This window comes from Ammodytes marinus (assembly GCF_949987685.1).
Source record: "Ammodytes marinus genome assembly, chromosome: 20".
NCBI lineage: Eukaryota > Metazoa > Chordata > Actinopteri > Uranoscopiformes > Ammodytidae > Ammodytes > Ammodytes marinus.
In genome coordinates, this window is record NC_137224.1 from 7,792,135 (window position 1) to 7,864,223 (window position 72,089).

Below are 72,089 nucleotides of genomic sequence, written 5' to 3' on the forward strand. Positions count from 1 at the left end.
CGTTCAAATTTAGCCAATAAGGAATCAAAATATGTCAATTAAGCAGCGTGTTCACATAATAACTATTGCACGCTGCACTTATGTTCTGAGATGGAATCTTCCCAAACGATACGGAGAATCCGAGGGAGCCTTTTTTATTTTAACACGAAACACCGGCGACACCTTGTGGTGGCAATCTCAAAGTACACCCATCAATTATAATAATAATAATAAAATAAAATAAAAACTGCATTATTACTTCAACTTGGTGATACTGCCCGTGGATTTAAGAAGAACATGATTGAAACCATTACAACCAGTGTAACTTACGTGATCATTAATAGCTTAGAATTACGTTTAGATACTTTTCTGATATCATTTACTTTTCCTTCTTTCTTTCTTAATCCTTTTTTAAGATTAGTTAATTGTATCATGTTGTAAATAATAATAACATCAGAACCATGTTAAAATTGTAAAAGGCTTGCCCGTTTTTTTTTATATATATTTCTTAACTACATAGTTGTTGCCGACAGAGGGCAGTGAAGACTTGCAAATAGGCTACCAAATTTATTATTTCATGATTTGACTGGAAATTACCAAAGAACCCACACCAAAATTCAAAACAAAGGACTGGAACTTCCATATATATATATGTATATATATATATATATATATATATATATATATATATATATATATATATATATATATATATATATATATATATATATATATATATATATATATATATATATATATTAATGTTTTTCTGATGATATAACATAGTATAAACTGTTTGTTTAAATAAGTAATATTCGTGAAAACAGCAACAAAAACTTAAATTATGATTATTTGAAAAATATTAGTTGCAGGAATTTCAACCTATGTCAATCTGACAAAATATACATGCATATAACATACTTTACCAGTACTCATAGATTTGTCCTATTAAAAAATAAAGTTTGGGAACTTAAGATTCACTAATACTGCAACTAAAATCATTATTATTAAGATGACTAATCAAATGAAAGTTTCACATGCTATTTGTAGCATTTTCCAACTTTACGTGGCCTTATCTGTCACAATGTATTTTTATTATGTTAGTTTTCTACCGAATGTGGCATGTGCTGCTGAAGTACTTTAATTACAAGCGTTAGCATTATTTGTGCTACAGCCCTAGCAAGCGAGCATCTTTTTATCCCCCCACCCCCCAAGTTGTTTATATCAACACTTAAAATGATTACAGTCACAGTGGAGGGGGTGTTTCCAGTGCGTTCAGTGGATGATTTGATGCTTAAAAGGCAACATTAATATACCAACAGAAGGATTAACGCCCCACACGAAAATAACTGCCCAATTTCACTAATGAGAGGCTTGGCACAGCAGCAGCCGAGCTCTCCCCCACAGCCACGCTACAGTGTTTGTGTGTATTTATAGAATGCACACGAGTGCAGAGATGTGACTCCAGAGATCCTCTCTGCTAACTCATTGTAAAGTCTGCAGGAGTTCAAAGTGCCAGTTTTGTCCTCTCAGGTGTGGATGGTGGCTCGACCTTTGGTGTCAAGACAACATGAGAGAGGTTTAATGAATGAGACCAGACCAGGAGAAAGACCAGTGACCCAAAATATCATCCAACCAGTTCTGGCAATAATTCTTTTAAGCTATAGTGCGTAACTTCTGTTGCCCCCATGAGAAATTCTGAGTTATTACAACAACACTGTCAGAGCATTTACATGGAGGTAAGCCTTCGGTGAACACACATGGATTTTATACCTTCTGCTGTACGTCCAGGTTTTTTCTTAGCAGTAGAATCATCAACTGAAACCTTTCGTGGGTGCTTCTTGGGCTCCTGCGCCAGTGTCAGGGAGCGACACCAGTTTGTAAACACTGCCATACTGAGAGATACAGAGAGAGTTTAATGGAGCTGATAGGCTTATTTCACTTTGTGTCAACTAATTTGGCAATGGCTTGGATGTAACCAACATTCGTTTATATGAAAAAGATACACGTTATAGCTTAAAAGTTGATTTCAAGAGAAATCCACAGGAGACTCGTCACACCACTTCTGATTGTGTTCAAATCAGTATCAGTTAACGGTGGTGCACGAAAAATAATTATGGCTTATGAACATTCACATGGAGTTTTTTTTTGTTTCATGTGACTTCTGTCCTTCCACTCATCTAATCCGACCTGCAAACTGTAATGTGCGTTGTTTAATGTAGGATTAACCCTGACCTATCCTTTTCTGATAAGTGGCTTTTACCTTTGACCCGGATTGTCTTTTTACATGTGAGTGACAACACCCTCTCGTCAGGATTATCAACCATTGTGCTTTTTGAGCAAATATGAAGTTGAACATTAACTTGGGAGTTGGTGCAAACAGTGTTTCCCTCGATTGACCTCAGTGATCTACTTTATCTACTAAGCAAAGTCTGTTTTGCTTTGTTTATGTTTTTCTTTCCCAAATTGTAAGCCAACAGGCATCGGATCTTGTGCGCTTTAACAGATCAGCACTCTGTGTTAGAGAAAGTGCTGTTCAACCATAATCCTTTTTTTAAAAATGAAAATGCATTTTAGATGTCTGCAGAAATCTAATCCAGCCGCAGTGGATGGCACTTTTTTTACACCAATTACAAAATCTATAACCTCAAAAAGGTTCAGAGTAACCTTAACTCTAAATGACAGATTATCTTTAATGTTATTTTGTACTGTTTTGAAAATATGAGTCATAATCTGTTTTTGGGCTATGTAACTATATTTGATGAGGTCATATTCTAAATGTTGTTTCTACCTGATTTCTACCTTGCCTCTTGCTTTTATATCAGTCGTATCCCCGGTGTTTTTTTTATACAGAGGCTCTGTCAATGTGGCATCACTTCCGGTGTGCACTGGATTGTGGGTCAGGAATCAGCCAAATAGCTTGCTGATTTTAACACTAAAAATCTTGGCCGGATGTAGTAGACATCCAGGTATTTTGAAGCATACTAAATCTGACAACAAGAATTGGGACATCCTAAATCTTTTTTCTACCCTTGGATACTGTGGGTAGGGCGGGTTAAACAGTTCAACAGTTTTACTGCTAAACTTGATGTTGGTCAAAGTTGGGGGAACTCCTGACCTCAGTAATTCAATGTTTCTGGCTACGGCCCTGCTGATGGTCAAAATCCTGACTGGGATGGAGTTAATCCCTCTGAACATGTCACATGTGTACCCATGTGTGGTGGGGCTACAGTTTGTGCTGAATAATGTTTTTCATGACAGATGTGTTTGTTTTTACACCGTCTGTGCGTGTCTAGGGTTAGATTTAACACACTCATCGTGACTATTCAAGCTCTGCCCGGAACAACTTCACATTGCCTCGTGGGTAGATGGGTTGTTGTCACATTTAGTTATTTAAAATGTGTTAAAAGACTCAAAAGCTCAATGAGACTATATCGGTCTGTGACAAATTGTCCCTTCTTTCTTCCCTTGAGCTTGTCGCTATTATTGCTGCCCTCTATCCATAGCTCTGGCTGAATTGGATCACTAGCCCACACACCGTCTTATAATCAGCCGTCAGTGGCAGGGATGACTGTTTCCAAGAATTCAATGCTAATCTGTTGGATTCCTCAGTCTATCCTGACAAAACCCCTGATCATCAGAGTTTATCAAGAAGCAGATTATGCACAACATTTTAATCTGCTAATGAGAAGGGCTTTGTGGCAAAAGACATCCGACACCAAAGAGCTGGCAGCAAAACATTATCCAGTCAGCTTGTTTTTTTACTATTTCTTCTTCCTCTTTTTTATAACTCAGCTTGTTGTCTTATACTTTTTACTTTTTCTACACAAAATTTTAAGAATAAATATTTCATGCAAAAATACAAAATACAATGGTGTGAACTAAATGTATGGGTCTCCTATGTTATGTAATGTAACAAGTGTCTACAGCTATGCTAACAGCTCTGTGAGACTGTAATCCAAATGCTAATATCAGTCAGCATCACTCAAAACCACAAATCAACCTTATGGTAGCCCAACAGGAATCCATGAATTATTTATTTCTGGACCAAAGTGGTGGACTAAACGACACCAACTGATTAACATCCCAAGAGCTATGCCACTAGCATGGCTAATATAATAAGAGTTTGCTTTGATTTCAAATGAATGACTTTGAGTTGTGCAAGCATTACGTTTTGTCAACAACAAAAAACATAAAGTCACACATTTTTGTACTGTCCCAATTTAACTGCATTCCCTTCAGGCCATGTTCTCCCCAATTTGTGCAATGACCATCTTAAGTGATGCCTTCATAAAATAATGCATCATTGCTGCTATATGCTGATTACACTGGAATATAAGGGGTACAAACCACATGTTTATTACCAAGGTAAGTAGTCAACTGGACTTTTTTCTGGATTGCTCTAAACCTGCGCAACTGTCGCTCAGTACGGCCGACCCCTTTGGGATGCCTGACACAGACGTCCGTCACCTTGGAGGTCAGTGTGACAGACTTTGTCTCACTGTGGCTTATTTCTGGAATGCATGCATATAGCAGCTCAGAGATCAAAATGCTGTCTGATCTTGACATTGCCTTAAATGTGGTTCATATTGAGAAAAAACTGAATGGCGTGCATGTTATCTAGATAAATTGGTACAACAGAGAAACATATATTTAATGGTGGTATTACCTATGTTGACGCCATGATACTTATTTGATTCAGCAGGGGTTGAATTCCCAAAAACGGTCATCCAACCTATCTAATGTACTGTGGTGTCTGTACTCATGCACATGGACAGAAATATAGACAAGGCCAGAGTTTGAAATGTGTCTTACTAGAAAGTGTTGTGCTTTAGTTTTATTTTTTTTAAACAACTCAGCAAAATGTAAAATATTGAGATACTGCTAAATAAATTCCATCTGTGGAATCTTAGCTACAGTACACCCTCACATTTTAATATGAATAGCTCAAAGGTAAGGCAATATGAGATAATGTGAAAGAACTGCTTGCTTAGAGGAGTGCTTTAGATCACTTTGCCTCTGGTGTTGACTATTGCATAACTGCATAATGCTGTTTGAACACAGTGAATGCTTCCTTACTATGTATAGACGTTACATCCCCTCAAACTCTCTTCCCAACCAAAACACTATTGATTAATCTGCTTAGTAAAGGCCGTGTCGTGAGAGGACATTCTCTGCACTCTGTTCAGCTTCGTACTTACAACAGCTCAGCAAATCAGGTATAAGTAGACAGAGTATCAATAGAGGAGCAGCATCATGATGTGTTTATTGTAAGTTGTCTGACACGGACGGAGGAGCAGTGCATGTCAAATACAAATTGTTGTAAAAGGATTGCAATCGTTTGAAAACTGATGAATTGCCTGTGACACACTTTTCACACAAATCCCTGCGTGAGGCTGAATGCAGAGGCTGACCTGAGTTTCAGCTACTGTCCACATGTAAAAACAATACAACTGTACACTTGTAGATGTTTACAGCACTTAACCGATAGTATGAGGCACTTATCATGAGAAGAAAGTATAGCTTTGGTATCATTTCTTCTTAATAACCGGATCAACAATCTTCTGTCCGGTGAGGAAGTTCCACACGCCCCCTCGGTAGAACTCATTCCCAAATGAGTAGAGGAGAGCGTTGAAGATTGGGTTTGTCTTTGCAATAACTGGAAGCAGCTGCAAGCAGAAAACAAAGCATTTCCACCATTTTTTCCAACTTGATTTAAAATACTTGTTCTTACAAATATATTTTTTGTAGTTGATCTGGCCATCATTTCTGTCTGTATTCAGTAAGTTATTATGCTTTATTTGGAACTCAAACTGTAACCAAGCGCACCAGAAAAGAAATCCCTCATTGTTAGATTGAATCAAACAACTCACCATTCTTAACTTTGGCGATACGACCTTAACATTCTCGAAACAGGCGTAGACACACATGAGGACGTAGGGGCCCCAGCACATCAGCATCACCCTCAAAGGCACGCTGCTGTTAAACTAGAAAACAAAGTTCATTGCGTTTATTGGAGTGACCAAAAATGTGCGGCAGACACATGGTTGGCAATACAATATCACATTTTATCAGTGGATGTGTAAAGGGAAGGTAACGAGTAAAGGTGTTTCCGTCCACCTTATTTAAAATGCACATTTTCACATTTTGCACGTAATGATTGACAAGCAGAACCTTTTAAAAATAGATTTTGAGAATATTGCAGCACATTTACCCTGTGGTGATGGATCTTCTTGAAGTGTTTGTAAATGGCATCGTAACATGACATCATGGTAATAGCAGGGAACAACAGGTAGAGCACCACCAGAGTCAGCATGTAGGTCACATAGTCCCTGTAAAAAAAAGAGAGTAATGAATAGGAACATTATTTACAACATGGTATAGCTGTTGTTTTGTCAAATTAAGCAATCATAATTTTCAAACAACAGCAGCTAACTGGTCATGTTGTCCAGAGTTAGTATCATTATAGCTCTACCTGTCCCCTCTGGTGTAGTCCAGCGTGCAGCAAGTCTTCATGGGCTCAAAGTCATAGACGCCCCATCCCAGGAGAGGAACTGCGGCCCAGAAGATGGACATAATCCAGATGATGGCGGTCATCACCAGCGTGGTGCTCCAGAAGAGCTTCTGCCCTACAGATGTGAGGTGTGTTTGATTATGATTTTAAAGAAAATAAAAGTTGAATTTTTTACATTGTTTATGAAAACACAAAAACAAATGCATTGGTAAAAGACCAGCATAGTAAAGCTGGGATTTAGGGGGGCGGGACCCGATAAGCCTTTGGCTTCTCCTGCTTCCCTTCGGACGATAACACAAAGTAATATGTATGAATATGCAATGAGAAAATTATGTATTATGTGTAATTGTCCGGAAGAATAATAATAAATAAATAAATAAATAAAAATGTACTATAGTTTAACCATGAAAATGTAATCAACAATTTCATGAAAGTACCTTTAGTTTAAAGCTTCATCAATTAACTTTTTGGCCACAAGGGGGAGCTCAACAAGCTGTATATACAATAATCAACATATTATCACCTAATAAAGTTCATATGGTGGATGTGCTAGCAAACAGTTGACTATTTCTATATACAATTATATTGGTCTTTCACAAGTTTCACCTCTAATTTTGTTTACCCATTTTACCCATTGGTTATATAAGGGTGTTGGTTTGTTAGATCTTAAACTTGACAATACAAAATCAGTGTTTTTAAGTGTAAATCTTAACTATTACATTTTGAACATTTTCTTTTTTTCTAGATTTCCTTTTTTACGGGGTTATTAGTAATTAAAAATGAAGCACATTTTGCTCCTCAGTGCAATAAGTTAAACTGTACTCACTCGTGCAGTACTGGTGATATCTGTCCCAAGCGATGGTAGCCATGAAACTGATGGACGCCAGGACCGATATCATCCCCTGAAAACCGTGCAGGGCACATCCATCTTGACCAAATGGCCAAACTCTAGAAAACAAAACTTGAATTATACTTCAACCTGAAGTGGAAAACAAACCGGGTAATCATCTTGCAACCCAGAAATGCAATAAAAAAAATACACAATTACATAGATAATATTAGTATTTTGGGCAAAACCTGGAATATAACCTGAAATTCAGAACCCATTTTGGTAGTTAAAATGTAGTTTTACATACATTTGATCTTAACAATAGAAGCAACAAGCACAGAGCACAGGATAAATAAGGGGGTCAATAGGGGCCCTGTTGATGAGTCACAGTCGGGAACCGCTATGTAAAAAATATATTTGAGGTTTGAACAGGACATGACTAAATACTGTAAATGTTGCTACATTCCAGTTGACATCCTGCATGTTCGCTTTAAAAATGTGAACTTTACATAGTGAGTAAAGTGGATTATGGAACCCAAAGGCTCGTAAAGCTTGTCGTACCCATTGGGTAATATTGAACACTAATCCACCAGAGTGGATTTGGATTGCAGAGGAAGATAAAAAAAACAGATAAAACACCAAGATAAAAAAAACAGTAGCTGTGAAAGGGGATATAACCACTGTCCTCTGTTTGTTACCTGAGATAGCTGGCATATGCAGCCGTGAGCCCATTGATGTTCAAAAGGAGGTCAGCCACAGCAAGATTGAACACAAAGAAGTTACTGGGGTTCCTCATCTCCTTCACTCTGAGGTAAGACACAATGCTGATGGCATTGAGGAAGAATCCAACAGTGCCTGAAAGTAAAGGGAAAAAAGAGAGAGAAATGTTCCTTTAGGTGGGGAGTCAGCGATTCTGGAGAACGCTCAAAATCACTTGGTCTCAAAATCAGTGAATATCTCCTCACAATCCACTACCTGTCCATACCGTGTCCACACTGAATAAAATTCTGTGTCAATACAAAGCCTAGGCTCTGTAAACTGGCATGTAAACAAAGGACATATTTAAAGGGGGCTCACCGTAGCTAGCAACATGCCTGTTTACAGATCCTAGGCTGTGTATTAAGACTGGATTTCTTTTTTTTCAGCACACACACAGTACGGACAGGTAGCGGGTTCGTAAGGAGATATTCACTGATTTTAACAACAAGCATTCTCCAGAATTTCTGACTCCACCTTCTGAATTTAACAGCACATTCTTGTCAAGCCCAAATCACCCAAAGACATTTGTTGGGCTAAAAACAACTTCACAATGTTTAAAATAAAAACAAAAGAATGCATGCTAGGATTTCCATGATTTCAGATGCTTTTATTGTCTAAGCGACTGATGTCAGTTCTTCCTGTTCGCTCGCGCAACTTACCACCAACCAGCAGCGCTGTGCCGAATGTAAACATATCAAACTCCGTGAATCCCTCGGGTAATGTATGCGCTGCCATGGTGAAAAGTGAAAATTAAACTTTGCACTAAAGAAAGACAAGTCCTTTTCCCGTGTTGTGTGGTGCACCACAGCCTCCGACGAACTTACGCCTTATAAAGGCTCTTTCACGTGAAAAGAATGAAGAGACTTATCTGAATAAACCCCCCTCTCACAATCCCCCAAGGAATGTCCTAACGAACAGACTCTCGCTTCAAACTTCCTGCGAGTTGTTTGCGCAGTTGCTGCGCAGCTCTTTGATCTGAAGTTGGTCTCAGCTGTTAAACACAAGCTTTCAGATGACGATGTTTATCTTGTTATGTTGAAAGACACATGGGAAATGTTTTATTTTTTTTACAAAAATATTGGTATTTGACTCTGACCTTTGATCAGTCCTCATGCAGGGCAAAGCACAATGCAAACCTTTAGACAACGCACAGGGGAAAATCACTCTCAACAGTTGAGTTTAATTTTGGATTTGGAATTTTCTTGATTTGACTTAATTCATGAAATATAGACAAAAGCAACACATTGAAAACTGTGAGGACATCACTTTCACTGAATTTGAATAGGCCCTACATATAGGCCAACATATAATGTGTAGGCTATAAGGGCCAAAGTTCAGTGATATATTATACAGTGTGTTGTAGGCCTCAAAAAAGCACCGGGCTAAAGTTTGGAAAGAAGAAGAAAAAAAACTGGCATTGAAACAGACGGACGCTGGTCTTTTTTCTCAGCAAAGAGTAAACAAGAAGCCTAAGCAGTAACTTTTTTTGTCTCTGGAATCTCAATGAGTTTATACATTTTACAGTCTGTTCTCCTTCAGCGTTCTCCCTGTTTAAAACAAACTTTACTAAAGTAAAAGACACCATGGCAGTCCCGACCACCAGCAGTCAGTATGACTGAAAACAACCCTCATTCCAACTCCAACTTATTTATTCGTAAATGTATTCCAATAAGGAACAGCATTTCACACCCTCTACCTACCGCTAAAGTTACCTCTTTTGTGTGTGTGTGTGTGTGTGTGTGTGTGTGTGTGTGTGTGTGTGTGTGTGTGTATTGTATGGATTTACTTAAAAGCTGTAGCAAAGACACATTTCAATGGCTTGATATGGACAACGCACATATTTTTTAACCTTTTTTAAAAAACTGAGTTGAGTTGATGTTGGAAATTCAACTAAAGAGGCTTGCGGTTCTCTCTTCCTAGCCACGATAAGTGTAAAATGTCAGGATCAGGACTTTATTTATTCACTGATTTATCTGCCTTTAACTGTTCACCAACATAACCCCACAGAACGGAGAACAGCTGAAAAGTGACCCTTTGCTCTTGCTGCAGCAGTGTGAACCTTTTAAAATGTAACATTTGGGCAGAGTCTGGATTGCACCACTAATCCGTTCACAGATTACAACAAACTCATTAACTATGAAGTATTGACATGTCCCAATGGACTTATAATAGCCTTTTCTCAAGCTGCCCACATTGTCCCGACTAAAAAGTTTGGCGTCCCGACCAGTTACAAACTCATTTATTTATACAGCAAAAAGAAAAAATGGCATCAGTTTGTCATACCGCTCCATCTGCAGCTGATATCTCACAAAGAAATTAATTTGTAGATGTGAGTTTGTGTCCCCTATAGGAGGCCTATACAAGTGTTTGTCATAAGCAGTTTAGGCCCAGGGTGGAACATAAAGCTGCCGACTGCAAGTTTCACAATGGCAAAACATTTAATATCTGTTAAGCAGCTGAGTGTGATGAAGTAAGAGCCATTTCAGAACATATTTAATGTATTTAATGGATCAACTGGTAATTATTGTAATCTTTTGGTTAACCATCTTGTTTATTGATATGTTAATGTCACACTCTATTTAAAAGCACTGTCTATTTCTACAGGGAAAGTGATCCAAGAATGTAAAAGTCATCATTTTATTTTACTTCTTGCTTATTGTCCGGTTAATTAGAGGCTTGCTATACCATGACAGTGCCTGACTTGATTACCATGATGTCTGTAATATTTCTTTCTTGCACCATTGCTGTGGTTGCACATTATTGCATTGGCTAACAGTTAATTACAGCATCATAATCTGCTGGTTGTGCAATGAAACAAAGGTCTCACTGTTGAAAATGCATTTGTGCCAACAGACTCTGAAGATCACGAGCAATGAAACATAGAAATACTGGAACAAATGTTTCAAGAAGGCTATCAAGGGATACAAAGCAGAAGTAATTAAGTGTATTTAAAAAAGTATATCAATTGAATATATTGTAATGTTCAGGTAGCAGAGGCTTTCCAGAGATATTGCAACTTTTATTGTTCATCATAAATGTTGCCAGATACTTTGCTTGATTAACATTGTACTTTATTATGATACATCTAAATGCAGTGGTGGAAAGAAAGTTTTTCACATTGAACAAAGTAAAATACGGATGTACTTTTGCTAGTGTAGAAGAAGTTCTTTGTTGAAGAAATGTAAACACAAATTGACTTAGTTTCAAAAGACAATACAGATGATTGTGGTCAGCATTCATGCATGTTTTATGATGCTTTATACTTTAACCGCTCTACATTTATTTGACAGCTGTATTTAGTAGTTACTTCTCGGAGTTTATATGGAACTGCTATGATGAGCCTTTAAAATATGCTGTGCTTTTACTATTATACTGTAGTACACTAAGTACATACATTTTGTCTACACATTTTGAAAGCCAGACTTTACTCGTAATGGAGGATTTTAAAGAATATGATATTTCTACTTTTAAGTGGATAACTTTCTTCCATCACTTTAGGGATGTCACCATAGTTTTCTTTGTTGTTTTTGATTGTAGGAACTTATGACAATATATGAGCTCCTTCCCCTCTCACTGACGTCAGTGCACAAGGTTTACGTAGGGACAGGTTTAGGGCTGAAGGGTTCCCAGGTGCTCCCTCCTTCAGGACAAACCTCCCGAAATAAATAGAACAAAGGTGTATGGCTGGATTAAAGGATCTGAAATCCCACAGGAAGCCTGCCTCTTTAAACCCTGCACCTGTGCAAAAACCCATACACACTGTCAAGCACAGACATAAAAAAAACATATGAGCGTGTTCAGGATACCACTGAAAGCCATCAGTATTAATACAGTATAATAGCAATAGTATAAGCTTAACATTCTCAAATAAATGTGTTTATGCTCCCCCTGTAAATACAACTTAACATGAAATTAAAGTTAAACACATTGGTACTTAATTTAGTATTTAAACCCAGTGATCAGCTGCATGGGGTTTAATAGTGTTGCCAGGGGTTGTTTTGTCTGGTTTGATGTCTAATAACAAGGTGTGGACTGCAAGGAACTTAACACAGGTAGCAACTCTACGCTACCACCTAGTGGTCATTTGTTGTTGAAGTTTTATCCATTGTGCGAACCAGACTGTCAAAGTATTAAAACCATATATAGTAAATAATAGATTAAAACATTTACAGACTACGTTGAAAGAATAACCTTTTTTTAAGAATAGGAAAAAATAAAACACACAAACAAATTAAGAGCAGATGTTTATTCAAATTAAAAATAATAGGACATCCATGTGCTTTCATATCAGAGTTGTTTGTGTTTTTTTGTTGTCTGTGTAAAGTGGGGGGGAGAGGCCTACAACTCTAACAGTGTTTACTCCTAAATTAACAGTAAAGTATTGAGTAAGTGTTTCCTTTATAGTCCTTTGAGAAAATGGACTATGAAGGAAACAACCCACATGCCCTTGGTAATCTTTATGTTTATTTTGTTTCCTCATTGACATTGTAATGGAGATATCTTATATATTATATGTTCATGACGTAGACTTAAAAGAAAAAGAAAGTATAAAAAAAAGAAAATCATGGAGCCTATCAGTTTCTAAGCAGTAGCCTAAGCGTGTGAATGAAAATAACCCAAGTCCTTCACTAATCCCTGCCTATCCTGTCTATCTGAGGATTCAGACCAGTCAGAGCAGTATGGAGCTGTGAGCCTACACACCACCACGATGCAGACCATGTCCCGTTAGACCGAGCTGTGGAGCCTATTATTTAATTTTTTTATATAGTAGTGTAGCTGCATAGCAGTTAGTAACTTGCAGGGGAAAAATGAGTCAACATATTGCAGTTGCTTTTTGCCTGGCTTTAGTTTTTCTTCCACTGCTGAGTAGTTCCTGTCCTGCACAATGCAGCTGCTTCTTCCACAAGTTAAGCGACGGATCCAAAGCAAGGTAAATGTGTCACTCATACAATTTTCTTTTTTGAATTTTCTTCTCAGTACATGCTTTTTCTTGTAGGGTTTTCTTGCTAAAAAAACGATTTTCACAGCAGCTTTCTTCTGTTCAGTCACTCTGCGTAATGGAGGATTAACTTGGAGTTGCCCTTTAATCTCCTTTGCTTGTTATTGGACAATGGTTTACCGTGTTTCATTCTTAAATAAATACTTCAGTTCTTACATGTAAAAACGAAGTCAGGAAATATAGTGTGTTTGTTATGAAATCTAATTCTTCAAACACCTATAGTTTGAAAGTAGGTTTAATTATTTGACTCCTTGATAAAACCTTTAAATGATCAAATTGTTCTTGCAGGAGTGTGCTTTGCAATGATCCGGAGATCACTGTGGTCCCTCCGAATTTCCCCACTGACACGTCAAAGCTGCGCATAGAAAAGACAGCAATAACACGGATTTCGAGCGACAACTTCCACTACCTCAACAACCTGGAGTTTCTGTGGATGTCTTTCAACTCACTCAATTCACTGAATGGGGACAGTTTTCGGGGACTTTACAACCTGGACGAGCTCCGGCTGGACGGAAACTCCCTCACCTCCTTCCCCTGGGATTCCCTGAGTGATACGCCAAACCTGAGGCTCCTCGATTTACACAACAATAAGATATCCAGCATCCCCGCCGAGGCCATGGCTTACATAAAGAACATCACCTATCTGGACTTATCCAGCAACAGTCTGACCACCGTCCCTGCTGATGTTCTCACAATGTGGCTAAGTGTGAAACCATCGCAGGACGCCGAATCCTCCAAACTTATTCTGGGTGAGGATCAACCTGTGACATACACTATTATGACACTCAAACGTATTCCTTGTAAGCTGCCTCGCCTGGTGACCACTTCATTCAAGGCGGAGTTAGGGATTAGTCTAATTATAGTACATTTTGTGTCAAGTTGCCAGACTAATTCTTTTTATTTGAAATCACAACCCAAAGTTTTCGGTCTTAAAATGATTTGGTGTCATGTAAAGGAAGATTAACTGGATGGTAGTACTTATTAGTGCTTCTTATGAGGCTTAGTTTCTTTTCACTGACAGCTCTTGGTTTCTTCTGCAGGGCTCCATGACAACCCGTGGCTGTGCGACTGCCGGCTGTACGATCTGGTCCAGTTTCAGAAATCCCCATCTTCTTCCGTGGCCCTCATCGACACCAGGCTAAAGTGCGCTGATCCCGAGAGCTTGTCTGGGGTTCTTTTCACCGAAGCTGAGCTGCAGAGGTGCCAGGGCCCTCGGGTGCACACGGCTGTGGCTCGTGTTCGCAGCTCCCTGGGCAACAACGTCTTGCTGCGCTGTGGTACGGTTGGAGTCCCCATCCCCGAACTGTCCTGGAGCCGTGCCGATGGCAAGAAAATGAATGGCACTGGTGAGTTCTGATTAACTAATCCTTCATTTGCTTAATTTAGAACAGTTTCCACTTGTGTCCAAGTCAAAGAGTCAATCAGATAAACGTTATTCTTGTTCTTTTTTAACTCTTATGTGTGCCTGCTTTTCTCTTTCAGTCCAGGAAGAGATTTCTAAGGAGGGAATCATTTGGTCCATTCTGAGCGTGCCCGCAGTGGCCTACAGAGATTCTGGGAAATATGTGTGCAAAGCGACCAACTTTGTGGGCACCGCAGATGCTATCATCTCTCTGGTGATCACAGATTCCATTCGGTCCGAGGAAACAGGTGGAGGTGTTTCTAAGAGAACCAGAGGCAAGAAACCTAGTGGCATGGGAAGAGCAGCATATCAAGAGAAACTCATTGCCAGATATGTTCCTCCGCCAACCGCAGCTGGAGCCCAGCCTGTCATAGAACCTCTCAATGGCAAAGGTGTGACAGGGAAGTACGAGGTCGAGAGCTACAGCGTCTCTGACGGCGCTTCTCAGGGACGAGGCAAGTCTTCAGAGCCTAAGAAGCCTGGAGAGGTGTCGCAAGAGGCCCTAGGTAACCTAGCAGCTAATGCCTCATCCTTGCAGCAAGCTCCGGAGAAAAGGATAGTGCGTTCGGTGAAGGTAATCGGCGACACTGACCATACCGTCTCTCTGAACTGGCGAGCCCCCACAGCTATAAACACCACAGAATTCAGTGTCCTGTATGCTGTGTTTGGTGAGAGAGACATGCGGCGGATCAATGTAAGCGCTGGAAAGAACCGGATCACTATTGACGGCCTTGTGCCAAAGACAAAGTACATTGCTTGTGTTTGCGTCAAAGGCCTCATCCCAAAAAAGGAGCAGTGCGTAATCTTCTCAACAGACGAAGCAGCAAGCGCCAGTGGCACCCAGAAGCTCATTAATGTGGTGGTTATAACCGTGGCATGCGTTATTGCCGTCCCCCTGACGCTGATCGTGTGCTGCGGGGCCATAAAGAAGCGTTGCCAAAAGTTTCTGGGGAGAGAGTCAAAAGAAATACAGGACTCGTATGTCACGTTCGAGACCCTTGGCCCCGGGGCCAAACCTAAAGGGATGGAGGGGGAGTATCTGACCAGGATGCATCCTGATGAATCCAACAGGCTGCTTTCGGCAAGGTCCAGTGTCGACTCAGAGGCCACGGCCAGGACTGAAGGGCCACCTAACGAGTACTTCTGCTAAAAACTCAAATGGATGCCATAACCTTCAGAGAATGCACTTTTGTTTTCTAAAGGCCTGTGATATGAATTGATAAACCGCTGTGCTCAGAGACTCAAAAGATCCTCGCTACAGGGTGTTCAGAGAATACTGATAGCTCTGAAATAGTTTTACAGCCTTGTGGGAATAAAAACCACCTTCATTTGGTGGACAGCAAAAAAGGGAAAATATACACAGTGACACGGTTTTATCATGTACATGTGGTGTAAATCTGTAAAAATTACGTATTTTTTTTAAAAATCATGCACTTTGAAATGTGATGTTTTGAAGAGGAAGATGTCTTGAAATGTTGCCCCACTCTCTTCAAGACCCAATTAACTGTATTTCTAAGCTGTAACCTCTGCATTTTGTTAAATTGTTATTATTTAGAGAAATGATGGAGCAGTTATTAGTTTATTTTGTATGTCAGTATGATGTGCCAGGTTTTTTTTTTGGGTCAAAAACCTAAAATACAGTACATTTTATAATGTGTGACCTGAAATATATGTATACTGTATGTATTAATGTAACATAAAAATAAATATTTTGTATATGTATATGCTCCCAGGATTTCTTCTAGGCTCTATGCACTACACGAGGAGCGCCCTGGAAATTACCCTTTTATGCATTATAAAGTATAATTTAATGTAAATCTGTATTATAGGGGTTGCTAATTCACAGAAAAATCAACACTGTTGTAAAGAAATATACAGCTAACCTGAGAATGGTTAAGCAGCATTTTATAATGTTTTGTTTAACCTGCTAGAATCAGTAGATAGGTGGGTTGAATAATATAAATTATTGATGGATTGAAAATGTATAGGATTCTTGTTCTTTAAATCGCAATTTTGCCATTTAATATCATCTGCATAAATCCCTAGTTTTTTCATTATGAGATAGTGGCAGATGGATAGCAAAAGAGAGAACATTTAAATGTAATAGCTAACTCATTTGTATTACACCAATACTTTGGGATATGTCTAAATACCTGCAAAACTATTGACATTACCATCAGCCCTTGCTGCACCCTATGTGTATGGCTCGGTAGCACATACTAACATGCTTAACCATGTAATGTCAATCCTGCTAAAAATGTATATCATTGTTGTGAGCAAGCTAACATTTTAGCTCAAAACACCTTAGTGCAGCCTCACAGAGCTACTAGTATCTTTCCGTTGTTATAACACATAAAGTAAAGCATTAATAACATCAGGGTTTTCTGACAAAGATTGAAGATTTTTTCCTTCAAATACTTTATTAAATAAAAGCACTTAATTGACTTAAGGGCAGTCTCTTTTGTATCTTCTGGAAATATATAGAGGTGGATTAAACAAACCATTTAATGTATATCTTCAAGAAATTTGGAGGAAGAACCAGTATCTACCTGTATATCTCTTCACTTAAAACGTATATAACTTAAAGATTGCTTGTTAAACTAGGATGTACACCTATGACTATATGTAGGGTGTACATCTACTATGGACATTAAATGAAAAATGTGCTGTAGATGATGACTGGTTTTCACACTTGCTTTAAATACTGATTCTGCCTTTGACAACCTGTGAGACAGCCAGTGCTCAAAATATTGAGGTCGGATTACTGGCCTTACCAGACATCTGTCTCTCTGCAGCCCTCCCACTCTTTGCTGCTAAACCCGATGTGCTCCGGCCCAGTTTGCACAGCGGAGCCTGTCATGTCAATGCCTGTGCTTTGGTGGAAGGCAACCACGAAGTAAATTGATAAAAAGCAATACCTGAAAAGAACGGTAACACACTCAAAAATAACTTGACTCTTTATTGAACATTTGTGGTGAGTTTTATATTTGAGGAGATCTGACTTTTCTAGACAAAGTGGACTAGTGCTATAAATACACCTTTCCTATCAGATGGAGTGGTACTCAGTGTCCTAAGAGTTGCGTCAAGGAAGATTAAGTTAATAGGCTTTCTTCCATGCAGCCCATGAGCAGGTCCTGCCCTCACGGGCCTATTTCACAAGCCTGTCAACGAACATGGACGCCTTTCATCTCACATTACATATCACGTTGGTATTTTGTCTCGTCGTCCCCCCTGGATCTTCAACTTGTCTGATCGGTTGCACCTGCACAAATGATCATTTGGGAAGGTAAGCTACAACTGAAACTATACAAGCTCTTAAAAGTAGGAATGTGTTAGCCATAGCTGTGTTAAAAACAACACAGGTGCTGTTTTAAATGTAATCTGATAACCAAATTGTTCTATTAACATAAAGAAAAACAGTATAAAGACAGTTGTGAAAATAGTTCATGAGTAGCTGTAAAGAAAATAACACTTGTGATAAGCTTTGCTTGTGTAAACATATCTCGTCTTACCATTCTAGGTCTTTACTATGTATGGAAACCTCCATGGTACAAATCCCAGAGGACATCCAACACGATTTCACTAAAATCCGAATAGAAAATTGCAACCTGACTGAGTTACCTCAAGGATCTTTCTCCAAAGTTGGTGCATTGGAGTTCCTTTGGCTGAACTTCAATGAGATCACCCTGATGAACATCAAAAGCCTGGAGGGGCTGGCCAACCTGACTGAGCTCCGGCTACAAGGGAACAGGCTGACTTCTGTACCATGGACAGCGTTTCAAGACACACCAAAACTGAAGATTTTGGACCTGAAACACAATCGACTGGACGTCCTTCCGGAACATGCTTTGAGACACTTACCCGCTCTGACCTACTTAGATGTATCCTTCAATAAGCTCAGTGTCATATCAAAAGATGTCTTCATTAATTGGCCTCTTTACCAAACAACAAAGAAAACATGGGGGAAAGAAGGAGTGGTCTCTAATGTGGTTCTGGCGCTGCACGACAACCCTTGGCTGTGCGATTGCCGCCTGAAAGGCTTTGTTGAATTCATCCGCGTGGTCAACCCTCCCATCATTCTGATGAACTCTTATTTGAAGTGCTTGGGCCCCGCCTCAAAAGCCAACAAGTTTTTCCACGAGATCCAGTTGAAAACATGCATGAAGCCAGTGGCCTCTGCCCCTGAATCTAACATCAATTTACCTCTCGGAGCAAATGCAACACTCACATGCTTAGTCAAGGCCAGGCCAGGCCCGACTATTCAATGGATGTACAGCCTGAAGATTATAAGAGGATTTGCTGGTAAGACCTTTTTTATTATTACTACCATCCATTAAACTGTTGTGAACCTGCTCTGGGAGCACTTAGTGTGGTAGTCTATATCTTGGACTTTCTGGCTGCATTTGCTTTATAGCAAAACCCTCTTTAGGGTTACTGTTTGCTTTAAACAGACATTTTATTTTTAGCTTTATTGTGGGCTTGGCCACAGAGTGGGTAAAATATACTATATCATATGATTTGCTGCATCAAAACACTTGTCATGTACCTCCTTGGTCTCTCGAAGTGTTGCTCCCCCCCCCCCCCACCCCTCCGATACTTACCACTAACCATTCTACCTTTACATTACCTTACTATGTATTTGTCAGATACAGGCAGATAGCCTCTGATTTAAAGGCAGTTTGCCCTGACCCTCTGTTATCTTCTTGCAGCTACAGAGACTCGAGTAGATGAGGAGACTGTCATCTCCAAGCTGGTGATCCCCTCTCTTAACCTCGCAGACCAAGGAATCTACACCTGCGTGGCCAACAACTTCATTGGAAACTCCTCCGTCAGCATCGGTGTTAACATCAGCTCCTCCAATTCCTCCTTTCCTCTCCATGCACCTGTCCCCATGTTGTCGTCCGCTGAGAACTTCCACATTGACATTCGCATTGCCAAGCAGATGGTTTCTGGTATCACCCTGGAGTGGTATGCAGTGACGGACACCCCAGCAGGCACCTGGTTCACAATCCACTTCGGCAAGTACAATGCCCCCAAAAAGGAGTCTATCTACATCGGTCCTGGCATCAACAGCTACTCCATCCAGAACCTGCTTCCTGTCACCAAATATGAGGTGTGTGTGACCCCGAAGAACCATCCGCCACGGGAAGGCCAGTGCATTGTGTTCGTGACAGGAAGTGACATCAGCAAAATGGAGCAAAGAGAAAGGCTCATCCACATTGTTGTCATTGTGTGCGCCATGATGCTGGCGGTGCCGGTGGGCATGTACGCCTGCACCACAGAGGCCAGGTTTGGCTGTGTGGATCACTGTGTGAACCTGTGGAAGAAGCACAGGCTGCAAGGAGAGGACCTACAGGGCACAGGGAGGCAGGGCACCTTCGACAGCCTGCAGGCACCCAGCGACGAAGCCCTGTGCCAGAACTCAGAGGAAAAGCCCAAAAAGAGTCGGAAGTCTGAGGACAAGTGCAAAGGAGGGAGTGCAGCTCATCTGTACTAGCTTCGAAGTCAGGAAATGTACATAACTTGTGTATTTGTAAATACACATATAATTTTGATGATAAAGCCCCAGTTTTTGCTTCTTTGCTTTTCCTAAATTAGTTTTCCTGTTTAACTAAATCTATGCGGCATGTTTTGAAAGTATTTCCAGAGTCCTCAAAGACCCTATCAACCATCTGGATTAATAATTATTGCTTGTTCTGCACAAAAGAAAGGAGGGTTCTGACCTGTTGTTTGACTGTTTTCTGTTCAGGAAGCTGGAAATAATAATAATCTTCAAGGTTTTTCAAATGATTAACTCTTCATAAAATCGGATGCTTACTGTAGCTCTATGACTCGGATTTGATATTAATACATTAAAGGCACAAACTGGGGTAAACTTGAATATCTAGTCGTCCTGTAAATATGTCTATATCTGCAGATGCCTTTCTTCCTTATTATAAGGAGAGTTTTTATTTTTTTTAATATACACGTTCAAAAATAAGTTTGTGCTAAAATGCATTTGATGGAATGGAATCCTGAATATGTTTTTGATTTTATATTTAATACTACTGTATTTGTATATTTATTGCAAGGTTAACCCACGATCACTTCACAATGGTAATCGAGTAAATTGTGGGTCGGCTCAGGGTTTAAGAGATTTAAATCCACTTCATGTTGGAAAGTATGTATTTTTTTAATAGTTCTTTGTACAGACAACAGATTTGTTGTACTGTAATGGAATGAAATGATGTTTTGTGTGGATTAAAGGGAAGTCAAAGACGGATGCTGAGACACAGTCTGATTTATTTTTTTATCACAATCACTCAGCGGATTTGTTGCATAAGCAGTGTTTTCCCATGCATTTATACATACACTCCTAAAGAGATTATAGGGATTTTCTATCTGAATCCTAGCAGGACATGATATTTCCATTTAATGACAGCTCTGGGCTCAGTGTGGTCTTTATGTCATTTGTACAGGGAAATAGAGGATGTGTGTACATTTCAATTAGTTTTATTTAGTCTAATGGTAGGTAAAATGCATAATATTATTAAACACCTAAACAGGTACTTTTAAATATGATGCAAATAAGATTTATTGTAACATACATTTTGTTTACTTAATTCACACATGTAGAAGTGTTTATTATTGTTAAATATGCCAATGCAATTTTTTTAATAACTATTTATAATACTTTTTTCTACACTGTAATATTTTAACCCTCATGTTGTCTTTTTGATAAAGGTTATACAAGTATAATTATAAACGTCTTCTTTAGACTAAAGAAAACTATAATGACAGGTGTGTCCATTGACATGTGTGTCCATTGATTAAAGGCTGTCTCTCTGCACTGTGAATAGGAAAATCCAGATATTCACCAAGTTTGTGATGAATTACATGGTCCTTCTTCATGCAAAATACATTTGGGCGTAAAATACAATTAAGATGCACTGTTTTAGGTGGTAATTGTAAGTAATCTTTGAGTCTTTGGACAAGCAGAGTATACAGAATGTTGAGGTATAAGTAAAAGTAACAATACTACAATCTCAAGATATTTCATTACAAGTAAAAATTTAAGTAAAAAGTAAAAGCAAAATTTTGGTTTAGATTCAAAAGTAAACGTGCACTCACTTTACAGAAGAAAATTGCCCTTGTAAGGTATATATTATGAACTATTCCATTATTAGATCATTTATATCTCAATTTGTATGCATTGACTGTTATAACTCTCGAGGTGAAACTAGTTTGAACTACTTATAGTAAGGGTAATTTTGATTTACCTCCAGGGGTCCGATGGATCACAACACAAATAGGTTTTTGTCTAGTCTTTACTTTTACCATTTTGGGCCATGAACGAATGTATTAAATTATTCTATATATATTTTTATCTGTAATTAAATGATAAAACAGAAAAGTACAAATAGCTGTCAAATAAATGTAGTAGAGTAAATATAACACTATTTTCCTTGGAAATAGTTGTGAAAAAGTAAAAAAAAAAAGTAAAAACATGAACTACCTAAAGTAGAGTAAAGTACCTCAAAATCATACCCAAGTATTTTATTAAATTAACTTACCTTCCACCACACAGCACATTTCAAATTAAAATATTTTAATATGTATTTATTAATGTTTCCTTTCATTTTCCAGCTTGTTTAAATCCATGGAAAGCATTACTCCAACACAACTCAACTACATCAAACTAATATTTTTGGGAGAAAATGGAGCACATACCAAATTATTTTCAAATATTTATTCAAAATCAAGACAGTACAAAGACAGTACAAATATGTTACATGAAGGAGCAGGCAAATGTTATTTATAGTTAAGATGTATAGTTGATCTCAACTTATTGAAGATACTTATAAGTTAAGATATAGTCAGATACAAGTTATGTGTCACAGCAATGAACAATTTGGATTTGAATTGCCTACATTTAAAAGGCATTGAAGAGTAACGTGGAAAGTAACACTGTGTGGACTCCACATTTTCGACACAGACTCAACATCTATAAAGGAAACGTCCAAGCAGCTTATATAATGTACATAGTGATCTGCGCTTGAAAACCTTAAGCATATGTCTAATTTTTATCTACAATATCTCACTAGTGGAGTTTAATGATTTGAACTCAGTTATTTTCTGCCTCAAGATACAACTTGAAAATGTTCATATTTTGTCATGTATGCATGCTTATTATAATAAAAAATAATACAATGCTGTACATTTAAAATGGACCCATGTTATTCATGTGAATCACACACTAAAATAAAGAAAGCAACGCTGTTAGCTAGCTCGTGTTACTGTGAAAACCTACAGTGGCACATTGTAATCACATACAAAAGAGCAACTTCTCAGCTTTCCAAGCGGCCTCCTTTAGCACTTTTTAAGAAGTAGTGTTGTTTCATTCAGCTGCCTGCTCCAGTGAGCAAGAACACATGGTTTTACAATTGTATTGTGTCAAATCCTAGTTCTGTGTTGAAAACATTACATGGCCGTGAACATTATGCTTTTCAGGAAGTTATGCAACTTAAGAAATACACAGTAAGTCCTTAGTTAGCCTCTCAATGTGAATTTTACAGTGGTGCTTCTTACTGCTAAGAGGATATAATCTTCCTCAAGATGGCAGTATGGTGATTTACAGTATCTTGACTGCACCAGTAACAGACTCGAGCTCTCTCCTCTCTTTACCTTAACCAGGTCAAGTGAGGATGCAGTGGTGACACTTATAAAATCTCCTCTTAAGACATAAATATCTGTAAACCTTCTTGTCACATGTGAACAACCCTTTAACCACGAATAATCTAAAGGCAGGCCTACCCTACCAGACCATTGCATGACGTTCATGCAATGGTGAGTTACGATCTCTCGGACAGTAGATGATCAGCAGAGTCGTAAATGAATGGACCGGGGAATGTTAAACTAGACGTTTGTGTGACAGACTTAATAGTATCCCTGGTTGCTCTCGTTGATTTTCTGCTCCAGCTTCATTTTAAGCTCTGACACTAAAGCGGAGCTCATACTCCCCTCTTTGCGTTGACTGGATTTAGCTTTCTTTGAGCCTTTGGAGGCCAGTGCACCAGATATGGTTGGTAGAGCCCGGGACCTCTCACTGGGCCGTGTGTACGAAGGGGGCGGAGGGGGCAGACAAGGAGCGCTGGGGGGTGGAGGCTTTACCCGCGGGTTGTTGGTGTCCCGCTGGGGGCCGCCCTCGATGATGAACTTATCTGCAGGGTTGTTAAATTGGACAATGGGCATCTTGAAGGTCCAGGGCTGCTGCTGGTCCCTGGGTCGCCTCCTTATAATGCGACGTGCTGGTGTGATCCTGTTTGACTTTGAGTTGCGCATGTACAAAGCCGTAGAGACCAAGACAGTCACCCCTACCAATAGGCTAATGATAACAGTTACCATGCCTAGAGCTTTCATAGGATTGTCCCTACTTTTCATTAAAAAGGCCGCCATAGGCCCCTTGAGAGGAGTCTGTAAAAGAGCACAAATAAAATAGTTTAAATCAAGTCCAAGGGACCGAATCCAGGTGTTAGCGTTTTGTCCAAAAGCATGAAAGCATGAGAGATGGATGCGCAAAGCACTGACAGAGGAGGCCCAAACAACATGTCTACCAACAACTGACACTCCCATACTCACACTCACTCATCCGTCGACCTCTGTCCTACAGTACAGCACTGCTGATACAAAGCTAAGAACTATGCACAATACTAGTTGTCGGGAATGCGTCTGACAGTGAAGTACATTAGGATTTTCTCTTTGGCATGTGACTGATGAGTGTTGAACAAGAAAGATGACAGTTGATGAGACCAACATGGAGTAAAGAGCATGTTTTTGTGACAGAAATTGAGATTAAGTGAGCAAATCCAGGTTTAAATGTGTAATAAAAGGCTCCCATTTTAGTCACTTTCACTGCCAAATAGTCATGAGACATGCTTTAGAAAAAAATCTTTTTAATCATCAAAGATAGATTTTGATAGTGTCAAAATACAAACCGCATTTTAAGAAAATTATGTTATTTGGATTTGTTTTCCAATTAAGAAGAAAATAGAAAAAAATCATTGGATTATTCCTTTGAATGTGCTCCAGGACTCTTTTACAGACATTAGGTAACCAGTAAAAAATGTATATACTGTATTCTTAAATGTTACATAAGAATACTGATACAGGTGTCAAATATTCTCATTTGACTCTTCGGATCACTTTAATGTAGTTACTCTCTGGGTTGATTCTGGACTTTTTCACTGCGTTGCAGTACAGGATTGTGGATATGCAGATTGTTAGTAAAATGAGGGAAGTGACAATGCTGACAAATATTCCAAAAATAGTCAGCGGACGTTTCTTGAGGCCCCTGAAGTATGTAACAATTCGACCTTTGACCTGGAATGCACGATACACAACACAAAAACAAAACCAAAAAAACACTGAGTCATCTCATCATGTCGAGTGAATGAATGAATGCATGGTGAAACAAACAACGATAACAGAAAAATATGAATTCATGTTAATGACTTAAAACTTTAAAGGATAATGTTGCTGTTATTTTATATTTGGTATTTTTATCGTCATATTTGCGGAAGTGACCACAGCCAAAATGTATTTAAATACTGCTATCAAGTGATCTTTGGGGAACATCTGTGCTTTGACACTAAATGCATTTTCTAATATGGCTCTGTAAGTGGAACCATTGGCTTTTTGAGTGGTTAATTAATAATTTAAAAAGGTTTTTTTCTAGATTCACATCATAAATAAGATCAACCAAGGTGCCAAGTTGTAAACAATTCCTATTATCATTTTCGGCCAGGTTAATCACTTAGACTGAAGTACATTTGTGAATATGTACAACAGCAGACTTGATGGATTAAAAATGCTATAACGCAGATAAACAGAGAAAGTGATTAATAATTTGTATGCAACTTTAATCGTTTGGGATGAGAGTGTAGGCTAATAAAACACATATATAAGGGATTCATGGGATAAATGCATTGTTGTTTTGGTCTCTTCTTGATACGTGCTGATAATAACCAATCATAAACATAACTAGCATTATCCTTTAATTAAGGATGAGGTAAATGAAATGTGACTGGCAGAAACAAGGCTGCTGAACTAGCAGCTGCATAGCATAACGACATTGCCTATCGCCATATGTAAAACTGCTCAAATCTACAGGTAGTGCTGCCTAGCCTTGGAATAAAAAGCGCAGCGAGCATGCTGCAGGTCTTACCGCCTCAGTGATGTCGATATTGACCATGGCTGTTGTGCTGAAGGATGGAGAGCCTCTGTCTCGGGCCTGGACCACCAGAGACCACTTGCAGTCCTTCTGCATTGTGATGTTCTGCACTATCTCCATGGACTTGATAAAAGGCTTCAGCTGGATCTCCCCGGTGTTGACGTTGATATCAAATGCGTTGTCAGGATCGGCCTCCATGATGGAGTACTCTATGACGTTGTTCGGAGACTCTGCATCTTCGTCCACTGCCTGTGAAAAGTAGCAGAATAACCATAAAATGGTTACATGTTTCAATCATTTCAATAACCTTGATTCTAGACCATCTTTGAGTAATATTTGAAAAGCCTAATGTATGCTTTGCAAAATAAATGAACATCCCAAAAACATAATTACATTTTTGGGAGAAAAAGGGGGAAAAAAGGCTTGTATTTTCTTATGCAAAGTTTACTTAAACACAAGTAGATGCTGCAATACAGCTGTGTTGTCTACGAGAATGGGGCTCTATGGTTCAAAGAAATAAACCAAATTAGGCAACCCTTGTTAATAGAATCAAGTCATTTTTGAGTTTTCATGAGATTTGATGTAAATTAGAAAATATATAAAATATCACTAGTCTTATTTAATGATTGGTTTTCAAACATGACAATTAAAAATTTGATCTTTTAACCTTAAGTTATCAGTTGATTATGAAGCAACTAAAATCCTTTTAATACTTTTTTTTATGGACTGGACTTCCATACCATTATCCCCAAATGCTGTTTGTCAGCATGTTATCAACCAGCTAGGGTTTTTTATCCATTTATTAGACATATACCTCTACTCTGACAGGTGATCCAATAATCATGGTCTTTTCAAGGAGTTCTTCATTAAATTCTGGAGAGTGGTCGTTCATGTCGAGGACTGAGACAAAGACTTCGGCCAAGCTGTACTCCCCCTCTGAATCTTCAGCCTTGACGTAGAAGTTGTACTTAGACCGGACCTCTGCGTCGAGGCTGGTCCAGGGCTGCGTGCTGATGAGACCTGACGACGCGTGGATGGAAAACCTGCAGGTTCACATCAGAACAGACACAGTGCATGAGTCATTACCACCACAGCTACATCCACACTCCACCAAGTGACTCGTACATCCTGTGAATGTCTACATACTGTACGTGATAGTTCACTATAAAAAGCATTTATCGCAGGGAACAAGTACAATTGCTTTTGAATTTAATGACTTTAACGTCTGTCTTTTCATCATTTGATTTGTTTAATTTGAATTATTTCAATTAGTTTTTTATGTTTACTACCTCCTTTAATGTAATACATTTACTCTATAACAAACAATAAAGTCTTACTTATCAATATCAATTAAGTTTTTCTCTAAGTTCTATCTACCAATCATGTAATGTTTTGTGTCCTTAATATTTGTTTATCTAATATTTACCTGTTAATTCTTATTAACCTTTCGTCATACTATTTTTTTTTGTCATACTGTTGTTTTCCCCCATCTGATAGCTACTGTATATAAAGGTTAGGATAGACCAAGGAATAACTAGTTAATCTTTGATGTGGATCTTGATAGTAAAACCAACATGTGGCCATGAATAAAGCACTGCTGATCCCGGGGTCCCTTTCCTATAGTCAGTGTCGCAAAATGACTATGTTTTGCCATTTTTGACACTAACTGAAACTTTTATCCAGGCTTGTTAAAATATTTGTATTAAATTGGAAATCATTTTTAATTTTGTTGTTATGCTGATTTCCTATCATTTTTCACCAAATCTTTCTATACCGTTGATGACAGTCTATCGCTGTGTATTTTTATACAGTTCTGGATCCACAACACTTGCAAGCATTTTATTATTTCAAATATCTTCAGAGATATTCTGTTTCTCCAGTGGTTGTAGGAAACAGACACTGTGGCAAACAGCAGTGCTAACGATACGCCCCCTGCTATGTGATAGACTGCACCAAGATTTCACCCAGACTGTGTCATCTGACTTCAAAGATGTTTTAATCACACAGTATTTAACACACAAGCACAAAAATGAATTTAAAAGATTCTATAGCATTAGCTAAAGTGTGTGCTTTCTTTAAGCTTTCTACTTCAACGTCAAGCTCATCACATTATATTCAGCCGACTTTTCTGTCTGGTTTTCCAGTGTGAAATTTCACACGTTGCCTTGAAACTGATAACTTTCGCACAATTAACTCAGCATAAATTCTCACTTCTCCTTTGCGGCATGCTGCCTTGATTTCCGAAGCTGCCGTTTCTGTGGCTCCAGCTGTCACATCGCATGTTAATTGGCTCTCCCTATGTGAGATGGGCCAGGTTATCTATTTTTAACTCTCCAATCCAATTACGAGATTAGCCAACATCTTGCAGCCATTTTAGAGCGAGCTGTTTATGTAGCAGAGGGGGCTATCAAACATGCGTCCTGCTTCCATCAAAGAGACAAACGATGAATCAAGACTGGAGTCCTGCTGGCTGACTTTACCAAACACTCTGAGCAGTTTGGAATCATATATTAATATTAAAAATGTTTTTTTACTTTTTTTTTGCCTATGAAATGTGTGTTGCAAGAGTTAAGTTTCTGATCAAACCAAACCCAAACTGGCAGGAATGAAAGGTTTTTACTTACAAATCTGATCCTGATCCATAAATCGTGTATTTGACTTCACCCCAAGGCCCTGAATCTGGATCATTTGCCTGGAGGAAAACACAGGCCAGAAATGAGAAACCCAATATGTATATATACATACAATTAAATGTAGAAAATGAACACTTAACATGTAATTCAATATGGTTACAACGAGGAGTAAATCAGTCTACCAAGGTGACTGAAGGTGAGGGCATTTCAATGTTTTCTAGTGGTGCTGATTTAGGATAACGAGCTAGGGTCTTAAGCTGATGGTCAGAGGGTGGGGTGGGCTTTAAGTCTCTCCCTGCGAAGAGTGGGGATGGTGGTACAGGTCAGCATGATTAACCACAAGGCAAAATTAAGCTTTTTACACCACACTGCTTAGCTTAGACATGTTGCCCGGTTGCAGGACACATGAGGTATAATGATGAAGGATAGAAAACACGTGCAAATACTTATATAAATAAAAACCCTGCCGGAGGTGTAAAACAAATCAGATGCCAGAGTTGTCACATGGAGACGCATGAATCTCTAAACCAGGACCAACAAAAATAAAAAGCCAGAGGCCGCTCAACCTGCTTTCATCTAATGAACCGCACTGAGTAATATGCATTTATCGAAAGGATTGATGGATTATATAATCACGTTGGGGTTGGGGTTAAGGCAGAGGCTTAATCTTGATGGACTCACTGTTACGGACACAACGCTGGAACCTCCAGGAGAGTTCTCAGGGACCCGGGCGACGTAATATTCCACCGGGAATTTGGGAATGTTGTCGTTTGTGTCCAGCAGGTTGATCACGATGTCAGCCGTGGCACTAAACCTCTCGGGAGTGTCTATCTCCACCGCCAACAGCTGCCGGGAGGGACATGGGGAAAGTGTGATCAAATAAGTAGTGAAACATACTAGTCAGAGATGCTTTTATAGTCAAACCTCTTTTTTGAGATGTTGCAGTCTTGGTCAAGTCAAACTAATGATTCTCAAATGTATTCACTCATTTATTTATTATTAAATTCTGGATTGCAGTTTTGTGTGTTAGCATGTTGACAAGCACAAACAGCAATACCTCAAATCACTTCTGAAGCTAATAGGAATGTCCTTAGTTTCAAAGGTATTTGATGATAGGCCAAAGTATTGGACAAATTTTAATTGGGACGTGACAATAGTGCTAGATGGAAAATTTAAGGCATCCCCAAACTCCCATAAAAACCAAGAATATCTGCAAATACTGTATGTTATCCATCCGACAGTTAACAGGAAATGAGTGTCTGAATCACAATCTACAGGGCTTAATCAGTGGGACCATGAATGTCTGTGCACAATTTTTACAATCACCCATACAATATTTGCTGAGATATTTCAATCTAGACCAACGTCGTGGACGGATATCCCCAGAGGATAAAAACAAAACTACAATTTTGATAAATCAATTAATTGTTTGCAATTTATCAAGAAAGAATGCCAACAATTTACTTTAGTGTCCATGCAGCTCAACTCATGAATTAGTGATATATACTGCATGTTCTAACCTTAAAAGAAAGCGTTGCTCCTTTTTCATAGTCGATGCCAGATGTGTCTTCCACAATAATGGTCACCTGCGCTTCATTGAGGACCGTCTGGGGGACCACTCGCAGCACTCGACTCGGCCCCACAAGTCTCAGTTTAAATTTAGCATTTGCACCCTGAAAAGAAAGAAAAAGGTTCATTAGTGAACTAAATGACAACATAGCTGCACAGAATAACTGGAAATAATCGTAGAACACCAGCTTTTTTCATAATTAATGAAGAGCACGTTTCTGTACAGCTGAAGTGAATGTCTTGCTGAATGTTGGTTGAAGCTCACGTAGACCAATTAACAATGAGTAGAGAAGCAAAGGTGACTTAGAGGTCACTGAGACAAGTGTGAAATCGGTTTATCCATTTACCTGGTCAGAATCGTTAACGGTGATCTTGAAGCCTCGGAGGATCTCCCCCGCAGGAGGATGCTCGTACATGCTGACCTCAAACTTGCTCTGTGGTCCGTTCTCTCCGTAGAAGGTGGGAGGGTGGTTGTTGAGATCCACCACCCGGACCGTCACCGTGGTAATGTCGTAGTCCAGCAGCTGATCGTCTGGTCCCACCTCAGAAGCCTGGGTATTTAAAAAATCACATTGATCAACATATGCAGTTGTAACAGTGGGCTAAATCCGTTGGAAATAACCTAAAAGTTTACCTTGATTATGATTTCGAATAATTCATTTTTCAGCATGGATGGATACGTTGTCAGGGTGATGCACCCGCTGGTGCGATTTATGTCAAACACACCGTCACTTCCTGGAAGGTGAGCAAATATTTTGTAAATGTGTCTGATGAAGAGGCTGACAATAGTTCACTTCGAATTTATCTTTAATATATTATTCCTACCATTCATAATGGCATAATGCATTGGGTTGGGATTGCCTTGATCTCCATCTTTAGCGTACACAGTGAATATTTCAGAACCCTGGAAGAAGAAAAAAAACACAATTTATTTACTAAATAATGCATAATTCATATTTTACATATTCAACAACAAAATAGCAGTCTGATTATCTTAACAAGTGTGTTAAGAATAAGAGGACGACTTACAGGAACCGAGACTTCGTAGACGTAGCCAAAGTAAGGGGTTCCTATGAAGGATGGAGGCATGTCTTGGGCATCAATTAAATTGATTGTTATGGTGCCTGTGGAGGTCAACACCTGGTGCTTCTCCTTGTATTTTCCACCTCCATCCTGAGGAAAAGAATCATGAGGAAGAAGGCACAGTTAGCACATTTTATAATGTTCATAAGAAATAATTTGTCGTCCGTGTTTTGGATGACACTTTTATGCATGGAAAAGTGTGAAAAAAAGTCTTGGTAAAGGACATTTTAGTTTGTTTTCTGTTAAGCACTACATACACTCAACAAAAATATAAACGCAACACTTTTGTTTTAGCTCCCATTTTTCATGAGATGGACTTAAAGATCTAAAATTCATTCCAGATACACAATTGTACCATTTCTCTCAAACATTGTTCACAAATCTGTCTAAATGTGTGATAGTGAGCACTTCTGCTTTGCTGAGATAATCCATCCCACCTCACAGGTGTGCCACATCAAGATGCTGATCTGACATCATGATTAGTGCACAGGTGTGCCTTAGACTGTCCACAATAAAAGGCCACTCTGAAATGTGCATTTTTTTGCTTTATTGGGGGTCTGGGGAATCAGAACCAGTCAGTATCTGGTGTGACCACCATTTGCCTCATGCAGTGCAACACATCTTCTTCGCATAGAGTTTATCAGATTGTCAATTGTGGCCTGTGGAATGTTGGTCCACTCCTCTTCAATGGCTGTGCGAAGTTGCTGGAGACGGCTTATGGTGGAGAAATGAACATTCAATGCACGAGCAACAGATCTGGTTGACATTCCTGCTGTCAGCATGCCAATTGCACACTCCCTCAATGCTTGTGGCATCTGTGGCATTTTCCTGTGAGACAAAACTGCACATTTCAGGGTGGCCTTTTATTGTGGACAGTCTAAGGCACACCTGTGCACTAATCATGATGTCAGATCAGCATCTTGATGTGGCACACCTGTGAGGTGGGATGGATTATCTCAGCAAAGCAGAAGTGCTCACTATCACACATTTAGACAGATTTGTGAACAATGTTTGAGAGAACTGGTACAATTGTGTATCTGGAATTAATTTTAGATCTTTACGTCCATCTCATGAAAAATGGGAGCAAAAACAAAAGTGTTGCGTTTATATTTTTGTTGAGTGTACTTAGTTTAATAGGATTCTACCAGCTTAATTGGGTAGATCTCGGTTTAATTCTGGGATGTTACCCTTTAATCTACACTTAGCATTGGAATCTGTAATTTCATATGCATTGCTATGTTAATGTTATTAGCATTGGAATCTGTAATTTCATATGCATTGCTATGTTAATGTTATTATGTTTCAGTGAGTGCGAAGGATGCAGACATTTTTTTGTTCTGTGTGAACAAACTGCTGCAATGTATATTCTCAACTCAACCGTCAGTGACTTTTATACACCATATTATTCTGTAGACACTCACACTGAGCAGCACTGTCAACACTTTAACACATTTCCATTTTCATCACACGCAGACTGTGGAAAATTCAGCAAAGTGCTGACTAATTAAGAAAGCTTAGTTATGACTAAACTTTTCCAGAACCAATAGCGGACGAGCTACTGTGTTGCCTTGCTTTCCAGAATACGTAAATTTGCTAAAATTTCAACATGGTACACGTATTTTGTTTGGAAGACCTCCAGAATAAAACATGTCGAAAGCAATGCTCCTGGAGAGAGGTTGTTGGAGTTATAAATGAACTGTAGTAATCTCCTAATTTTTCTCAGCTTTGATTTGATTAACTATAGGTCGTATCGCTACCTGCACATAAATAATATAGTGAACTGCAATAAAAGGCAAAAACACTTGTCTTTAATGTTGAAAACTGCAAGACCTCAACGTGGATGAATGTGAAACTTCCAAGACATGGTCAAGAAGGAGAAAACTGCAGGCCTATAGCTGACGGTGTTAATAATGTGCATTGGAGGAAACTTGGAAGGCAATGACCTCTCACCTTGGCAACCACTGTCACAAAGTGTGTGGGCGTGGTCTCGTAGTCCAACGTCTCACCAGGTTTGACTCTAAGGATACCGCTGTTCCCATCGATGGTGAACTTGGCGTGCGGTGATGTCTGGTGATGTATAAAGCCACAACGTTAGCAGAGTCTATGGTTACAGAAGTGGCACGTGTTTTTATTTCAACTCAAATTTAGTAAACCGAGAGTCATCCAGCCAATTTCGCCGATGCATCCAATCAGTATTTACTCTCGACCTCCCTCACCTCAACCTTGACAGTTTCCTACACATTTCCATCAGGATAGTTTTTTTGCCACAGTTGACACATGAACAGTGACAACTACTGTGCTGTCAGCTGTTGGCCCGTAGCAAACCTAAGCCTCTATTAAGCCTTCAGTGCCTTGCTCAAATGTAATTGAAATTTAATCCACTAAAGTAACACCATTTCCAGACTGCTCTCGGGTATGGGTTTAATCTTTACCACTGCACACTGTTCCATCACTCGAATGCCCTCCTCACCACCCTGCATATGGCCGCATAGCTTGCATGATGTCAGCTCAACCTCTGGTCGTACCCTCGAGTGTTCGGGCCACACCAAGCCGATTAACATAGTAATGGTGCAGGCGTTATAATGAAAATGAGATGTGTGTTTTTAAATGTGTTTTTAAATGCATTACGAAGTGGAAATGGAATCAAACAATAGAAAAACTGTGAAAACAGTAAAAAGATAGATAAAAAAAAAACTTCCTGCTTTAGGGAAGTGAGAAGATAGTCATTGGTAGACTTCAGGGTATTTTCACCAAGCCAAGCCAAGCTATTAACAGCTCTACATGTGATTAGTGAAGTCTTATAATTGACTCTAAATGCAACGGGAGGCAATGGGCAAGCAGGCTAAAATAGCTCTAACTATAGCTATTTCCTCGTAAGATACTTTAGGTGACCTAACTTGCTTTACCGTAAAAGCTGGGCAGCTGTTTGTGAGAACAGATTTTTCCGCCTAATGCCAGAGTAAAGATAGTCCGAGAAAGACATAACAGAAGCATGAACGCTTTTAAGGAAATAATTTTGGTTCTGGAAATTATAGACACCCTTTTTTATCAAAAATAAACTGCAATAATTAGTGCATAGAATATAAGGCAAACCTCAACTGCGATTTTGGAATCTAGTGGTAGACCAAGTCAAACAAAACAGAACAGAACAGCCTTGTTTATAAATTCAGTTGAATGAAAAAAACAAAAGAAGAGTTTCCATTCAGTACTAAACTTTGGAGATGCCAGGGTCACAACTGTTCATCATCTGCATAACCACACATCTTTATAGGCTTACCTGTAGATTATATGAAACACTGCCTCCTGAGCCCAAGTCTTTATCTGCGGCTTGGACCCTGTAGATGCTGCTTCCTGGAGCAGTATCCTGGTGAAGAGACAAGATAATTTTTACAAACCATAAAACCCATATATTTCAAATTATTATTATTTTTCCAATCTGCAGATTTGGAGGGTGTTTGTGGCACAGAAAGAAGAAATGATTGTATTTATCATTGTGTATTGGTTGTATTTATTTGAAACCCCGTACCTCCGGGATATCAATGATGAAAGGCAGGTTTTGAAATTCAGGTGGTTCATCATTAGCATCAGTGACAAAGACCCTCACTGTCTCAATCACCTGAAAAAAACAAGAGACAAAATCTCAACACCAAATGTGAAAAACTTTACACCTACACCTCTTTCAACCAAATGTATTATACAACTGTTGGCATTGTGATTTTCTTGCTGTTTACATTGTATCACAGCATCACATATTTCACAATGTTAACTTTGTCCTTTTTTTCCCACTCCATATTTTGGTAGTTATGTGTTACACTCATGACTGTTAACAATACAATGGATTTAAGTTTATGAAAACAACAATAGTGTTATAAATGCAGTATATTGGTGGCACCAAAGTATATACAAAAATATGGCATTCAAACTGTAAAAAACATACTTTATTGCGACCATCCGTTATGCTCACAAGCACTGAGATTTCATCCTGTTTCTGCAAAGAAAAGGTAAAAGGTAAAGGTCACTTTGAGCCACAAGGTTTCCCTTAAAACAACAAGCTTTGGGGCGCTGACCCGGGTTCAAATCCCGCCCGGGTCAGTTCTCTGCATGTCATCCCCTCTTTGCCTCATTTCAACTCTGTCTCTCCAAAATCTGTCTTATAAAAGCAAAAATCCCCCCCCCCCCCAAAAAAAAAAACATCAGGCTTACCTCTCTGTCCAGTCCCTCAATCAGAGTCACATTTCCAGATTTGGGATCCACCCTAAAACATTCTTTAGAGCCTTTTTCAAAAGTCAGGCCGTATCGTATTGGATCACCCTCTGGATCTGTACCATTCAGGATGTATATCTGTGTCCCTTTGTGATAGAAATGACAAAGAAAAAATTATGTCAAATGCACCAAAACACAACATGTGTTTGTTTATTTAAGTAAGTGGAGGTGCAAATGCCTTGGGTTAAGCTCTCAGTGTTTTTCTTATTCGGTGTGAATAGCATGATTGATAACCGGGTTAGCAGAGCCACCGCCCATGTTGTTTTCCTTTCCCTTGATGCACGTCACAATCCATTAGGTATTACAGTGATTAGCTGGAGCCTCAATACCAGTATGATCATTTCATTGTTACACCTATGCGTGTAAATAAACAACCTTTAAACTAAGCCAAACATTATTTCATGCTGTGATTGATCAGCATTAGATTGCACATGAGACTTACCAACTGGTGTATCCTCAGAGATGCTGAATAAGGCCATATTCCCATTGGTACTGTTGGGTCCATTATCATAGAAATATGGAGCATAGTCTGATTGTCCTTTATGGGAAAATGGATGAGCAAAGCAGGCTGTAAGTAATCATAAAATAATGACATAACCTATCAGAAAGCTTTACTGTAAACAAAAAAAGAAAACTACAAGAGTCACATAAATCATGTACATTTATCTGTATTCTGTTCTATTTCTAATAGAAATGCTCATGTAATAAGGAGATAACTGTTGCACTCACTTGCTAAAAAGGGCAGGAACCGAAAGCAGGGAGGAAGAGGAGGAGGATGAAGGAGATGAATTATAAAACATGCCTGGATTTTAAGTTTCCACTATCACAACACAAACACATGCAATCACAGATTTAAATACAAAGTACAAGGAGCATGACTGGGTCTACTACGCTCAGGTGGACATACATGCCCTCAGTGTGTTAGAGGATTAAGCAGATAAGAGCAAGGCAAGATGTCTTAACCACACACATAAAAACACACACAAAAAGAAAAGAAAGAAAAGCAGAGCCTTACCCAAGGAGTAGTGAAGCAGGAGGAGAAACAGTAAAGCATGTGTTTTCTTTTCTTTCTTCATCCTGGTGGAGAGGTAAGGCTTGGCTGGCTCATGTGGAAGGCTTGGTGGAAGGGGGAGAGCGAGCGGGCGAGTGTAGTGCCCTTTCTGGAGGCGTCTCAGCAGCTCAGGAGGAAAGAGGCTGGGACAGATTCTCAGGCACTAATCCAGTGACGCATCCCCTCACTCCGCAGACATCTTCTGCTCCCGCTCCGCTTTCTCCCAGTTCATAAAACTACAAGAGAAGAAGAAGACAATTCTGGTTTCACACAGTGCAGTGTGATCGTCACACCTCTGCACACATGAGGCAGTGTACGTAGGCTACACCTGAGGCACAACTTCAACACTGTCATCACACATCACTTTCAATCTAATCTATTTTCTAATATTTCTCATGTCAACAACTTGTGCATATACTTGCAGTGACTTTAACACTCTACCTTTCTTGTGTGTATATATTCTGTTGAAACTGTTATTGTATTTTATTTTATTCTATTGTATATTTTCTATTTTGAGCACAGTGATACAGAGCCTGCCACACCAACATTTCACCAACCATACAGCATGTGACAAATTAAGTCTTCTAAATCTTTGAATATTGAAAACATAATATACTCCATGAGACTTCTGCTTTACAATGAAGTGTTTGAAACCAATGATGCTCTGAGTTTTATATTAAAGTTACTTGAGCTTACATACTGGGAACCTCAAAAACATCATCCTTTACGCAATGCACACTTGTTTATCTTTGTTTACTTCTATGAACACATGGCACACATAGCTGTCTTTAATGGTGTTATAAAAGGCTGTCAACAAACTTGTTAGTCACACTGGCCTAGGCTTCCCGCGGCCACTCTCCTTGGCAGCTCACTGAGCTCACAAGCCTCAGCTGCACTTGTAGATCTGTGATGAGCTTATAGCCGAGAGGCTTTCTTTAGCCTTTATAGGCCACTTTTCCCGGGAAACCTAGTGACCTGTCAATCACTATGACTAAAGAAACAAAACTGGGCTTTAACAAACGATTCCTACTGTCATTTTGCATTTTTTGATAAAAAATAAATAAAAAAAATTGAGCTGCACGTTTACTTTGTATTTTTTTATCTCGGCTTGAAAGTAAACGTGCCACGTTAGAGAAGATGTTTTTTCCACTAGGCATTGTCTAAAAATTGTAACAAATCCACCTGGTATGAGTCACTTGCAGCAGCTCTCAATTTCAGATGTACAGAAGGTGTTAACTGTAATGACTTAACAGCTTAGAGGTGCAGACTTGTGCACTTCCTATTTTCACAGTTATTAGAATAGCATCTGACGTTCGATGACACACTCATAGGCCCACGTGTTATTGGTTGACAGCCGATGACAGATCTGCCCCCTTGACTAAAATAAACACTGAATCCAAGGGCAGCTCTGTGTTTATAGTGTACTTTGGCAGGTACAAAAAATTATCAAAATATTACAGCAGAGAACAGAGAACAGTTAAACGAAACAACTATGCAAAAATGTAACATTTTAAATTTTAAGTAGACATCCTGTAGCCTTTTAAAATATTGAAAATAACTGTTAAACCTACATCAAGCCGTTAAAACCTTGGACACAAACCAAATATTGGTCATCAATCTGAAAATGACTGACACAGAGCAAATTTTATCCCCAGTTATGGCAGCTCTCTGCATGCTGAAGCTTTCACCAATCAAATCCACTATTATCCCTCCCATCTGAAGAGCTCGATACACAGTCTCTAGCCTATATGAATCATGTGTCCTGAATGTGAAACTGATCTGGGAGATTGAAACACTTCATGGCAGCTGTGTGCTCCACGTGGACGTGCTTTAACAAAGCACCTGCATATTTACAGATGTTAGCATCTGCTGCGAGTGGCCTGGTTTGAAGGTTTAATTTTAGAGGAGCAGCCAGATGGTGGACAAGAGGATTACTACGCTAAGCCTTTGTCATCTGCTGCTACACACTGTGAGTGTTTATAGGCTGATACAAGGTGGACCCCCAGTGGACCCTCACAGTCTGCTCAGAGTTATGGGTCAGAGCTGCTCAGAGCGTGAAAGACAAATGGTTAAAAAATTAAGGTTTAGTTTTCAGCGGTGTGGAAAAAACCATACATCAACATGGATCTTCTCTTCTGCTCTAGTTTTTTTTTTTTAGTGTTGGTGGTTTTGCAGATCAATTAAGCTCTTTGTAATGTTCCTGCAAGGTCTCGGCAATAGGCTACATTGCTCATAACTTACAAATAAACTATAGTATAATAAACTACTTACTATGTAGAGTATTTAAAATATAATCTTATTAGTTGTGAATTTAATGTAAATATTTGTTATTGAAGAAAACAAATCATATAAAATGTATTTCGTTATGCTTTGTATTTTATTGTCAATAGCTGTTTTCCACATTATTTTGATTAGTCAGAGTAGCAAATGCACGGGGGTTACTGACAACCTTAACAATGGCTTTGTTCTATTGAAGTGTGACAGTGAGGCTGCATGCACAATATCAGGACCCTGAAATCAAACCAGCAAATGCAGTCATTGCTTATTGTATTATTTAATAACAGGGCCTTTTTCTTTTAACAATAACTGATTTACAGAAGAAAGAAAATTGACAGAAAACCACAAACATTTTTAAACTTGTTTACTGAATATTTCCATTGTTGAACTTATTGTATATTTTCTTATAAACATAAGATTTGGTGCCCTTTTTATCCCTTTATCACAGAGGTGCAATTATCAATGTACACAGCAGCAAGTGCGTACAGAATAGTCATGTGTTCAACTGTGAGTCTGGACTAGGCAATATGTTGCACACACCAGATATTCTTCATTCATTCCTTAACAGAAACACCACCAAGTGTAAATAAATACAAAACATATAAGAACACAAAGGACTTTGGAGGCAGGTGAAATAATGCATAAAGACATATTTACTCATCCGTTTACACCTCACATGATCAACCAGATACTTCCACTATCAAGGTAGGAGCTTCCAGTTGGTCTGTGCAAGCCTCTTCTTTTCACACTCACAAAGCATTCATGTTTATTAACCAGTTATATACAATGTGTCACTAAGAGATCACTCCTGGCATATGGTGCTAGTAGTAAAACATGACTTTGATCAGCTCTGAGAAATGTTCAAATGAAGCTGGAGTCAGAACGTTGCCGTTTACTTCCTTCTGCCACCACCGCCAGACAGAATCATCACCAGCCTCATGAAGATGTTCAGTGTGTCCATGTAAATCCCCATACACCTGTAGACGAAAAAAATAAATATGAGATCAATGCCTTGGTACAATTAAATAAATAACTATATCCTTCATTTAAAGTGTACTCTTCCTTATATTTCCTGGAGTGACTTACGCGTTAATGGGGTCATATTTCTGTACGCCATAGTATGGGTGTGTCTCTGCTCTCTTGACGACCTTCTGTGTATCGTAGAGGAGGAACATGCTGAAGAGGACCAGGCCTCCATAGATGGCTATGGAGTACAGGCCTGCCCCGAACGCTGAGGTGGGTGGCAGGAACATTGATCCTGAGGGAGACAGGAACATTTGCTGTGAGACTGACTGTACAAGCTGTGGATTCATTGTGATTGCATATAGAAATGGTACTGGTTCATGATTGCCAGATTTCTGTTCACAGCTGCCCTCAAATTAGATTTCTTACTGATTTACAAAAGGAGAGGTACTCTGTTTTTCTAACTAAAATGTCAAGGAGTACATGGCCAAGTTCAGTGTGAAGTCAATTAAATTGTGTGAAGAAATACTTTGTGTCGCGCTGCACTTACTATCAAACTCACTCATGGGTAAGAAACTGTCTCACCTCATTCATATTCTCAATGTGACATTCAATAGTTGAAGTCAAGCCTCTACGATCTAAATAGAAGTTTCTAGTATTGGTATACAGTTGTGTTCAAAATAATAGCAGTGTGTTTAAAAAATTGAGTAAAGATCTAAATCCTTATCATAGCTTTTATTTCCAAACACGCAAATGCATTGGGGACATTGCACATTCTATTCCAAATCCAAATATGAAGAAACATTCGTCAAATGTTTCTTCATCTTTACAGAAAGTGAAGAAAAAGGAATATTAGACTGTTCAAAAAAATAGCAGTGTCTGCATTTTTCTTTACAACTCAAACAATTACTGTATCAACTGAAAAATGCATGAAGATTTAGCTTTCTTATGAATCACTGAACTAATATTTAGTTGTATAACCTCTGTTTCTGAGTACTGCTTCACATCTGTGCCCTTGTATTCATTTGAACACAGTAGCAATTTTGGTCTGAAATCCCCCAAACTTGCAGTATTCAAAACTGTGTGTAGCACAACTGGGACAGGGTTTATGAAATGTAACTGTATTTATACAAACCAATAGAGGAAGCGAAGACCACTCCAAAGCCGACAGCCAATGGCCCGCCCATATTGAGGAACTTCTCACTTGGGGCACACATGGCCACAGTGGACAGACCTCCAACAATGCCTGCTGTGTACCAGGCCGCCCTCATCATCAGAGGCCCTCCCAGGAGAGTGAGTGGAGCGATCACAGCACCCATCACACCTTATCAAAAAACAAAGCGGAAAAATACAGCTGAACAACACATTTAAAAACAACTACAAAACAGATCTGTGTCTCAGGTCTAGATGTACTGTAGAGGTATCAAATACAACAGCAGCTTTACATGTCTGCCCTCTGGTGTTCAACTAAAGCAACTACATGATTACAGCAATAACTGCCAGAGACGGACAGTCTAACAGAGTAATAATTTTCAACAGGACATTGTTTTACAAACCTGCGTGGAACATCCAAGCGAGGTGTTTGGGCACTGGGCTCTGATCGTATGAAATGGACCTGACCAGCATGCCAGCACCAATCATAGCTGCAAATGTTGCTCCCATAGCCTGAAATGGAACAAACATCAGATGTTTGTATTAAATGCCTGTAAAATACCCTAAAAAATGTCAAATACCTCTAGGTCACTATTGAAATGTACTGATATTACAACTACTAGTGAATGAGCTTTGAACTTAATTTGGGTATAAATGTTGCAATGCAGAGGGGGCATAAAACACATCAGTCAGTGCGTTTACATGCAGACTCATAATCGGGTAAATAAACGAATAAGACTTCAACAGGACTTGTACAATGCATGTAAACACCTTTATCCGATCTACTTCGCACACAAATCGGCACATTAACAGACAAGCGAAGTCGGATAAGAACACCTAGATAACTTGTTCATTGTTGGCATTCTCTCTGCGTGTATACAGGGATCGGATATCGCATATCGAAGTTCTCGTTCTGCGCTTGCTCGAGAATCCCTGCGGAGGATTTCACAAGGAAGTGAAAGGAGAGGATGTAAAAAATAGTAGGGTTGTTGCCGGACGGCAACCGGAGGTGGCTCTATAACCACTTGTTGAAAGGGCTACAGCACCACCTAGCATAGTGGAGACAGCCGTGCATCGGACATTTATCGAATATTTGAAAGGCCATGTATACTCAGACAAGTGACGCTGTCCGTTCGAGTGGCAAGTTCGGTATATGTGATAATCCAATCCAGTTGTCCTATGGAAACGCACTGAGTGTATGTTGGTTCTTACCAGCCAGGATCCTCTCATCATTAGACCCATAAGTGCAGGAGTTCTGCTCACTGCTACTGCTGACAGAGCCGTCAGTCCAATACTGCCCGCAAAGTACATGTAGGTGGAGTGGATCCTGTCCTTCACATACTGAGGCCAGATCCTGCACATAGAGGGAAGAGCCAGGTGAATACATGTGCAGAATGTTTTAGAAGGAAACACACACTTGTTACCTGATCTTAAACCTGCCAGTGCAAAAAGCTCTTACTCACACTGCTTTCTCAATGGCACCGATTTCATTGGACATGCCGAGTCCATAGTAGCACAGAGCTCCAAGGCCAACTACTGCACCTCCAGCCAGAACCATTCTTCCCAAGCTGTCAACTGTGGCCACAACAAGGTTTATTTTACACACACAATATATACATTGTATATATATATATATATATATATATATATATATATATATATATATATATATATATACATTGTGTATATATATATATATATATATATATATATATATATACATTGTATATACATATATATATATATATATATATTTAAAAAAAACATACTCAAAAAGGGTTAAAGATGAACACTGATTGTTGCAGGTGAAAGGTGTCATTTGTGGTTACAAGGAAAATATGGCAATATGAGGTCATTTTGAAGAGTGCGCTTTCAGTTTGTATTAGTTAGCTATGTTCCAGTACAGTCTATGTTAGCAGTATAATTAACTAGGAAATGTAGTAGGGATTACTTTTGATGGCGGTATCGGTTGCTGGCTTAAAAGCTGCTTCTTTGAGCTGTTCTTGGGTAGTCCTTCCACGCCGGAAACCAAATCTGGCCTTCCCAGAGAAACCCTGCAGTCAAGAAAACTATTTATTTATCCATGAATCATCAACAAAATATACAGTTAATCAAAAGTAAATAGCACGTACATTTATTATATAAATCTTTATAGATTTGAGGCTTGATATATTACATGCAAGGATTTGGGGGGTTGTTTTACAGCAAATGAGTATTTCAAGATAGTCTGTTACTATAGTTCCTAGAGCTCAAATAATATTTAAAAAAAAGAAAAATGCTACTTGGAATCAAAAAAGAAAGAAAGAGTTATTTTGCAATTACCAAGATTGAATTTAAGACGTATTTACTTTGGGTTTGGGAAAATATTGCAGAAATGTTTTTTGTAACATAAAACATGAGTTTTTGGTCCAGTGAAAAAGTGGGAACTAGGTGATGAAACAAAAGTGTCGTTTTTGTGGATTTGCTTTTTTACTCTTTACTCCCGGACAGTTACAATACACATCTAACAATCTAACAAGATGATAATAATGTGCCACTTAAATCACTCAGAGGCTGCAATATGTGAACGTATTGGATGATCAAGCATTGTGTTTGTACAGCATCAAAAGTCAATGCAACAATTTTTTTTGGAGCATCTAAAAAGTAACATCAGAAAAAAGAGATTACAAATCTACCATTGTTAGCATTTTAAAACTATTGAAAGATTTCTACATTGTATACCAATTATGGCCTTATTTTAAGATTTAAATTCAATGCCTTTTAAGACTATTTAACTATATGGAACCCTGTGACACGACCCAAATGAATGTTGCTTCCAATCTACTCTGATCTTAGTATAAACTAAAGAGTAAGAAACAAAAGCAGTTGAAAGTGTGTGTGTGTGATCATATTGAGAAGTGAGTGCAGAAATCAGACAATCGTAGAGAAATGATAATGAAGTTAACACAGTACCTGCTGGGGCCTGATCAGCGGGGGACAGGCCTTCATGGTGGGGAATCTCAGGGCTGGGGAGCCCTGTGACAGCACGGGACGGAGCCCGGCGAGAGGAAGACTCCTCAGGCATGTGAGCCTCGCCACCAACATGGTTACTGTGTAATATACTACAGTGTGAGAGACAAAACACAGCGTCAGGTACAGTCACTGACACACCTCGACATACAGTCTAAACACGTTTGTCGACATATGTTGCAATAAGAATAAAAGAGAAAGCTAGAAGACAACAACGTCAAAAAACGTAATAACTCTGACCTGCAAGTGATGAAAATAAACCATAATACCATAACATCTCAGGCTAGTTAACCAGGCTGGCTAACATTAGTTAGCACACTACAGCGTCCTAGTGTTTAAAAGCAATTTCGCGATTTTACACAGTTAAGTCTGGCCAAATAAATCACCTATTACAATTGTTATCAATGTCCTGGTGTTTTATATCTAACTGAAAGAAACTTAGAAGGAAACCAACGTTACATACCGAGAGAGCGATGTTCACCTTTCTAGTTTCAAGTGCGCAGTATTCTGACGCAACTGTTTTGCAACCTTCGTGAAAATGCTATGTTCGTGCGTCATCATTAAGCGACAGGTTTGATGGGAGTTGTAGTTCTAAATCGGTCCGCATTTCTTTATTCGCTGTAATCAGTGGTTGAAAAAGTATTAATTTCAAAGGTTAGAGAAAAGCTCAATACCAAAATCTAGCAAATCCTAATCATAAAGAACATCCTGCATTCAGTTGGATAAAAGTAGAGAGGTTTTATCTGTAAGCCAACTTGAAAGTCTATTAAAACTAAAAGTAGGCTATAGGCCACACACAGGCCCCTTTGAGAGTCTAATTTCATCATACACTCATCATTACTGATGCAGTTGGCTACTGGGTAATGGTGGTTGTGTTTACATATATTTTAACTAGGCTATTTTACATAGCCACTAAATAAAAATCTATTTTAAAAACACTATAGATAGACATAGTTTATGAACTGATTATATAGGCTATAAAGCTATAGCCCTAACAAAATAATCAACTCCAAAGTAATACATTCCAGTGTTCCAATAGGCTGAATATAGTGGGCCTATGTAGCCTACTCTTTGTTTTTTCACTAGACTATGTGTTTTTTAAATGTGACATACAATAAATTTGGATTTTGAATCTTCACAAAGTACATCTCCCCGCTTGAAATGTAGTAGGCTACAAGTACAGTAGGCTACTGCATGCATAATAACTTGCTTTTTGTTAGATATTTAGGCTAATATAAGTCACGTTATAGACAGAGTCTGTCAGCGTTTTGTAATTATCCTATTCCAAAGGTCAAAGTAAAAGTTCAGGTTGATGTGTTCGTCCTCTTTTCTCCACAAGGTGGAGTGCTTGCCTCTTCTTTTGTTGTGACTACATATAGCCTATATAAAATAACAAGAGAACATAACACCACTATCAGGCCGACATTGTGTTTTGTAGGCTTCCCTAACATTATGTTTGTGCATGAAGTGTGTCTGTTTTCTTTTATTAGGCTACAGCCTATGAACGGAAGGTCGGCGTGGGGTTGGGAGTAGACTAGTGCGCCTCCTGCCTGAGGCTCCGCTCCTTTGCACCAAACTTTCCCATGTGAGTCACTGGGTCGCAACTGTTGCACAGACTCCAGTCTTTCAGTTGAGCGGGCAGCCTGACCCGCAGCCACCTCCAAACATGACTCCATACAACCTGCACGATTTACTCACAGCTGATCGAGCGGCTTCTTCTGGATCGGATTGTTTGTTATTGTCACACGTGTGAAGTAGGCTATTCTCGGGGAAGTAATGGAATTAATTTCTATCCGGACCGGAGTCGCTCTTTTGAAGGGAAGGCTGATCAACTTGGACCGGAGTGGGGGACGCGTAAAGGCACCGCAGCTCCTATCATGATGGTGGGTATAAAGATAGCGGACACACTGTTCCTCATCCAGCTGAATTAGTCTTTATAAATAGCTTAACCCCTTTAAACTGATCTTATTGCACGGGAGGCCAGATAAGCTCTAGTGACACCTTAGGAAGAAAAGTTGCAAGAGTGGAAAGTGACTTTTTCATTCATTGGGAAAACATGATTTCCGTTTGACCTTTAAACGCAACACTTGCCCTCCTGAGACCACAGTTGCAATAAGTCTGACTTTTTCCCCATTGAGGTTTCTGTCCAACCTGTTTGTCAATCAAATTATATCTGCTCTCAATTTACCATAAAGTCATGCGAATAGGCTACTTTTTTAACATAGTCCTATAGTCTAGGCTACTCGTGCACAATCCCCATTGTCCCCCCAAAACGTCCTCATCAAGCATGAGTCTCGTCCTTCTGCTCCGATCCTAATTAAAGCTGCTGCCTGCATGCCACTCGTTCTACCCTCTAAATCTCCCAATCATACGCCAAGTTGATGATAATCTCCAACAGAGACCCGAACAAAAGTTGAACCACCGTACTTTCGAAACCAGTGCCCTCATTAAACTTCCTGTATAACTATAGCGACAACACCTCAGTTTGATGTTAACAGATCTATACAATTAGACTGTCACTGAAAAAAGGACCTGCTGTGCAAAGCATCCTGTTATAGCCAACATAACTTTTTAATTTCTACAATAGATTATCATAGCAGGACTAGGCCTTATCACCAATCTTACTTTAGTGTTATTTATTAAATGCAGTATTCATCCTGTATTTTAAACACCTACATAAGATACATAAGATGTGAAAAAAATGTCCCCTTATCTGTTTGCTTCAAATGAAAATTGTTCATGTAAATATAGGCTATAACTAAGCTTGCCATACCTCAGGCAGAATGGGTGGTGTTTAATTTGTCTCCACATCAGATTTACATTAAATCAAAGGCAGCCATTAAAAGCATTTGTAGCAAGATGATAAATGGTGCAGTGGCGGTTTTGTTATGAGCAGATGATCAAAAGTGTCATATGCCTCAGTGGTTTGTGAATATTCAAGAAGAATGTCCGCTCATGTGTGTTTTCCTGTTTTTTTTTTTTTTTTTACTTTACACAGCAGATGCAATAGGCTGAGATAATTGGTGTACATTTAATTTACCACTTGATGTCAAATCCTCAGACCACTTATTTTAAATGACAGAGAGCTCAAAAGCTGCTTAAATAGATTCTAGTCAATCCACATAAATAAACTGTAACCTACTCTAAATTCATGTCTAATCAAAACTGTAATCGTCCAATCATGTGTTATTCATAAGTCATTTTTGGTGTTTGTCTTAACTTGTTCAGGTACGGCCACAGGAGAAAATAATATGCAAACGAAATAGGCTGTAGCCTGACAGAAAAATTACTCAGATCTTCTGATGGTTACTTTAGACAATCTTTGACTGTGCAGTGTTAAATGACTACCGATGGCTTGAAGAATTTCCTTCTGACAAGTTCTAAATGACTCGTAACATCCTGGAGGGGGGCGGGGGTTAGTCACTGACCCCTGTGACGTTTTCTGTGACCTAAGAGGTTATGTTATCGGCCCAAAGGAGGTTTAGAGTCACCCCCAGGCATGTAGAGACCATTGTGGTCTTGGCATGCGGCAGGGTGGTGCAAGACGGAGCTGATTTTTCCACCTGGCAAAAACGTGTCTCAGTACAAATGCTGTTCACCTTTTCGTTACATGCCGTTCCACGTCAACAGTGCTCTCTTGGAGCTACAAACTTCCCATTACCCTTCCAGAGAATTTCGCAGGCGGTGTGCAACCATCCCCCTGTGTGTTTAGACTGCAGTAAGTCGGGCTGGCTTCTGTGTCCAGAAACTGGCCCGCGAAAGAAGTTGCAACAGGATGTGAGACCTGGACCTCCAGACGCGGTCATGTATCAAGGCTTTTCACCTTCTCCACAGAGTGCTTGTTTCGTGTCGAACAACTTGCTACTTTGCTGTAGTAGAAGTGATGGGATGGTCTCTTTTGCTCTGGCACCGCTGAATTATAGCAGCAGATTTCTCTAATGTGTCGACCCCCCGAGTCAAGACCTGTTCAGGATTCTCTGTGTAGGCACCTGTATGTGTAGGATCCAAAAAACAACTGTTTTCACAGACCCAGACTTCTGATTCAAGATTTAAAAAAAGACAGACTGTACTCCCTCTGTGGTGCTTACTTATTGTAAATACTTAAGCATTTTGTGGGCACACATCAAAATGGCACTTAGCTGATTTCGTCAGGGTGGAGACCGGGAGTCTCATTTACTCTTGCTGTGTCATTGACCCTTTCGCTCTAACACAAGATAAGGCAGAATTATACTAAGATCCAAAAAATGAGTCAAGTATCTTAACCAAGCTACCATTATCCTAAAAGTAAACATATCAATCTTTCAGGAAAGACATTCCCAAATAGGCATCATTAAATCCACCCTTATCGTCATTTGACTACCCACTGTATACCGTCTTCCGACTACCAGAGCCAATGAATGGCCCCCAGGCTCACAGTACTACAATTTATGTTTCCATGACAAGCAGGCTTTCCCCCTCCAATTTCACCGTTGTGTAGTTATACCTCTCAGCTTTCGGACATGTGTCTCCCCCTTAGCCTGGGCCGTAAGAAGCCCCAAGGCATATTAGAAGGAAGTAAAAATGAGCCTACCCCCAGATGGTGTACTGCATCAGCAGTAGCTCCTGTCACAGAGGGCCTCTGTTGAAAATATCCGCTCCGAGTGTTGACAGGGAAGAGCAGCTGACAGCTCGGACCACAGGCTGCTCTGCTACCTATCATTGAGGGCTAGGATTATCACTCTACCCCCCCAGGCAACTCTTGAGTTTTTACACATGCAGCTTTGCAGTTGTGAAATTAGCTACAAAATACTGCTTGATTATTTGTTTTTCTGCATTAAAAAAAAAACTCAATCAAAGACTGGCTCAGGAATACAGCTGCTCCATGTGCACCACCGGCCTTGAGTCTTGCATGGTGGGTGGGTATGTTCCTGAAATGCACCGGTGCACTTAAAGATAACAAGGACTTCCTAGTGGGAAGAACTGGCTTGGATTCCATTACAACACACTCAGCTATTTTTCTATTTTTACCTTCTTATGATATTTTTGTCTATGAGTAAATGCCTCCATCATATATGGCTTTACGGAATACAGTACAGTGGTGCTGTGCCTGTGCACAGCCAGCAAAAAGAGGAAGAAAAAGAGGCATGAGAAGGAGAACAATACCGTGACTCTGCATCAGATAGGAGTTTAATATATGCAACAAGAGACTGTCAAGTTCCCCATTCCTACAAGTGTTTAAAACAAATGTGTGTGTTTCAACAGAAAGAATTGAGATCCAAGTAGTTACTCATGGCCGTGCTCAAATGTGCAAAATGTGTAACTGACAGGTTGATGTTCATTTCATTTCATAGGATGAAACATCTCCAACAACGGGGAATACAAATAACTGGAAGGCTATTTAAGAAGGCGACTGGAGACCTGAGAGATTGGCAGAACCCATTAAGAAGCCGTCTGTACAAGCGTATCAAGGCACAGCTACATCCAAGAATGAGGATCAAATACACAATATCCATCGTCTTTTTTTTGGCACTTGTTATCATTGAGAAGGAAAACAACATTATCTCGAGGTAAGTCTGTTTCAGTGATGAATGGAGTGCTTGTGTGATTCTCAGCAGGCTTTTGTATCTTTTTTGCTTCCAAGCTTTGAACAGATATAATAATTTTTTTTTAGCAACATAACATTTGTGCAAAATACTTCTTTCCGTTACCTTTGAAAGATAAAGCTGTAATTCCTCTTGCACTTTCAGGGTGTCGGATAAGCTCACCTTAAAGCAGACTCCCCAGACCCCCTTACAGCAGAATGGCCTATCCAGCATACTGCTGAAGAACAATGGTTCCTTGGCCTCACTCAGCAAGATAAACTCTGCCTTCACGTTGATGATGCGTCGACTGGAGAACTACAGCGAGCATCAGGAGGTGTTGACGAACGGCAGGAAACACATCCTCCTGTTAGCCACCACCAGGACGGGCTCCTCATTTGTGGGCGAGTTTTTCAACCAGCAGGGCGACAACATGTTCTACCTATTCGAGCCGTTGTGGCACGTCGAGAAGATGTTGACGCTGGATACTGGCGGCACCAACGCAACGGCGGCAACCAAGGCATACCGTGACGTGCTCCAGAAGCTCTTCCTGTGTGACTTTTCCCTGCTGGAGAGCTTCATCGAGCCCCTCCCTGTGGACCACGTCACCCCCGGCCTCTTCCGCAGGGAGTCCAGCAGCTCTCTGTGTACGGAGTCTGTCTGCAGCCCCTTCGTCAAAGGGGTCTTTGAGCGCTATCACTGCAGGACTAGGCGCTGTGGGCCCCTGAATCTGACCATGGCATCTCAGGCCTGCCTCCAAAAGAAACACAGAGCCATAAAGTCAGTGAGGGTGCGGCAGCTGGACACCCTCCGTCCTCTGGTTGAGGACCCACGCCTTGATGTGAAGTTCATTCAGCTGGTTAGGGATCCTCGGGCTGTACTAGCCTCGCGAATGGTGGCCTTTGCAGCTAAATATGAGAACTGGAAGCAGTGGGCTGTGGATGGGGATGTGCCCATAGATGATGACGAGGTGAGGAAGCTGAAAGGTAATTGCGACAACATTAGGTTGTCAGCTGAGACCGGCCTTAAACAGCCACCTTGGCTGCGCAGGCGTTACATGCTGGTGCGGTATGAGGACATTGCTCGGTTCCCCATGAGGAAGGCGGCGGAGATGTACAGGTTTACCGGGATCCCTTTCACCTCACAAGTAAAATCGTGGATCCTGAAGAACACCCAGGCTTCCAAGGAGGCCAGTGGTGTTTACTCTACACAGAAAAACTCCTCAGAACAAGTAGAGAAGTGGAGGTTCACTTTGCCATTCAAAATAGCTCAGGTTGTTCAGAAAGTTTGCGGGCCTACGCTGAAGCTTTTTGGGTATAAACTTGTACACAGTGAAGAAATGCTAACAGATAAGTCTATTAGTTTGATTGAGGACAAAGTGTTCAACTTTGTATAGACTTTGACACACCTGAAATCTGAACTCTGAAGCCTGATTCAGGAAAAAAACAGCCTTCGGAAAGAACTCTGGAATGACTGATATGTTTTAGGGTATTTTGTCTTTATTCTGGGCTACATATTTCCTGACTAGGTGCTAGTTTCTTTTTTACTATTTAAAATAGTTTGATGAAGATGTATTGCTTTTGACCATTGATGCAAGGTGCTTGAAACAATATAACATATGGGTTTTGCATAGGGAAAAAAGTGTAGATAGCCCTCTTTGTGTTTGCAGTCAAAACGATTTTCTCTGACCAACTCAAACTGTGTTGTTGGCTAAGCTTGTCCTACAAGCCTGTCCAAATTTAATTCCTTAGCAAATGTTTTAAAAATCGCAACAGAGATACAGTTTAGGTGCAGGTCTGTTAACAATACATTTCAAACACCTTCAGGAACCTTCATTAGATATGTGTGTCCAGTAATGTCTGATTTAGCAACTTAAGCTGCTTTTACACCAAAGAGACTTGAAACTAAATGTCTATGCATTGCCAAAATATAAAAACAAATTGCTTTGTATAGAAATGCTTACGGCAGTATGAGGAAATGCCAATGTTTTGCGCGGTAATTTGTGTGCATGAAATTTGGAAGTAATGTCCCATGTTAATTTATTTATGTTGTTTCTTTGCTAAGGTCATAATGACTCCAGCTCTGAATCATGTGCTCTACAAGTTATATTCCCCCTCCATAGGGGTGTTTCTCTTGCACATGTAAATTGTTGATTGCTGTACATGTATGTTTGTAACTGGCCAAAAGTTTTTAGAAGTTGTCCTTCGGACTATAAAGACCCATTCTGTAAAAAACAGATGTTTACACTGCCACTGTATGCAAGCATTCCAACTGCAGCTGGTTTGCAGGATTGTGTGAGGTTGGTCGGCAGCTCCCTGTCTGTTGACACAAGTCTCTTGGCTGGTGATAAAAAAGAGGCCCTGATACTCTGATCTGCCAGAATGTTTGCTGTTTTTTCCTATATGTTCCTTTTGCATTTTGTTTGTTACAATAAACCTTTGTGTTACATCAACTGTGATACAATTCACTTTTGGCATGGAAATACTGCATTATTAACAATGACATAACTGTTATTTTCTTAACTTGTCTGAAAGTTAACAATTCAACCGACATTCACAACAAATCATCTTTTTGAATCATCAAATAGGCTTAGCTATGCCAAAATGAATGGAAGCCAGTGTTGCAGTCCAGTATCGAATAGACTCAACTAGTGTACAATAAAAGGAACACCTGCTCATACAGTACAGAGTAAACTCTTCCCCTGCAATAAATACCACCCTTGTAAAGCTTAAGTATCCCACTTCAATCAGTGTTGTTGGGGGTGTTCTTTTAAGTACTGTCTGTACTTGCCAATGTAGTTGTACCTACTACATTGAGATTCACCAAAACTGACACAGCAATCACAGATTGTTTGCTTAACAACTCTGCAAACTGCGGCCTCAGAAATGACCACAGTTGAATCAACACCTCCCCGACACGTTCCCAATGTCAGCATGATATCGTGTTCACCATGATGATGCTAACATGAATGTTTTGCAGGTATAATGTTTACCATGGTTATCTAGTTGTAAAAAAAATATATATATTTGGCCTGATGTTGGCACTAGATTAGAATTTATCTAGTATTAATCTTATTAGTATTTAATAGTATTTATATTATTTATCTATTAGTATTAATCCTTAAATCGTTATTTATTGTTAGGGAGAAATGCATGTGTGTTAGTGTACAAATTAAAATCTCAACCCCATGGTGGCATTACAGGAAAATGCAGGAGAGCCCCAAAGTCAGTAGCATTCATCATCGAGGGACCATGAAAATCTGTACCAAGTTTTAAGGCAATTCCAATAGTTGGGCAACAAGCCTCTATGCTAATGTGGCTAAAAACAACAACATTCACAATGGTAGGTTTGTTTGAAGGGTTAATGTATTGCATTCTGTAATGCCAGAAAATAACTCGTTTGCACGATGTGTTGTCAGACCTCATTGGAAATGAAACTCAAAATATGACATCGGAAAGGTGGGGTTGTAGAGGGTTTCTGCACAGTGTAAGCTATTCCTGTTTCTTTGGTCCATCACCAGTAACACTTCTCAATAGACGCTTCACATTTATTTTTGTTCATATACACAGCAAGAGTTTGTTGAGCTACTTTGTTCAAAAAAAGTAAAATAAACTGGTTCTTAGTTTTAGATGTGAAACACAACCACTCAGTAATAACTTTTTGTTTGTTTCACTTAAGTGTCTCTGGCTTTTTCTTTTTTTGTGCTACCTAAACCAAATGTTTAAGCTTTCTGCACACTGCTTGGTTTGTGTCTGAAGAGGCAAGAATGAGGGATGCTGTGGAGGCAGCTGCCTTGACTTCCAGTGTGTTTACCACTGTGGGCCCAGCTATTTAAGTCTCCAAACCTAGTAATTACCCAAACTTTACATATAATGTGGTCCAAGTCATTTTAGTCCACCTGACCCCACCCGCTAACAGTAATGCAGGGAGGCTGTTGTTTACGGTATACCGTCTTTATCTTTCTCTCTTCTGCCTTCTTTTTAACTAAAAACATTCTTTCTTTAAAAATGCATTAATTCACTCCTTTGAGCTCTCACACATTGCTAAGCAGAGCCGCCTTTCGCACATGTCAGCAGATTGTCATCTGGTTAGTTTGGGCTGGTTATTCTATTTTAACAGAGAGCGTTCCCAGGTCTGCAGCATCTGAGTCGCAACCTAACGAGGAAAGCTTCAGCATTCATAAAGTCGTATATTGGAGTGGCTTTATGAGAGACATGCGGAGGGTGGAGTAACTCCATGTTTGGAGCAAATATAGAATAACCACTTTCCTCTGAATTAAAGTCTTCTAACCCACTACCCCTGCAGTAAAATTAGTGTATTTAGGTAACCCCACCCTCCTGCTCGGTTATATGGTGCCCTGCCACATCAACCATTAAGGGGTTTGAAATATGCAAAACAGGCTGAGCAGAGCAGAGGATCCGAATGATGCTGTGGTTTAAGATCTGTGATAAACAGAAACCAAATTGGGTTAATTCAGACGTGTCTCGGAGCTACGCATAAATCCTGTGCTGTTGCAGACGATAATAATGGTTGAGGAGGAGACATAAATCTAAATACACAGTAAATTGTATCACACCGAGGAACGCAATTCATAAAACTCAGGTTGTTGCATGTGATAATGAGTGAGTGTGCGAGGTAGTGGGCACGGAATTTCAATGCACAAAACTCCCTGCATCCAACTGATGAGTGATGAGGAGACACATTAGGCAGTTTTCATCTGTCATATAAAACTGGTGCATTGGAAATGTCACCGTTATTGAGTTTTCTCTCATCTCTGACAATTTTTCAACGACACATAAAAATCCATACAGCCACGTATCAGCAGACGTTGCGTGAAGCCATGTGGCAAACTTTGCATAGCAGGCACTTCTTAGCCAATATCATGCTGCTTCAAATAAAATGCTGGCTATAAAACCTGTTTTTCACTGGCATGTTTTGACATGAGATCAAATGTCACAGGGAGCTGTCTCGCTGTTATTAAAGCCAGACATTTTTCTAATTTTTAGCTTAACAGGAAATGGTAACCTGGTGCTTTATGAGTGCTTTATGAGTGATGTGGTTTAGTTTCCATGCCTGACCATAACAGCAAGTTCTATGCGATCCCTTCCTATTTTTTAGTATCCTTATCTGTGTCAATTCATTGTTCAGCAGGATGTCAGCAACTGATTATTCATGCTGTGTCATGGAAGATTTTTGAAATCATGATTGCCATCTGCGTGACATGACACAAAACTCAACTTGTTTTCATCTTCTTTGTTTTTTTGAGCAATCTACTGTGGCTGACTGCGCCATAAAAAAAACCTCCAGACAGAACGGAAATGGATGCCCATTTCCTCTGGATTTAGATTCAGCAAAACATGTGAACAGTTGGAAACATGATATGTGGCAAAGGGCTCAAGCTGTCCAACCACTGCAGCCACCAACATGTATAAAGGAACACAATGACATTAATTGTGATTATGGTGGTGGTAGCTTTAAAAAAAGAACCAAATAACTAATTTATATCCCAATAAGATGTGAGGTGTAAGTTTTCATCAGAATATACTTCTTCAAAAAAACATCATCCCTTACAAGGATAAAAGTGAAAACTCAATGCACATTTACTACTACTACTTTGTATTGGAATTTTGTTAATGCTTTAGGGCTATATAACCTACAAACGAATAGGCCTTTTAGGGTAGAGTGCCAGAGGGCATGTGACATGTGATAATCACCAGGGATTTTCCAACCAGAAACAGTGGAATCTTTCACTACCCTACTTGGCTTTCATTTGCTTTCACTGGAGCGCCCTTTATCATTTTGAGGATGAGCTCAGTGTTTACGCACAGTGCTGCCAACCCCTCGATCCAGGCCCAAAAGAAAACATAAAACAGTACTCCCACTCTAAATTTAGGCACCCAATCTACTCTGAAATAACATGGACATTTCATGGTTTTAGCCATCCACTATGACATTTAGTTGCAGTCAGCCCCTTGCAGTACAAACAATGGCTTTGTGGGTGAAGGGAGAGTTTAAGTAAATACTTGGGGTTAGGTCAGCAGGTGGTGCAAAGTAAACAAGATGACAAAACACCGCTCTCATTCTCTGTAAATAGGTGTCATTCCTATATTTACTTACCTTTTCTTTATTTTTTTTCCCCAATGTGGAAATACATTAATCATGTACACATTGCCAACCCGGAGTCATATTCCCTCCTGAGAAGGCAGGTAAATCTTTCTCCAAAGTCATTTCTGCCACCCTAGAAAATACCAAACTTTTACAATCATGCTTTTTGTTTCTTTTCCTAGTTTCTTTAGACCTTTGAAAAGCTGACCAGGCTCTTAAACATCACGCCCCTTTAAGACAAAAGCATTGTGTAGGCACATTATACATTACAGCATACTGGAAACGGCACACAAAGAGCTGCCAGTAAAACAAGTACAGTTTTTTGTCACACTACTGTGTACCCTTCAAACTTTATTTAAATACCATCAAGCTCAAAACAGTATATTTTCTTAAATTCCCGTGTTGTGTGTCAGTACACTACTCCATGGCTCCGATAAAATAGGCTTACTGTAGGTTTCTCAAGTACAAGATGTGCCACCATTTGCATTCTGAATTAAGGTCTGTGAAAGGACTGATTCCTCAGCCAGTTCTGGTGAGCATAACACAAAGCTTCAGTCTTTCCTCACATCAATACCTCCTTTTGTGTCCACACCAAGTCCAGAGCAAAGAGGTCTTTAAATTTTCTTTTTTTAGAAGTACTGAAAGGGTCGCTCCATTTGTCCCACTCTGCTGGCTTCGTTCCAAAATACAGAGTAAGTACTTTTCTACTGCCACTATTATTCACAATAAAAAATAACAGGCATTACAGTTTAGGTTTGAAGGGAGCAGAAGGAGCATTTGCCAATCTGATGCTGATGCATTTACCAATTATAGATTCATCTCCAGCCTCGACAGAGTAATGACAGGCCTTTCCTTTTGCCATGTGAGCAGCGACCATGTGACGCTGTTGCGTGGTTGCCACAGATGAAAAGGATCCAATAAAGACGCTGCACAATGTTAGTAAAGTAGACCAGAATGACCAGACAGCTATAGTCCATTTTTATATATGGGAAACGATGGTGGAGAATCTGAACCGCAGTCATTTGAAAAATCTAAATTGTGGGCTTTTTTTCCCACCTTTTTTTCTATAAGGGGAAGCCACCACAGAAACAAAGAATAATTTGTGTTAGTCATGGCGCATCATGCACCACTAACTGAGGAACGGAGACAGTTTATTTTGAGTATAAGTCGAACAATAATTACAGACTGTGGTGCCCTGTGGGATTCTGAACTTGGAGTTGTCATAGCAAACGTTATTTAAACATAGATTCATTTCATTATTTATTATACTGTGATATATTTAATATGGGTTAGGGAAGAAAATAAAGCTATCCACCTTATTGATGATATGCCTATGTCCACATTTGACCAGAAAACCACAGCGCTAAAAATAATAATGAATGCACCCGTGTCCTGTGTGCCCTGCCACAGCAGGCCAAGCAATTCACTTGTAAAAGAAGAAAATTAGGATCATATGGTCATTTGACAAGTTTAATGTGACCAACAATCCTTAAAATGCTACTTAAATGGTTGTAAGTGATGATGAAAATAAATCAAACCACTAACAGTGCCCTGCTGAATCTCTGTCACCTCTAACCGTATAAAACTGTGAGAGGAGTCAACACAGCAGAAAACATGTCAGCCCTCTTTGATTCCGGGCAGCAGGAAGGAAACATTTTCATACCTTCGCCCGGGCCATTTCTGGTCCACAAAGCTGCTCTATTTGTAGCGCACAAGGCTGTGGTCTCATATGGATGGATGGCGGTTGCAGATAAAGTACGGGAAAAAATTCCCCTGTGAGAAAAAAAACATCTTAAAAAAGAGGCCAACGCGTCTAAAAGTCTAACATTTGCTCTCTCTTATTGCGAGATTCTTATCAGAAAAATTAGGTCCACTCCCGAAAGTGCATTTACAATGTGTGTATGTGTATGTACCCACGACGTTGTTCCCATATGCAGACCAAGTTATGGCTTTTTCTACGTGTAAATCAAGCTAGTTCAAATTAAAATAACAATAATTGGAGTTTCTTATGGATTTTTTTATACATATAAAACTATATGAAATAAAAGGGAAAAGATGCATCCTGAGAATCCTTAAGCGGAAGCACGGTCGTTGCTCTATAATCTTCCTACTAGCACACTGCTCTATGGCAAAGATTTAAGACCAGATCCTGTTATATAAAAATATTTATGCTATGGAAATGTAGAATATCTGTGAGAACAGTTTTTCAATCTGCTGTTACTACTAAAAGAGCTACAATTCAAGCCACAGAGAGCCAGTGAGACACCACAGCACATTTTAACTAGGGCATGACATTCTCCTTCCATAAGACTTGAACATCTAGACTTGAGCTGTACGCTACTCACGACACGCACACAGGAAGAGGTTTTCAACACCACTACAGCTGAACTCTTGAACGGAGTTTACTTTTGTTTATTTTCCATTGCCAACAACTTGAACATTGTTTTACAAATATTAGAAAAACACGATTGCAACAGGAATTTCCTGCAGTTTCCCTGAGCATTTTGTGAAGACAATCCAAAGGCGGAATCTTGGGTTTTATGACAACAATGTTTTTGATTTAAATAATCAACTTGAAAAAGGCACCAAATAGCGTTACACCATTTTCTATCCGTCATGCAGTTAGCCAGCCAGAATGAAAACTTAAAACTTTTTTTCTCAACTTCACTGCTCCCATAGTTTACTGCATTCTGTCCTTGTATAGGTCAGTTAGTAAAAAAGCAGTTTCTTGCCGCTGTGCACCTGCAAGTCTCAGGTGTGCATACTTTTAAACAAATAACAGAGAGGACTTATATTATTACCATTAGAGACGCAAGCAAACCGGACGAGTGCATGCACATACCGCACAGGACGACAACCACTGGCCTCAGAGTTACATCCCCTGCAGCTACAAAAACATCTGTGTGGCACTAGACTAGAATATGTAGAACAGGTGGTGAGGCCGGGACCCTTCATTAATGTCTGATGACAGATGAGCACCAGCTGATTGCACTGAAAGCGGTTCTCTCCTTACGACTGACATTGCACAGTTTTGTGTTCGAGTATGTACAGAACAGTTAAGGACATCTACACTTTAAATATTTTTGGATTCAAGTGCTGACAAGTTATCAGTTCAATTGGGGTTCCACCGAAAGAATATAGTTTTTTTTTATACATTAACCTGTTAGCATCATAGGTATTTATTTTCCAATTTTTCCCCCACACATTCATACTCATCTTGGGAAAGTTGTGGTTCGCGTTTTTGCTCAAGGACACTTCAACAGCATCAAACCATCAACCCGATTAATGGCTGACTTACTCTACAACCATTGCTACAGCCGCCCCTACTCCCTTTTACCATCTTTCAAACACCTCAGTTCTTGTTTAGTTTGTGCAGGAAGGAGGCCCCTCTGAGGACACACACACACACACACACACACACACACACACACACACACACACACACACACACACACACACACACACACACACACACACCTCTTTTCTATGGGAAGGAGCTGAACTTTGAAGATCATGGAACACCTAGTTTCTTGTTTTCAGCATTTAGGAATTTTGGCACAGTTTATTTGAGGAGGTAACATTTTGAATTAAGATTAAAAAAATAAAAACTCAATGAGAGACACCTTAATCCGTTTTTTAATGTAATCAAGATTAGGAAATACAACATAGACTTGTCAAGTGTTGTATTATAATTTGCTGTGACATTAATAAAGTATGTGACACTATGCAATGTATGCAATGTCTTGTTAAAAGGTGTAATACAAAATCCAAAAAAAGTGCCAGTCAGTTCCCACAAGCGACGAGGGCCTCTCACATGGCCTCACAAATGACCGCTTTGCTCACACAGATGCTGCTAATCAAATCTCTGGCAGCAGGACTGACGTGTAACCCAGCGGCCAGTAATCTGATGGCAGTGGCTTGGAGCAGAGGGAGCTTCCCAGCCAGGTCACAGGGGCTGATGTATGGCTAAAATAAAAAATTAAATAACATGTGACTTAAGTACACACGAAAAAGAAACACATGATATAAAATCCTAACTGTAGCTGAATAAATATGAAATCTGCACAGGTGTGGATCCATCTGACCTCAAATGGTTTATGGTTTCGAAATGAACAGGAAATGGTTCAATGCATAAGAAAAGAGAAAACTTGAACCCTGATCAAATAGAGATGCAATTTTAAACAATTTTATTTTTTGAATTAGTTACACAGATTTTGTTTGGAACCAGCAGAAAACCACCACATTTACACAACACAATGTCTGTCTTTAATGTGGATTTACTGTTAACACATTTTTTTTTAAATTATTTCTAAGTTAGCTTTGGTCTCTCAAATGTATCCTGTAGGGTGGAAAGTATTATTACCCGTCTTATAAAGGTGCTGAAATAAACACTTTTTTTTTTGCATGCAGACTGAAGTGATAATTAAGAGACAAATAAAACACAATTAATGTAATCATTCATCTATAACACAGTATAGGGTTCACCTGATATATAATACATGGATTTACCATAAATTGAAGTATAACTATGGTTACCAAAGTTACCAAATCAAATTGCTGATAATAAAACTTTGTATATGATCTGTTGTATAATTATTTGAAATGATCTATCTCTCGTTTGCTTTGGAGTGCTGTAAAGGGTTGTTTGGCAGTATCACTTTCAGAATTCCTTTGTTAGCATTACAGCTTTAGTTTTTGGTGAGAAGTCCGCAGAAAATACTGAGACAGAGATATTGGCCAATGTTAGGATTAACTGTTGAACAGTTGATTTGATCTTTAAATGTCAAAAATGGAATGATTGTTTGAAAAACAAACATAATGCGGGCCAAGTGACTGCCTTTATAGACGCCTCAATGGGAGAAACCAGAGCAGACTCTGTAAAGGCAGAATTGCACCCCATAAAAGAGATAATTTCTATGTTTGTGTTGACTTGCACGTCAAACCTAACAAGAGTCAACACCCACTGCGGCCCTCTTAACGGTTGCAAAACTCTTGGTTTACGTGCAAATTTAAATACAAGTGCAACCTCCAACCTGCAATTTAGCTTTGCGAGTAAAAGCAAGTGGTCCCTGGTTTTACGAAGTCAGCGATTTGAGAACAAAAATAAAGAAACAGCTCAGAAAGAGCGAACAAACCCCCAGTGCTATATACAACACAGTATTGAGGGCCTGGATAACATGCTAACAATTTACACCGAGACCACTACAGAAAACCAATATAAATCTAAAGTCTGCTTCTGTACTGTAAACACAATTTATTTTTTATCTATTTTTTAAATTTTTATTATTATTTTTTTTTACAAATGTATCAAAATTCCCCAAAAAATACACATTTGACTTTTCCTCTATTTGAATAGTTAAAGTCAGCAGAAGCCCAGACTTGTGATATTTGTCTAGTAACCTTTTGTCCCTGTAGAGGTCAGTGTCCTTCAACATACAGCAATAACTTTCTCTTTTTTCCAGGACAGTGTAACAATTCATGCACAGCTTCTAACCTACAGTATATTCCTAACTGTCCTGACCCTCTCTATGTGACATCATGTTGATGATCATCATGTTGTTGATGATCAACAACATTTATAGTCTTACAGCCATGCATGCTGACCTATATTGTGTTGACAGATATATGGGGAACGGTGAAGTGACCGTTATGGGTTACAGTGCCTCAACAATCTTACAAAAACACAAAAAAAGCTTTTAAGCATGATTGCTTGAGAGAGCTGATAGCATTTCCTGCTAATGATGTCCCCTTGAACTTTCTGTTGTGCTCAGTTTTCACAATGGTAGTGGCTACTCCAAGTCTTAATTTTGAGCGAAGAAAATAGAAAAAAAATATGTTCACGGGCTTCCCTGTATGGTCCATCTGCATGGTTTCTTCTATGATTGCTTCCTGATTTTCAATAGCAAGGAAGTGTGAGGAATTACCTCTTCAAAGGGATGTGTGCCCCACCAGCACTAATCCCCAGTTAATGGCCAGTAGGGGCAACAGACCCCAACAACCTCACATCCTGCAAAAAAGGTTTCATGTACATAATTCCTTTGCCAGGTTAGAAAAGAATGAGTCGCAGATTGTGGAAATACACCAGCCACCAAAGCTTCAGGAAGAAGAGGAAATATAATTGTCCCCCTTATGAAATTGTATACAGTTTAGTGTTCAACATGGAGGGGATAGGCAGAACCTAATTTGCTGCATTTGAATTTGCTTTTCAAAGTCAGACAGGATGACTGTTAACAAAAAAAAAATGCCTCTTTTACTGTGCTTATGTCGCCAATAGAAAAAAAGAGCTACCGGTAAGTAGTAATTAGTGATAACTTTCCTTATGGCAGGGCTGAGGGGTGGTGACTCTGAGAAACAAGCACAGCTCTCCCTGGTGGCCTCGAGCAGAACCAACAGACCGTAATTGGACTCACAGCCCTCCAATTTACAGAATTAAGGGGAAACATCAGACTGACAGACACTCTTTGCAAGGCAGATTCCAAGGTTGTGGTTGACAAAAACATTGAGATTCTGAAATGTAGGCTTACTGTTACAAGTTTAAAAATGGTTCCTATGAAATAAGAGATCTACATGGACCATTTAAAGAATGTCTCATTAAATAACTTGCATTATTCCGTGGAATAATGACGCCTAATGAGATTTCTTTGCCGAAAAGGGACCCCAATTAACGGTTTAGCGCTTCAAAGTCAAATATTTACTCGAATACAAGCGCAATTAATTGGCGAAACACGGATGTTGCTGCTGCACACATGTAGAACAGATGCCGCGGAGCCTTGGGGAAGCACAACCACTTCACTTTCACATCGCTGAGCTCTCTCTGGCTGCTTTGCAATGATTTAGCATTTGTTCAAATTATTCAGACATCACAGTTTGGGCCATGTGACCTGTCAGCGCTCGTTACAGAACGGGGTAATGCTGAGGACGTCTGACACGCCAACGATCACTACAGGCGAAAATGCCAGTCTTAATGACCAGCTTTTTACACGTATTCAAGGTAATGCGAATGTTAATGTTGATAATCTCGTTTGGTTTGTTGTGTGTATATATGAGTATGTGTATTTATCTTTTTGTATATGTGTGTTTTTTTTATTAGTATTTATTTGATTGTACTTGCTCATATTTATTTTGTTAAAGCACTTTTTAAACCATTGTTTTTAAAGGTGCTATATAAATAAAGTTATCGTTATTATTATTATTATTATTATTATTATTATTATTATTATTATTATAATTGTGGTTTGAAAATGGTATTTATCAAAATCAGTCTCGGGTTACATGATAAAAAATTCAATATTTCCACTTCTTCATGACAAATAATTTAAAATCTCCAATCATGCAATGCTTTCCAATGTGTTACTTATTCATTAATGTATGAAGATGAAGATTGTAGCATCAATGAAATCAACAGCATGGATAGTAATTTTTCTCTGCGGTTGCAAACACTTTGATTGGTAATTTCTGGATTATTTGTTCTCCTCTTCCAATATTTATGCCCTCCGTAATGGATATCAAGAGAGGTTACTGCTAATGGTTGAAGTTATCCCACCTGAGCTCAACGAGGAGACCATCCATTGGTTGAACCGCAAAATGTTGAATCTTTAATCGCCTCACCTTTTGGCTAATTCATAATTTAGTGAAGTGGGAGTGAAGCGTTTAGCTTTTTCCTGGCTATGGCCCGCAAAGTGAAATGGTGTGGAAAGTGTGAGGTCATTAACCTGTTACAGGTATGTTCTCGCCTCATATTGGGGATAATGTATTCCACCCAAGTGTGACCAAAGAAAAGGGTGCAGACTCGTTCACAAATTGGTGCCGACTGTTTGTTTATTTATTTTTTATTATTTAGAAAACTTCTTTTTCAGAACATTAGGTTATAAAAAGTTAATTTTAATCAGGAGAGATATTCCTTCATATGTGGGTAAAAAGTTCCATTCTGCAGCTTGTGGACCAGTAAAGGGAGAGTACAAGATAATATCCCATAATCCTGCTTATCACACTGCATATCGCTCAATGTTCATTTATAGCACTGAATTCTTAACCCAACCATTGTTTCTTGTCATTGTCACTTAGATATTCAGCTGGAGATAAGAACGCATTCAAGCACCATTGCAAAAAATGCATTTAAAAATTATTTAATGATTCTCATTGGAATTGTGTCATGATCATATGGACATACAGAATATATAATTTTTCCAGCAGCATTACAAGTGTACATCACTATGCTGAAGTATTAATGAGAAAATTGATAAGATATTTTAATTAAAAATTTTATTCTACATAAAATACAGTAACTCTTGACACTATCATTATACAATGTATGTTCAATAAATAATAAAGTTAAGCCCCATTTATTATGTATTTCTCTGTTTTTGTAGATATTCAATTTTAATTATTGTATTGTGTTCTTACCTACTGTCTTTGTGTTTGTTAGTATGGTGACCTGGCTGCTAAAAAAAAACTATTTCCCTTTGGTATTGATGAATTTGTCTATTTCTCTATATCAGTTATATATTTAAATGTTGCAGTTATTGTTGATATTTTGCATTATATACATTTTTGTTTGCATATGTTCTTTAACTCAACTCCTGCCAACACACATCTCAATACACGCAACGTTTCACAACGCTCCATTTGACATGGCGCAGACGAGGCCATAACTCCTGATGTTTATCGATCCTTCAGCCTCTGTTGAATTTATTTCTACAAGTCTATACAAATCTGTTTCTGCGCGCAGCCCATTGTACCAGAGGGGTTAATGTATTATACAAAGTGTTCAGATCAGGGATTAGATTTTCCCCCAATTCCATCAGTCAATTCTCGCTGCTCTCCGGGGCATTCATCATTTTGACAGTTGCAGATAAGGCAATTATTTTCCCCGAGCAACTACAAAATGTAGACAAGTGCTTCTGTGACAGTGTGTCTGTTTGAGGGGGGAACACAAATATCATTCCAGCAGTCACTGATGGCACACATTGCCTGCTACAAAGCACTATCCTCTGTAACACAAAGGAAACAGATGTTAGGAGCGTTTCTGCGTCCTAATGCACTTTCATCTCTTTACAGCTTTTTGAAGCTCCACACTGGGATTCAAAAAGACGTCTTTATAAATGGTTTTGCTGTTTAAGCCCTGTTTTCCTACAGCTGGAGTAAATATTTACTCAGTGATATAGGCCATGATTGCTTCTATGATATTACGCAGATGTTCTAATTGTCGATTAAATACCAATTTGAGTTATTTTCCCCCGACTTGTCTTCTGAAAATCAGCTTCAGAGCAGGCGTAAGAAACCACCATCAGTGTTACACTAGGGGAGAACGGGGTAAGTAGGCACACTTTTTACTCTAGTGAGAATTGCTCATCACCAAAACATCTGTCAATAGCCATTCCTACATTAAATTGAAGCTTAAGGTGTTGGCTAGAAATGTGTGTCTCTCTTTTTTTCCAACTTATTGTAATGAAGAAGTAATTTACCATCAAAGACACTCTGACACATTGTGACAACCAACCCCATCAAGGGGTCGGTTGTCACACACTATGGGGTTGTTTGTCACAATGTTATCTTAATGGGAAAAATCTTAAAAAGAAGGCAAGGAGGCAGAACCAAATTTGAATGTTTAATTGCATTGTCAAGTTGACAAATAGGCCTACATAACGTTCTGTAGCCTTGGCAGCTGGTCTAGTTTGGGATGCACTGGGTTGTTTTGATTTTGTTGCCCTTTTTTCTTTTGCTTGCTAGCTGCCTTTTCCTGCTCTATTCTTTCCTTCTCTGGGGTGTCAGTGAGGATACAGCTTGACAATTTCTTTCGTTATTGGGTTCCTTTTCTGGCTGCAGCCTTGAGATAACATGTGACAACCAACCCCCCAAAAAATTTGACGACCAACCCCAACTTGAATTTCTTGCTAGCATCAAGGCCAACAACCATCTGACAACTAATTAGCTTGCTAACCACAATCTAAACTATAGTTTACCCTTCACACTTTCTGAGGGGAACAAGTGTTTTGTTATAAACCCATTGTGTAAAAGCCTAGAAGAAAAATACTGAGAAGCAAAATATTTTGAATTTGACATGAAAAACACAAAACATCCTCTCACCTGAAATGCAGCTGTCTTCCTCTGAGGAAGTCAATGTATGTGACCTCTGATCCCAATTCTGGACCTTTTTTATATCAACATTTCAGAGCTAGCGCGCTCTGGTGGCGAGATGTAACGAATGTGACATCCAACCCATGTGACAAATTACCCCGTTCTCCCCTATGTGTACATGCCTCATGTGCATTATAAATACATTTGTTAAATAATACAATTAATGAGAAATGAAAATGTATAAAGAAAATCTGCATACTAACTGTGCAGTCCTAACAAACACAGCATAATTAAAAATATGCATTATAAAAGATATCAAAGAGGGAAGAATTGTCACTGAGTCCAAGTAGTTTTGAGCTGGATGTTCATATAAAAGCACACATTGTCCAAGCTAGTGTCCTGAGATCTGTTCCCCTAAAGGCGATCACATACATTTATTTGAGCTGTATAACCTCAATTGAGTCCTGTTTGAAGCAATGAAAGCTGCTGGATGCAGGATTTGCCTGTGATCTCCTCTGTCAGCCCCTGGGGGGCAGCAGAAGACCTTTCTTTCTACACCGGTACAGCTGCTTATGGGCTGACTTACACCATTGTCACCTAACTGCCGAGGCTCAAGTCAGGACACGATTCAGGCCGCAGATAAATCCTTCCAGAGAAAAACAATAAAGTTTGCTCTTGCAAACAAAGAAGCCAAGATTTAATAGAAACTTCTCTCCTGTCTTACTCTGCCTCCGTCTGTCTTTGTCTGATGTCGGCACAAGGTCACAACCGTTGTTCCAACTATTGGCAAATGTTTAATGCAAATATTCAGAACTATGTGTGTAGTAAGGATGCCATAATAAATCAGTTTTATTTATTCATGCAAATCTGATATATAAGATTATGAGAACAGAAACAACAGCTCACTGTGAGGTGGCCAACAATATAACTCTGTAGGCGAGTATGTTTTTTAGATGTCAAATACTAAATATAGGCATCTTAATAGATAACAACACTATAACAATTAAGAGATATACAGAAAACCTATCAAACTGTTGTATTCTGCCAATCTGTGAGCCAAACAGATTTGTATGTGACAGCAAAACCGAGCAACGCAGTTCGTAAGTGCCCTCTTAGTGGATTATGCTTCTTATATGCCATAATACCTTTCATATGAGTATTATGAGTTCATATGTGCCAGCTTTTGAGTGGAAGGTGTTGTTGTCTGAACCGCAAGAGTTATTAAAAGTCAGGGAGCAGGGTGAGAGCAGGCGGATGACGTTAGGCTGAGCTCAGGTCTGTCAACGGATCAAAGTGGGAACTTGCTCTCCCATCGCTGTCAGCACCTTTTAATGATTGTTGAGCGTTCCTCCCTAAAACTTTCCCATGCCAAGTGTCTGATAGATTCATAGCTTAATCATTAACTTGCGCTTAATTCGTCTGGAGCGACATAAAGCTCAAATTACAAGGGGATTTTAGCAAAAGGTCAGTTTCATGCAGCAGACACTTCTGGACCTTTCTGTAGCAAAAAATAAAGACATACATGTTGTAGAAAGTAACTAGGTTAATAAAAAGGGGTTCAAGCAAATACTTAAACTCTTTATTTAATAAAATGTATATTGATCTGCAATATCAATAAGAATGTAATATTTGACACCCATGTTAACCTGAAATCCAAAGTGGAACTGACTGAACAAGAAGGCTTATTTTACTACAGTGAAACATCTTCTTTAAAAAGTACAAAGAGCAGATGTTGAAGATTAAAAGAAGGAACATTTATAGGATGTTTCTTCATAAAATGACATTGTAAGCTTCAATGTTAGCCGCTTAAAATAATTGTTTAATTGTTAGAATAAAAATATGACTGCCAAACTCTTCCAGGTTATGGGCTGAATTACACCCAGCAGTAAGGTCAGACTGAGAGTTTAATTTGTGATTTGTATATTGATAAAATACAGAATAGAAGCAAAGACAACATGTACACATGTAGCTGTGCCTATCTTAACTACGATCCACTGTATTGCTGTATACAGTATATGAGTGGCGCAGGAATATAGGGCAAAACAGTAAATGGGCAAAAATGGTTCACATAACAAAAACAGTGTCATTAGTGGACTGACAAGAATTTCACGAGGCCGTCTGAGCTGAGCTTCTGTGACAATAAATCAAAGGAGGAAAGAAGGCCGAGGCCTTTATGGGGAGTGCCACCCATATATTGACTGCACATCATAGCAGCCCTCCTTTTGTAGGCTGGATTATAAATCCCACTTTCAAAAGATATATGGGATTTTTGATGTGTCAGACCTGCCTTTTCTTCAACCTAAGCAGTGTGTTTGAGTCCCCCGTCACTCCATTTACAATCACATTATTCCAAAAACTGTTTCAGGGTGAACTTTAAACTCACTAAAAAGTACTTTAAATGTAGGGTAATTACACCTTCCACCTTTCCACACAAAGCCAATGACTATTAGATAAGTAAAGAGTCAATACTAGCTCTAGTAGGCCTATAAAATCTTACTACTTTAAATTAGCTTACCCCTTTTTTTGTCTGAAAGTGTCCTGCCCGCCCAAACGTCTGACAGGACGCACAGTGCATGTAATGAATGAGATGGCTGGAGATGGCTGGTGAAGGCCTCTATAGAGCTGAGAAGTAGTTTCAGGGAGAGAGAGAGAGAGAGAGAGAGAGAGAGAGAGAAAGAGGGAGAACAAGATCAGCCAACAGATGAGGGGAAGAGAATCCATGCTGAACCGGGGATCAGCCCCTTCAAAACACTGTCCCGAAATAGACATCCGTCCCAGTAGAAACACTTATCTCTCAGACTGCCAGGGATGTAGATCCACCATGTGAAGAAGTTTCCAGTACGGACCAAACTGTGTTAAACGCACCGGGCGTTGCGTTGATAACTGGGACTAAAACTGTCAAGAGCTGAAAGTTGGTATTAAATGCTTTGTCAGATTCTTAGTTTTGCATGCTTATTCTTTTGATCAGACCTTTCCTGCTTGAAATTTTAAGTTTGATCATTTGATTTAGGAAATGTCCTTGTGCAGCTGCTACAAGACTATCAACTTTTCTCTTCTTTTTTGTAAGAAGAAAAAGAAGCTTAGACATTGCTTTTTGCAATGTTATTGAAAATGTCAAATGATACCGAGCCCTGAGCACACGAGCTAAGGTTTTTGTCCTTTGTATTTAATCGTGAACATTCACAAAATTTGTTATCTGGGTTGGTTTACATTGTACAGCTGAAAGTAAAAGTCCATTATTGAGCATTGAATATTAACCAATTTTGGGCTGTGAACTAGAAATATCAATGTCAAGTAAAATGTCTCCAGTCCACCAGGATTTTATTCCGGTCACTGTCCTGATGTTCTATGAAAACAGTGTTTGGATGTTAAGTATAAATATAATTCTAGAAAATAACAACTGATTCATTTAAATGTGAAAATCCAAATTGAATTTGGTTCTTTTGGTGTCCTGTCAAACTTTTCTACTTTATTTTGGAGAAAAAAAAACACCTGCATCCTTCTCACCACTAAACTTTTGGAACGGCAGAACATTTTTTCTCTTTCAGACCTGGGAACACTTTGTGACACTTCTTGCCTTCACATTGTTTTTGGGTTAAGAAAAATATTAACATTTTCACTGTATGGATTTTGCTGAAACTATTACGGTGTCTGGAATGACTTATGGCAAGTTTACAGTCAGCGTTTTACAGCACGAAACAGATTTGCACACATACATAGAGAGTTGAAGAAAAAAAACATGCACTAACATGACCATACATGCACCATGCACACACACACGCACAGTACGCACAGTACACACACACACACAACATCCTTCAGAACCATCGATTCTATTTTGACTAGTGTGTTTTCTCTTCAGTCTAGATAGTCTTGCTACTGCCCATGCTGTTAGTGCGCCAGGCATTTTCAAACTCTTTACATCCATTACATTCCACTAGGTAAATACCTAATGCTGGAAACATTTGTCAATGTGTGCGCCTGGCTGAACAGAATAGATTATTGGGGGCTGAGTAAAATACACTGCATTTCCAAACAGCACTATGCCTGTGACATATTAAAAACCCCACACCTGACTCGGTGCAGTTTCCCATCCTGTGCCAAGGATGTGTAATATTTCAAGGAAATAAAGCTTGCAAACAAAAGTAAACGTTTTTGGTAAATAATAGTAATGTCAGTACTTCAGGTAACACAAGCAGCAGAGTTATTTCTGCACCTTTAGCAACAATGTACAATATGTCGCATTATAAGATCCTATTCATGTTTACTTTGAATGAGAGGGATAATTAGCCAAACCCAATTTATTCCAAATGCCAAACGCTGTTTACTGTAAGATTGTTCTTCAACTGAAGCCTGTCTGGATTTTATATGCAACCATTTATTCTGGGTACAACGTGCTGTGTTTCCCTGACTTATTTAAGGTATCTCTGTATGGAATTGTCGATTATTAAATTACATTTGGGACTATTTATATACATCAGCTGCACTGATATTTGTGTTGTCCTGTTGAATTTGTTTAATGCTATTCTAGCTTAACTTGTATAATTTTATTTTACTGTTTTTTAAATCCTATTTGAGTGTCTTTATTAATTGCCTTTTGTTAAGACATTACCTCAAACTCTCTAGATAGCAGGAGAGGGCCATTTCTTCCATTAAACCAGGTCAGAGCAGAAACAGGCCATTTTGTAGGGACACTGCATTTCATTGCTCCGTCTATTTGACTGGAACCTGTTGCAGAAACAATTCAAGCTTATTTCTTGAATAACAACAACATTCAAACAGGGATAAGCGACTCATCTTGGAGCCTGAACAAACCTAAATAGTAATGCAAATGGACCCGTTTCCGTCTCATTAATTGGATTAGAAGCTCTCAAAATTAGCCAGTATGAATATGCATGAAGCTGTGGGAAGTCTTTAAATGTGAGTTAAGGAAAAAAAAAACTTTGGGGGGGTTTTTCTTTAAAAAGTTAAACACTGTTAATTGTAACAAATTAGGAAATTTGTTTTACATTAAAGTGACCAAGTATTGGCTCTTGTAAGGCAGAGAAACATCAGTTTTGTGGCATATAAGGTAGTACACCTTATACTGTGCAATACACCTGAAGAGACCATGGTTTACATTGACTTTGTTTATTTTTGAGTTAGAGCCTGTTCTCTAACTTATTGGGATATCTTAAAAAAAAAAATATTGTAATAGTGTAAGGTTAAGCAATGGGCCAAGGAACAATTGATATGGTTTGGTGCAGGCAGTGTTTAATGTATTTTTGAACGATTTGAGATGCAACATTTTAGCTTTTTATCCAATTGTTTTATTGTAATATAACCATGTAAATTTTGATATAGATACAGACCAAGATACCGTGTAAACTTCTCTTTATATTTTGTAAAGAGAAGTTTATTGTTTGTCTAAAACAACACTCTTAGATTGCAGAGCCTCGGCGGTAGTTTTTAACAAAACATACTTTCGCGCTAAAGTAGTCTCCGATGACATTAAAAACTGAACACTGTTCTTGATGTGGGCATGCCTCTTCTCTATGCCTCTTTGATCTTCGGTAATTGATAGAGAATGGGACTCCTGTGGCAGACCCTCTTCAACAGAGATGCACAATACCGAGCAGGGACTAAGAGTGGACAGGGGGTGATGTCTGGTCTCTTATTTTGGGTGCGTGTCCATTCAGTCCTTCCATATTCCATTCCTGGTTCTGCTTCACAGGTTTGTCTATTGTGGAGCGCTGAATGGGAGGGCGCAGGAGCGTCTCCGCTTCCGTTAATTAGAGCTTTTTTGCAGCTTCCGCTCCTCGAAGAGTCAAAGTTTAAGCAGTGGGGGGAAAGAAGAAACCCCTTAGTTCTCCATTGTGGCTTCAAAGGCATGAAAAGGTATAGTTTACCACTGGATAGGGTGTAGGTGGCTGCAATGTTGGAGTGGGTGAGGCAAGGAAAAATTGTGAAAAGTAAGATTTTTTTTTCTCACCCCGGAGGATATTACGTTAAGCTATCATGTGTATGGTTTGGTGGTTTTAGAAGTATTGTTGGTATTTCAGTAACAAGTTAGGTGTCCGTCTTTAGAGTATTTCTTAAGAGATAGCGAAGTACTGTACATCCGATCCTGAAGCTCATATGGAGTTAAAAGCGATGGGACATTCCAATGACTTTTATATGCATACTGATTGTGCAGGGAGCCTGACTTTACTGTCTTTACACATGAAATGACCAATTGTTCAAGTGGGCTTAAGTGATGCACGAGGCAAAAGAGAGAGAGAGAGAGTGAGAGAGAGAAAAGTCCTGGGGTCTGTAATGACATGTGGCTATGGGTGTCCTTTTATACCTTGAGATTCCCTTTGCCTCATTAGTTAACACACTTTCTTAGTTTTGAACAATACCTTAGCTTGAGTTCTCCCAGCAGAAATCCCCCCGCTCAGTCGATATTTCCAGGGCCTGCAGCAGAGTTTCAGAGAGAGGGCCCTTTCCCCCCTGTCCTAACAGCTTTAATACTTGTAATTATCTCTTGCTGTGGGAGGCTGGAAATTGGATTAGTGTGGTGAGTCTCAGCTGAATGAATTACCTCCATCTCCCCACTTGGTGGGCCACACACTGATAAAGTGCAAAAAAAAAAAAAACGGATTTGGATTCAGCCTTAGCATTCATGGCTTCCTTGTGG

The 72,089-nt window shown here is 39.2% G+C and overlaps 6 protein-coding genes across 7 annotated transcripts; 3 read left to right on the forward strand and 3 right to left on the reverse strand.

Annotated features, from left to right (window-relative positions):
- Positions 1-5,510: 5,510 nt before the first annotated feature.
- Positions 5,511-8,816, reverse strand: rgrb (retinal G protein coupled receptor b; the record flags this gene model as incomplete). Its single annotated transcript, XM_080049277.1, has 7 exons — positions 5,511-5,648; positions 5,853-5,966; positions 6,194-6,311; positions 6,455-6,608; positions 7,320-7,441; positions 8,021-8,177; positions 8,741-8,816. 7 exons carry the CDS (start codon positions 8,814-8,816, stop codon positions 5,511-5,513), a joined length of 879 nt encoding a protein of 292 aa, XP_079905403.1.
- Positions 8,817-12,889: 4,073 nt separating this feature from the next.
- On the forward strand, positions 12,890-15,632 carry lrit1b (leucine-rich repeat, immunoglobulin-like and transmembrane domains 1b; the record flags this gene model as incomplete). The annotated part of the gene is made up of 4 exons (XM_080048516.1): positions 12,890-13,011; positions 13,369-13,829; positions 14,121-14,426; positions 14,563-15,632. 4 exons carry the CDS (start codon positions 12,890-12,892, stop codon positions 15,630-15,632), a joined length of 1,959 nt encoding a protein of 652 aa, XP_079904642.1.
- Positions 15,633-17,655: 2,023 nt separating this feature from the next.
- LOC307267157 (leucine-rich repeat, immunoglobulin-like domain and transmembrane domain-containing protein 2) lies at positions 17,656-19,979 on the forward strand (the record flags this gene model as incomplete). Its single annotated transcript, XM_080049401.1, has 3 exons — positions 17,656-17,768; positions 18,003-18,784; positions 19,192-19,979. The coding sequence occupies 3 exons, from the start codon at positions 17,656-17,658 to the stop codon at positions 19,977-19,979; spliced, it is 1,683 nt and encodes a 560-aa protein (XP_079905527.1).
- A 3,419-nt stretch (positions 19,980-23,398) lies between these two features.
- On the reverse strand, positions 23,399-36,315 carry LOC307267131 (cadherin-related family member 1a; the record flags this gene model as incomplete). Its single annotated transcript, XM_080049366.1, has 17 exons — positions 23,399-23,935; positions 25,686-25,940; positions 26,506-26,734; positions 28,316-28,383; positions 29,006-29,170; positions 29,845-29,997; positions 30,241-30,444; positions 30,528-30,628; positions 30,719-30,797; positions 30,923-31,066; positions 32,927-33,043; positions 34,254-34,340; positions 34,503-34,592; positions 34,914-34,964; positions 35,180-35,325; positions 35,682-35,777; positions 36,255-36,315. 17 exons carry the CDS (start codon positions 36,313-36,315, stop codon positions 23,399-23,401), a joined length of 2,583 nt encoding a protein of 860 aa, XP_079905492.1.
- Positions 36,316-38,916: 2,601 nt separating this feature from the next.
- On the reverse strand, positions 38,917-44,202 carry ghitm (growth hormone inducible transmembrane protein). Of its 2 annotated transcripts, none has more exons than XM_080048813.1 (9): positions 44,155-44,202; positions 43,635-43,783; positions 42,634-42,736; positions 42,146-42,257; positions 41,895-42,036; positions 41,087-41,195; positions 40,666-40,854; positions 39,654-39,825; positions 38,917-39,544 (listed from the first exon to the last, which is right to left on the reverse strand). In XM_080048813.1, the coding sequence occupies exons 2-9, from the start codon at positions 43,764-43,766 to the stop codon at positions 39,460-39,462; spliced, it is 1,044 nt and encodes a 347-aa protein (XP_079904939.1). In that variant the 5' UTR covers positions 43,767-43,783; positions 44,155-44,202; the 3' UTR covers positions 38,917-39,459. The 2 variants fall into 2 exon arrangements, with proteins under 2 accessions (XP_079904939.1, XP_079904940.1); XM_080048814.1 differs by having other exon boundaries at positions 43,635-43,771; positions 44,155-44,176.
- Positions 44,203-45,298: 1,096 nt separating this feature from the next.
- On the forward strand, positions 45,299-51,686 carry chst3b (carbohydrate (chondroitin 6) sulfotransferase 3b). Its single transcript, XM_080049693.1, has 3 exons — positions 45,299-45,574; positions 49,022-49,237; positions 49,418-51,686. The coding sequence occupies exons 2-3, from the start codon at positions 49,023-49,025 to the stop codon at positions 50,643-50,645; spliced, it is 1,443 nt and encodes a 480-aa protein (XP_079905819.1). The 5' UTR covers positions 45,299-45,574; position 49,022; the 3' UTR covers positions 50,646-51,686.
- The last annotated feature ends 20,403 nt before the right edge of the window (positions 51,687-72,089 follow it).

Coding starts and splice junctions, on each gene's coding strand:
- ghitm (XM_080048813.1), bottom strand. CDS start 43,766: ATGTTGGTGGCGAGGCTCACATGCCTGAGGAGTCTTCCTCTCGCCGGG. Junction 42,258..42,633: donor AACCGATACCGCCATCAAAA/GTAATCCCTACT, acceptor TTGTGGCCACAG/TTGACAGCTTGGGAAGAATG. Junction 41,196..41,894: donor TGATGAGAGGATCCTGGCTG/GTAAGAACCAAC, acceptor GTTCCATTTCAG/GCTATGGGAGCAACATTTGC.
- chst3b (XM_080049693.1), top strand. CDS start 49,023: ATGAAACATCTCCAACAACGGGGAATACAAATAACTGGAAGGCTATTT. Junction 49,238..49,417: donor GAAAACAACATTATCTCGAG/GTAAGTCTGTTT, acceptor TTGCACTTTCAG/GGTGTCGGATAAGCTCACCT.